The sequence below is a fragment of the Anopheles nili genome, chromosome 3 (assembly GCF_943737925.1).
Source record: "Anopheles nili chromosome 3, idAnoNiliSN_F5_01, whole genome shotgun sequence".
Taxonomy (NCBI): Eukaryota; Metazoa; Arthropoda; class Insecta; order Diptera; family Culicidae; genus Anopheles; species Anopheles nili.
This window is the reverse complement of record NC_071292.1, coordinates 24347939-24418830: the sequence shown is the minus strand read 5'-3', so window position 1 is coordinate 24418830 and position 70892 is coordinate 24347939. Positions and strand designations below refer to the sequence as shown.

Here is a 70892-nt window from a genome sequence, read left to right as displayed (position 1 = left end):
TGGGCGTGAGAACCGTTTAATTGGACAGTTTGCATTTCGAGTGGATGACGTTTGGCACGAAGGAACCCGGGAACGGGACGATACCGAGAAGGCCGTGTAATTTTCCACAGCACATTACGCTGGCCGGCTTCCGGTGGGGCGGTATGTGAGTGGTGGGTGTGTGGGATGCGGGAGAAGTGGGGGTAAATTTTTGGAAGGCAAATTGCCTCACCCAAGTGCCTGCGTACATTTATTTCAATCATCAACGGGGCTTTCGGGCGCTTTCAGGACGCTCTCGGGAGGGCGAGTCCTTTTGCCGGTGCGAATCCTCGACGACCGCCCGACGGGCGAAAAAGGGTCCACCACACCTTTACCGTGTGGTGTGTGCTGGAACCCTTAACTCACCACCCGCTACCCTCGGGTGGTATGTAATTTTCCCATCTCACCCCGTTTCGGATGGGGTTTTGTGGAGTCGGAAAATCAAGCGGTTGGTTTTCCCACCGCTGACCCACGCAGAGACCATGGGAGTGGGAAAACCGGATACATAAACACGTGTCTCGGATGGCAGGAATCCCGGCAAAGCCCGCCAACGGGTGCTGGGTGGATCGGGCTACCGTTCACGCGTTTTACGCTCGAATATTAATTGCTTTCCAGCCCACCCTTGGGCCCGGTTTTTGGGGGCAAAATTTGGAAACACTCTTCCACGGCACTTTCGCCTCACGAAACAGAACGCAATTTCAAGCATCAAAGCCACTGGTACGAGCTCGCTCTCACCTTGACTGCTGCCAGCTCGGTCCGGGAGCATGTTTCAGGGTCACCGGCCACTTTCATCACCCGGGACCCGCACCGAAATGGAACGCATGACCAGGCGCCTCCATCGGTGCGTCGTCGTGCCGGTTCGATGCCATTTCCAGCGCACATTTTCACCGACAATGGAGTGTCGTTTGCGTCACCGCTGTCGCTACTTTCATTTTACGCCACAAGAAAGTACCGGTAAAAATAAAGCACGAGAAAAAGCTCCAGGGTGATGGAAAAAAAAACAAGCGAAATCTAAACCATCGACGAGGACGAACCGTCGGGGTTCGTATTTTCCTACGGATACAGCCCGCACATCGCAGTCTGTTAACACGTTGTTATGGCCACTCGACGCCGCCTGCCAATGCGAGCACTGGACCGTCTCATTGTTGCTTTCCCGTTGGCTCCGCACAATGGTCGCGTTGGAAAAGAGCAAACGATCGGCCGGCGATGCCTGGCGTGTGTTTCATCTTTCCCAGGGCTTCCGGTTTCAACGATCGACACACCATCGGGTCGCGAGGATGAGGTAGATTCATGCTTTCCCAGCCGTGCGCCTGGTGCTCGGTTTCCGGTGGATGATTTTCGCTCCCGTTTTTCCCATTTCGCGTCCCGTGGTCGAGTGATAGGGAAAATTACGTCGCGCCACGACGGGCACGCGCGCATGAGAACGGAGCGAGAGCGGGAGTTCATTTATTCTGCGTGCGTTACAGCCATACGTCCTCGGCAAGTGAAATAAAGAATTACAGCCCGTCCGTGGTGTGGCGTGATGGTGCGATAAAACCGTTTAAGGTGCGCCCTCTGGTAGGCCGTGCTCGAGGACGCAAAGGAAACCCGGTATGCTTGAATCCCTTTGGATACCGATCGTAGGATGGGGCTGCTTTTATTCGTGCTTTTTTATGCTTCTTTTTCCCCCATTGCTCACCCTATTTGGGCACCCACAATTGGAAAAGGTATTTCATTGTTGCACTGCCTGACACCGTCGTTCGCCACGTGCACGGCACGTTGAAGGACACGACATGGTTGAACCGCGGAGCTAAGCCGCCGGAGCGGTTTTATTTTATGTCTTCCCGTTCCCTTGGCGGCGAACTACGAATTAATCAACCGCGTGCGTTTAGCCACAGCGCTCCCATCCTGTGAGTATCTTTGCGATGGTTTTGCGCAATAATACCACTCGTGGTTTACGATCGTTTGCTCTTTTGCCGGCTTTTTGCTGGTTTTGTGGGATGTTCGATGGAGGCGCCTGGTACTTTGTTCAATTGAACGCCCCCCCCCCCCCCCTGGCAACACGATAGCATGAGATAGAGCCTTCACCGTAGTAGGCGTCACTTACACCAACCACACCGTGGGTGCATTTTCTCGCTACTGAATCGTCAATTTTGGTTGGGATAGTAATTTGAGCTTCCGGTACGGTTCGGTGGCCCATTTCCGCTGCCATTGCCCGACGTCCGGAAACTGCTCATCGGCTTGGTGGTCGCGTGGTGGATTGCGCGAAAAACAGCGAAAGAAATGAAATAAAACCCATGGCAACCGTCCGTTGCCCGGGACGGCTTGTTTCGTAGCAGGCCGAGAAAATGTTTTTATTTGTGAAAGCAATATAATTCATCCCGAGTGTCGATGGCCACCGGCAAAATGGAACGCGCCAGGCGCAAACAATTTGTGCGCTTTATTTTTACTACCCATAAAAGAATCTATCGAACGCGCGGTAACTTTTGCTCCCGTTTTGGGGCGGGCGCTCGATGGTGCCAGCGAGCGAGATGGCAGGAGCTTTGTTAGCTTCTCTATTCAGGGCGCACGTTTCGAGATGACCGACGCCCGAGTTCGGGCACGTGCCACCGTGGTGACGAGCGCAGTTCACGTAGATCGATGGCCGCCACGAGAAGCAATGGCGAAGAACTTCCCGTCGGTAGTGAAGTGAAATGTGATCAAGCCGAAACTTCCGGCTGACGGTGGACCGGGATTGATAAAATATATATAGTGCAGCGTTTTTTTTATTTTCCCTTTTTCTCCACGCTTCGCTTCTTCTGTTTCTCACTCTGTTGCTCTTTTCACGGTTCGCTCGATCGATGCTCGTTTCCGGCTGAGGTGTGGGAGGAGGAGAAAAATGAGAAAAAAGAACGAAAAAAAGCCTCGAAATACGTATGAGTGACAACTTGACAAAGAGCTTCACCGTACGTCGGGGCCGACAGTTTGGGAAAGCGAGTGGAAACCTTTGCCCGGGATTCGGGGGCGAATTTATTTCCATCTCTTTGGATGGCAGTCGTCGGACTTCCACCCCGTCATCCCACCCACGTGCTTTCTCGTTCGCATCAATTTCATCCAATTCCGGAAGGAAAATATTGGATTCGATCGTCGGTAGCACGACCGGGTCCGACTTCTGGCCTCGAAAGCTCCACCACAGGACACGTGCATACGTGTGTTTTCCTTGTCAACGTTCATCCCCCAAGCCCCCACGGGGGCTTAATCAAGCTACGGGCAGGATCACGGATGTATGTGTGTGGGTGTGTGTGTGATGCGTGCTTTTTTGCGGTCGCTTTTCGATCCCGAAGCCTGAAAGTGAGTGAGTCTCCCTCACCCACCACTTCGCTCAAGGGTGTGGTATTGTTGTGTTTGTGTCCACGTCCTTCATCCCTTTTTACCACCCCCCCCCCTCCCCCCCCTCCCAAAACCCCCTTCTCTTTTTTCCTCCACCAAACCCCCCGTCGGCTAACGCGAGGCGCAACAAAGCAAAGTAAGCACAAAACCAACCACCTTTTGTGTCGAACATCATGAAATGGCGCGGATGGAACGACCCCACCACCCCCCGCGGGAGGACCTTCCTTTGCCCCGGGCCCCCTTCCGGGATCCGGCACATATTGACAGGTGATTTGCCACCGAAGAGATACCAGACGTACGGAGCCACCGAAGTCGGGTGTGGTACGCGGGCCCATGTTTGGGTTGATTGGTTCCTGATGGCTTACATAAAGCGGGAGGCCAGAAATCCCACCTTTCGCGGTTTTTGGGGAAGGAGCTGGGTAAAGCCCTAGGTAAACCCTGCTCGAAGACGACCTCGTCGACAACGACGACATAACACGATTATCGCACTCGCTGGCATGGAGAGAGAGAGAGAATGGTAAAGCGCCGCTAAAAAGGACAACGCGTCACCCACACACACGGAAGGATCCTTCGGCGTAAACTGCGTTTAGAAAATGCTTTTGTTGATCCGTGTTTGCTGACGAGCGGGCTGTCGGGACGCCATGAGCTCCCGGGAGAGCACACCTCGATATCCTGCACGACCTCGACAGGTAGGGGTGAATTTATTGGCCACGTATGGGAGCATTTTGCACCCCATTTGCTGGTACGAATCGTTCCGCTGGCTGTGACACCATCGATGGTTGCCTTTTTACGTAGGCATGACTTGTGACGACTCAGGCACCGTTGTGCTTCGTGGATAAAAAGACTGTTATTGCTTGTCAACGGATGCATTCGGTTACGCTATTGCCACCTCCATGAACCGGCTCATGGCTGTTAACATGACAGAAATTAGGGATCCTCCGAAAAGGAGCACCTGAAATCCTTCCGAACCGATACCCACCTAGCTTGACATGTTGGCGCAACCGAGGCATCACAATTAAACTTCCAAGAACATTCCACAGCTGACGTAACTTATTGAGCCCCTCTAATACCATGCTGCCAGACGCCCTCTCGGGACGAAACGGTATCCTTTTTGGTAACGCTGAAACCCACTCCCCACGCAGACTCAGGGCGCACCCTTTTTCGGGCTGGTTAGGTACGGGTTCACCCAGATAAAAGGTTTCTTGCGGGTTCTGCCTGACATAAGGAACGCATTAGCAACGCGGTTTGCGGAAGCTTACATCGTTGCCGTTGCAATACCTTTTCCCATCCGTTTGCGTGAGCTAGTGGGAAGCTGTCCACCGGTTTGGGGGGGGGGTTAGATTGTTGCAAAACTTCACCACACCGCCACAGGATACGTCAGCCGTCCCGATAAGTGATGGCTTGCAGAAGCCCGATCGGAAAAGGGACATTTTTCCAAAAGCCATGCCTACGCGTGTTGGAACGTGCCGATGCCCGTCGGCAAACCGTGCGGATCCTTCCATGCTGAGGGCCTTCTCTGCCGAACGTAAATTTGCCGGGTGGGAAAAGTTGGTGAAAACTTTCACCACCCCAAATAAGGCACCCGAGCGGGTGAACGGTTGGGCGAAATTTGCCTCACCACAGCGACGGTTTCCACGTTGAAGATATGATCTCGGCCCGGGACGAGTGTATTTGACCGGCCATTGCCCAGCCGCTTTGCCGGGTTGACTTTGTTGCACGGCGTACCTTTAAACGGCACGGTTCCGGCTTGCTCGGTCAAGCCGCCGGGAAACTATCGCACCCAACCGATCTCGGAAACGGTCCGGACCTGCACCGACCTGCAGCTGCTCATTTGTCCCGAGTTCGGGCAAATTGTTCCACCCCAATGGGTCGTAAAATCTTGCCAACTGTACGACCGCATTCCAAACGCCTCATCGGCTGCAATACTCGCCTGGGCTCGAGTTTCAAAGAGTTTTTGCGGTCCCATCGATAGAAGTGGTTTCAAGTTCTTCCCACGTGCGCCCTTCCGGGCTTGAGGCTTGTGTGTTTAAAATAATTCCTCACCCACGTTCCGATCGAGGGGAGAGTATCGATTGCTGGGAAATAACTGATGAATAGCCCAGAAGGGGACCCCATTTGGTTGATGAATGGTGCTGTTGGCTTCGGTTTCGTTGCAGCGCAACATGTGCAAGCGTTCGCTCGTGTCCTTTTACAACTTCACCGATGGGCTGGCATAACCTCACAAGTGGATCGCCTTCAGGGGCCTCTTAACGGGCCGGAGACGAGTGAGCATCGGATTTAGATCGGAGATGAGATTGTTTTAGATTTTAATTAACGCTCGTTTTGCGATTGGAACATCATCCGTCACCGCCGGACCGATGGCCTCGGGGCGTGGGAAAGCGGGATTGGCCGGATGATGATTATTAGGCGCGCTGAGCTGCTCAATCAAGGTCTGAAGGTGCGAAGAAAACGACAAATCACCCGAGGCCAAACAACCTCGGGGGAGTGGCGTTTCTGTTAATGATTTATTGCTTTTGGTCATTAGTGCCGGATTAGTGATGGATTTAATCTACTCCACGGGGCAACCACGTGTGGGTAAATGATGGCATGCATTTTTCATGCGTTTGCAATCACCTAATCAAAGGTAAATTAATTAGGATGGCCAAAAAAAACTTCCATTATAAAGGGAGGTGGAAAAGTTTTATATGTTGTAGCTCATTTTGCATCACCATTAATCATGTTTGATGTAAATGATAACCTCCACCCACTAGAGCTTGTTCGAAGTTGTTACTTTTAATTTACCGAACCTGTTTCGCAACAACATGCACCGTGTTTCAAGCGAACAATGTGTCAGATTTCACAAACAAGCGCTGGTAATAATTGCAGATGTGTACGGGGGGTTTTTTTTTTTGTTGTGATTGAAAATCCACCCAGTTTTTCGTCGGCTTTGTCCACAAATTCGTACTGCGGCTGATTGAGGTGCATAAACTGGTAGCGTAAGCCCGCTCCCGTGGACATCCTGCTGGCTGGCGGATGGGATATTTTTCTATTGTTACTATGCTCGCAACAGATAAAACCGCAAAGCGTGCGCGCTGGACGCAACAGCAACGAACAAAAAATCCTGCAAAACTTTCCTTCTGTCAGGCGGCTCACATAAAAGAACCCCCTGTGGCATTATTTGCTACGGGGAGCGATGGAAAATGGGTGCAAAAAAAAAAAGAAGCTAACCCAACCATTCCATGATGTATGGTGTCGAGCGCGCGCGCGCTTTTAACGAGGTGGAAAAATAACATCCCTTTCCCTTGCTGAAGCACTGCCACTGAACTAAGGTTTATACCACACCATCGGGGAGTTTGAAATGCGAAGATAAAGAAAAATAAAAGCATGCGGGAATTTATCTCCATGTGCGTTCGCACAAATAGTGATACACTAGCGCGCCGTCGGGAAAAGCAAGGGAAATCGATCGAGCTGTGGAAAGCTGCATAAATCGACCATAACAGCGCTAGGTGCACAAAAACGAAAAAGAAAACGGGCAAAAATGCAGCAGAGAAGCACCATCACTGACCTCGACATTCTCGGGCACGGTGCACGGTCAAAGCGGTCAGGAAAATTCCTCTCAACACACGGATGAGCCACACAAAACCGAAGCTCCAAAGAAGCGTTTCTTATGCAAACGCGAACTCGGTGTGGGTGTGTGCAGTTTTTCCCGGTTCCCGTTCAGTGTGGCGTGAATGCGTCCCCTTTTATTAGCGCGTGACGCAAAGCAGTTGTACAAAACGAGGGCAAACAAAACTGAGCACAAAATAGAAGCGGCACAGCAACAAGAGAGAAAAAAAAACGTGTAATCAAAAGCCTAGCACCGAATCAAAGAGCAAACCGACCCGGATCAGAGCGACCGTTTTGTGTGTGCCCTCGTCCGTTAGCCATCGACGACATCGCTGGCACATTAGGACCCCCGAGGCGGGCACGTATCCACCATTTCACCCACTCTCAATCCGCCCAATCAGGGCACGCATCGCCCGTAAAGTGGGATCCTCGCCGCTAGACACCTGGTGTCGATGCTGATGATGGAATTTGTCACTACCACGTGTGCACACACACACATTCGCGTTTGCCATCCTTGTTGTCCTTTCTCTTTCTCTCTTGGCAGGTAGCCTACACCTGGTGGCGTTGAGTTTCCATTCCGCTATAGCCGCGGGGGTAACAACGGCAATTTTCCACCACCGGCGACCAATCCGTAGCGGCACATTAGTTACGGTACGGCTTAAAAGAGAGATCAAAACGCCCGTATGCCTCCAGGGCACACGTGTGTGTGTGTGTGTGTGTGTGCCGTGAAGTGGCCTACATCCTGCACAGCCTCACCACGGCCACCGGAATCGATCAGTGACGATGATGATGGCCGTGGAAAGCGAGGACGTATTTGCTGTCGCTCGCACGCAGCCAGGCAGATAACGACTGCGGGAATTTTTGCCTCCAGGCGAGGTACGCAATATGCAAGGGCTAGGATTTCATGACCCCGCTATTCCTTGTTCCCATCCCTCCCACATCCTGTTTCGATTTTCCCAAACCCCACCAAAAAGCGGCGTGGTGTATGATGAAGCACCTTTCGCGGTATCGCGTTTCTCGCGCACTCTCTCTCTGTGAATCACTCGATCGCTGCACAATGGTTGGCACCCGCTTAATTGGTTGTCTCAATTTGCCAAATGGCTTAAGGTGCGCGGGGTAAACGCACGAGCCGCCCTCTGTTTGAGTGATGATGTTAGCAGCTCCCAACCACCCACGCACGCACTTCATTAGCCTTCGAGAGGGCGAAATACGAATGAACGCGAGCGTGATTGAGCAGCAGAATGACGTGGAGATGAAATAACACACATTCTTTCCCACAGGCACGGGATGGGGAACCGAGCTGCAATGAAGAGGGGCAGAGAGAGAGAGAAAGAGAGAGAGAGAGAGCGAGAGAAAGCGTAAAAAAATCCCTACAAGCCGATTTGTACCCTCAGCTCAACGACAACGGCAAACGTGGAAAACAGAATAGCGCTTCTGCTGTGAGCAGATGGAAAAGCCCTAGGACACACACGACGAAAAATGACGCCCAATGTAAGCCCTCATCCCGGAAGGCACTTAATGCCCGCTTTTTCTGCTCTCTCTCTCTCTCTCTCTCTCTCTCTCCTGTCTCTTAACAAATGTCACTCTGTCAGCGATGTGTATGCACATAAATTTGGTCCGCTTTCGGCATCGGCAAATATAATCCGACATGTTTAATGTTTGTTGCGCATTGTTATGACATAATCAATTACGCCGGCCTGCCAATCGAAATGACTGTCATAGCGGCATGTGTGTGTGAGGTGGCCTTTTGTATCCCCAATCGCACGGTGTGTCACCCCCAAAGGACATCAAGATGCTGGCAGACGAAAGCGGCTGTCGCCCAACGGTTTAGCCTACCCTTGTATGCTCTTTTTTTTGCTATACCATTTCATGTTCGTTTGTGTGTGTACGTTCGTGCGCTTTGGAATGTCCCTCCCGAGCCGAGTCCTTGCGGAGGCGTGCTTCCAACCAACATGGCACGGTTTCCATGCGCCGAAAAGCGCCACCGAGCGGAGATTGGAAACGTCCCCGTTCGAGAAAGCCCTTTGCGGGCTTGTCAGCGTGCGTTTGATGCGTGCCGTCAACGATCGCGATTTTCCCGGGAGTCCTTTTCTCTCTCTCTCTCTCTCTCTTTCTCTCCCCAGGGGGGCATGATTAATAGCGGGCACGATTTGTCCCACCACGCACGGTGCCCGGTACCTCGGTGGTGTGTGAAGTGCATAATCGAACAGCAATGGGTCGGAATTGTGTGGGCCGAAGATGACTGGACGGGGTTTATTGTCGCTTAGCATCGCTCACCATTTCGCAATCGATTCGTTGACGGAGGCTCACCGATGACAGATGGAAATGAAATTTGCTCCTTCCCGGAATGCGTGGGATCGGCCAGTCTCGGGTCTGGTGTCCTTTGGGTCGGGGTTTTCTGTGTACTCGCCCTGACAAGCGGCGGATTGCAGCGTTCGTGGACTTGTGGGAATTTTCCCCAGGACATTCATTTGAGCTGCACGCGCCCCAACGTGTGTGTGTGTGTGTGTGCAAAAGGACTGCATCCAAGCTGGGATCCAATTTGACGATTGCGCAATCCACCTTCCTCGAGCGGGGGGAAGTAAACATACATTCTCGGAACGAATGCGTACAGCTCGATTGAGCCCAGCGCTCCAGCGTACCGGCGAAACATTCATATCAATTAATTTACCTTAGCGAATGGTGCAGCTCATCTTCATATGGGTAAAGTGGGCCACGCGTCGAGCCAGCAGGTGGGCGATGGAGAAAGCAAAAGAGACCAGCCCGGTTCGGTTCGGTTTTGCGAAGAGTTTCCACTCTTAGGATTGCATTTGCAAAAAGGTACATCTGTAGCTCGAAAGCGCCCCCAGGTGGTTGGTTTGCGAACGACGAAGGACGAACAAACAAACAAACAAACGAAAGAAAAAACACAAGGCTCGGAAAAACACACACACACACACAGCCATGGGCAATGGGCGGGCAACGGAGCCCAAACAAAACCCACAAAGCACTTAGGACAAATTGTGCATTTGCACACGGAGCACTCATTATTTATGGTGCGTGTTTTTTTCTTCCCCCCGGTGAATCGCTCGACTCATCCGGAAAGGCCTGCCCGGCGAGGAATGCTGAGCAAACCGTATTCGCTTTCACGATGAAACCCCATTTTAAACCTTTCGCGCTCTTCTTCTTTCTCGCTCATCGAGCAAAACAAAAAAAACGGGTGAATGCAAAAATCTTACCTTCCCGAGAACGTGCATGGGCCATTAGCTGTGCGGGGGTTAAAAAATGATTTCGCAAATGTGAAAAACCCAACCCACTATGACACCGTGCCAGGGCACGAAAGGAAGCCACGGATTTTTAGTGTGTCATGCTCCGAAACCACCGGAACCGAAAGTCATTGCTGAAATAAGCCCAGCGCGATCGTGCCCGTTCATTCCGGGTCTTGGGTTTGGAAATGCGACTAGGGGCCCTTGGCAAACCACGAATCGAGCCACCCTCGTGTGCAGGGTGCTTGCTCATGACGCGGGTTTTGTTTTCACTGCCTGCACTCCAATTGGCGAGCAGCGGCAATGTTTCATTTATGTCTTCTTTTGCATTACTTTTCCCATCTCGTTGGAATTTTTCCACGCCCTCTGGCTTTTGTGATGTGTTACTTTTTGGCTCGCTTGTAACCCTACGCTTTTGTTTGTGTACCAGACCGCAACCAGGATGGCGATGAGTGGGTGGGTCATGTACACACACACACACACACAAATACCGAGAGCACGAGTAATAGAAATTGGCAAAGTGGTGAACGGTGCTGCTGTATCACTTGTGTGGCCTGTAACCGAGTACGGGAAAGCATCCCGATTGCGAGAGAGTGGTTCAGATTTTCGGTTCGTTTGCACTGTTGCTTCGCTTGAAATAAATAACTTAAAATCCACTTGCGGAGTTCGAGCTTCCGATCGAGCGCCCACTGGCAGTCGGGCGTTGGAAAGTGCCCAAGTGCCGGCAAAGTACTCGCCACTGTCTCGGCGTAGAAACGGGCAATCACTCGATGCCATTCCATTCAAGCCACGCTTTCGGATTTGTTATCGAACCGCATCTTGACGGCTCCTTTTGCAGGCTAGTTTATGTTTGTGTCGTTTTTTTTATCCTTCCTTTATGGCGTTTTTTTTTCTCACGTCTAGGGCTTGATCGTTATTATCATTTTTTGCTTTCGAGCACGCCAAAGCCTTCAAAGTTTTAACCGCAGTGACAGTGAGCTACTCGGCAACGGCACGGCAAGAGCGATCGTCCGACGGGAATAAGTCGCGCAAAGTAGCATAAAAAAAATCGAACAGAAAAGCAGCACCAAGCGCTCGGAAGGATATTGCGCTAACGGAATTCATCGATATTTTCCACCAAACCAGCGCGCGGGATACGATGGTACGTGGGTGGGGTGGCCTCGAAGAAAGGGAGTAGAAAAAATTTCTCACCTTTCAACCACGACCACAACGCGGCGCTGCACATTATCCTGCGGCAAAGTGTTTTTTTCTTCTTCATAGAATCACTATTCTCTTTCGGTGTCATTTGTTTCACTTTGGGATGGGCCGTTAGTTCCACGCTTTCGCGCACCGCATCGCCGGGTGAAGCTGGGTTCGGAACGGGACAGAGAAAATCCCGATCAGGGACAAATCGGGAAAACCCGGAATGAGGCCAATAATCTGCACCAGGGATAAGAAACCAGAAGCGCATTGTTTTTGACAAGAATGGAGCGGGCGACAATTAATATTGAAACTGCTGGTGTGAGGAAGCTGTTCGTTTAACGTAAAACGAGCCCAAACTGGAGTGTGTAAAGTTATCATTTATCTTGGTTAAAGCGCAAAATAAACACTGTAAAAAAATGATATCTTGAGCTTTCTATCTTAACGGTATCTTAAGCTTAACGGTAACTGTAAGCTTTCTATACATTTTTAAAACCATATCGATTCTATATTTAAATAACCTTCGCATGTTTGCTCCACTCTGACCTTTCTGGGTTGCATTAAGATATTGCACCGAAACCTAGACCTAGACGGATTTTCCCTACTTAGCTCTTGGGAACATCTTTCTTTGAAAATACATTTACCATAATGACCGTACTCGAGCCCCATAAAATCAACAACTTTATTGTATTCCTGCAGAAGTCTTTCGAACGCACCACCTCGTAACCGCAGCAGAGTAGGTTGTTCATCCCTGCGTATCCCAGGGCAAAAGGATTGGCGTAATAGAATGCGAGAGAAAGAACGAAAGACACATCCGAGCAAATCCTGCGGAACCGGTTAAAATGTCGTAAATCCTGCCACACCGCGCTACTGCTCACCCCTTTCCGGCTGCTCCATCCAGCCATCTGAAAGGGCTACTGGCGGTGGGAAAAGCTCGGGACGACGCCAAAATCGACGCAAGGTTCGATCCCACTTTCGACGCGCAAAGTGCGCAAACCGAACAAATGATACGGTTGAATGCCTGCGGCATGGGGGAACACTGAGAAAAAAGGGTGGGTTTTCCCGCGTTAGGCAGCATAGTTTTCCCACGGGAAAACCCGGCCATCCGACCGGAGGGCGCGTGAGCCTTTTTATTCCACTTCCCCATGGAAGAACGATAAAAAGGATCCAAAGCAAGCGCACGGATTTGTTGCTTTCGGCGAAAAATGGATGAACGAACGAATTCCCGATTGATGGTGAACAGGGGGGGAAAAACGCGCTCAAAAAGAGGAGATTGTGGTAGGGAAAATGCCTGGAAAAGCTCTCGTTTCTGCTTTTCTGTCTCTTGACATTGACCGCTAAAAAAAAATGCAACGCACACAAACGCAAGATTTCGAGCATTTCTTTCCATTTTAAAAGCGCAAACACGCGACACTTCGTCGAAGAGGTGTTGCAAAATGCAGGCGAACGATTTTTCGCGACACACCAGCACCACAGTGACTCAGCTCCTTCACAACGAACCCTGGCAAGGATCCGTACCGGCACAGGGATACACTTTGGCCCTCCTTTCATCTTGCCCCATTGCGTGCCGTCGCGTCATCGCGTCAAGTAGCAATCGTCGCTAACCCTTCATCGTATGCTTTATGTCGCGTATTTTCAACCCACCACCATCTTGCTCAAGCAAACACACACACACACCTCTCCAAAACGCGTAACACCGTACCAGTCCTTCATTCCCCCAACGGGACAATCTCAGCACGCGGTGGAGTTTCTCGTGCCAGGCGGATCATCACCCGGGACAGGAAGCAAAATCCAACCGGAGCACTCCGGTACTACTCCGGTGCCGTAAATCCAATCCTATTAAAGCCACTTTTCCGACGCGTTCACCCCTCCGAGGGGGTGGAGATGAAATGAACATCAATTTCCGGTTCCACTTTCGTCGTTTGCGATGAGAAAGGTGTGTGCGCGAAAGCGAGAGCACAATAGAGCGTGCGCGCGCGAGAGAGTGAGTGAGAGAGAGAGAGCGAGTACATCTGCACCGAAGGGAGGTTGGTGACGTTGCCATGGAAACGCGAGCAGAGAAAACTCCGCTTTCCCGCTGCTGCTTTGTTGTCGAGGCCGTACGCAATGGATCTGCCCTCTTAAGGGAGGAGGCTCCCACGAGGATTCTGCTACATTTCCGGTGTCTGGTTCGCACCCGACCCCGCCCGTCCTTCGCCGTTCGCGCGGCACTCCCGCACCACCCTCCCCCCCACCCTCCAAAAGGGCAGTTTGTGCGTTCGGTGCTCCAAAGCACGCGGCCAAACGAGGGACGCGAACCTCGAGGACGCCCGGAGCTATTAAGGCTTAGGGCATAATTAACTTAATACCGCTTATCTGTATGCAAATCTTGACTCTCATTTCCTGTCAGCGGGCCCTAGCTTCTGGCGAGATCCGGCCCCACCGCCCTGTGACGTCAGTTCCCGCCCACCCAGGCGGCAGATAAAAACGCCGACCCAGGACCGCCGCTAGCGGGTGGTCCGCGATGAAGATGTACACGAGATCTGTGCCCAGATTCCGCCCACCATTGCGCCAAGATGAAGATACCGGCCCTTCTTGATTAATCCTTTCCGCCACGCCCCCGGCAAGGCTCGGGAGGGGCTGCCGTCCGGATATTGTTTCCATCCGTGGCATGACAACCGACCGACGCCTCGACCGTTCCCTTGGTGGACTGGAAAAGCAACTCGGCTAGCTTGCGCGATAATTCTCGCGTGCCGCGAAAAACTCTCCACCCCCACCGGGGTTCTGCACTGACGCGAACTTCCGGGATACACGGTGGAGGATAGGCAGGAACGAGAACCCGGGGAGGGGGGGGGAGGCGAAATTTTCCGCCCTGAAAATGATTTTGTTCGCGTACGCGCCAAACGCGGATGAAGCGCCGAGATAAACACATACTTCGCGCGGAAAGACCGCCGGCACACGGGCAAAGCGGAAGTATACCGGCGGAAGGTAATAACGACGATGACGACGCAGGGAACCAGCTGAGGAGGGGGGGTGGTGGTTGGGTGGCCCGCAGGAACCAACGCCCGGTTGGGCCGTGAGTGGAAAATTTGTAGTGTTTCAAAAGTTGTTGATAAAGGAAGTTTACAGCGTATCGCGAACGACGAGGAAACGGTTCCCGTGGGGGTTGCCGAACGGCGGAACGACGGGACGGGCCAGATTGGGTGCATTGAATGAGGTATTTGTCGTGTGCCCTTCGTCCACTCCCACCAGGCTTGCCCACGGGGCGTGGGGGTAGACAGAATCCTCGTTTCATCGCGCGCGCGCGCGCGCGGGGCAAATTGGATTCTTTACGAAATTGAAACTTTTCCCACACCCACCGAGCGCCCGTTTGTATGCAAACGCCTCCGTGCGATGGCTCGTGCTCCCGGCTCACGCGGGCCAAGCGCCGAGGGGAAAGCGGATATTTTCGAAACACTTTCCAGAAAACCAGCCGCCAGTCGGCAGCATAGTTCTTACTTCTCACCATTAGTGGCGTACTCGCGTGTGAATTAATTTGAGTCCTCCATGATTATCTTTCTTCAGTTCCGGCCGCGAGCTGCTTGCTGCTTTTTTTCCTTCCTCTTCTTCGCTTTTTTTTTCGCTTTCGCGCCTCCATTTTTACGTCTTTCGTTTTATTCCGTTTTATGCGTTTTTCTACCTTCCATGCTGGTGAAAGGATCCCAGACCGGGCGCACATTCTCGTACACTTGAGCGGAAAACTTTCCCTTTAACGAGCTGCACCGAGGCACTCCAGCAGGATCGGTGGGGTTTCCTGGGGCGTGGGCGAGAACGAACTGCAAAAAATGTGTGCCAAGAGCTGTGTGTGTGTGTATGTGTACCGACCGGGAACGGAGCAGCGAATAAAACAAAACGCGCCGCCAAGGTGAGCTAAGATTGCGAACTTTTGCCTTGAGTACGGCGGTGCAGCAGCAACGGTACGGTTTTTTTGTTGTGTGTTTGTTTAATTTTACGATCGCGCAACGGGAAGAAGACCCCCCTCCGAAGCGCGGCAGGATATGAGCGGTGATCGCGCATTGTTTTACATAATCTGTCGGGGGCGTTGAAGTTGAAGCGCTCGTCTGCAAACGTCGCCACCGTCACCCGCAGCCAACCGTTTGGGTTTTATTATTCTTTTTTATTAACGATTTTTGTTAACGAATTTTTCGTTCGCCTCATCTCACCTTTCCACCGATCCTTTTTTTTGCGCCTTGCCCCCCCCCCCCACGAAAGAAGGATGCCGCAGAGGTCCTACCCACGCGGGAAACCCAACAAGTTTTCTCACTCTGCCCGAGCGGGCGAATTTAGGCTAAAGAAAATGAACCCGCACGGGAAATGCGACGGGGCACCTGCACCTCCGGCCACTTTACGGGAACCAACTTTGTTTCCCGTTGGATGGGAATGGAACATTTTTCGGGGCCCTGGGGCTTCAATTTGGGTGGGTTTTATTCGTTTCCGCACCACTCGAAAAGCTGCGCCTCGGTTCGCAGCTACGTACGTATTTGTTGTACCACGTATGTGTAGTGTGTTTTTCCGGGGAAAAATTCTTTTTTTTTCGGGCTTGTTTTTTTTTATTTGGAATTCCATTCCACCCACCACGCCGCTGGAAGGATAAACCTACCGCCAGCAGCCCGAGGATTACGGGCGCAATAATGCTTCGTCGCTTTTTCGTGCGGGAAAATAAATAGCATAAGCCTGCCGCTTTCGCATGCAAAGTACGTCTCTTCGTCGTCTTCAAGTTGCACGCTTTTCTCGCGTGGCGTACTGGTTGTCTTTTTGTCAATCGCCATCCCCGTTCCGGCCATCTTACTCCGAGGATCTCTCTTTTTTTTATGCTCTTCTTCAGCCTCGTACGGGCAAGCATATGTGCGCCGGTTCCGAAATCGGAAAAGCCCCGTCCCACGTGCGCGTTCACTTGCGAGGCCACATTCGTTTCCCATTTGGCTTACCTTCTTCTGGCATTCAGGGCAGGGTGGGCTCGTGCACCGGTTCCCAGGCAAATTATGCAAATTCCACTTCCAGTCGGTGTATTTAATAAACAAAAACCGCACCGAGCGACGAAGGATGCTGCCCGCTTAAGCTGTCTTTGATCCGTCGTTTGCCGGGAAGGTTGGCTGGATTTCCCAGCAAATCGTTCCTGGCACGAGACGGATTCACCCAACACGACTGACCCCATTTCCCTCGTTGCAAGCTCGTCCCATAGGCAACCTGCGCAAGCTTCCAGCAGGCAACCCACACATCCCCAAAACCGAGCAGAAATCCGGTAATCATTTATGAGCACAAATCGTTCCCCAAAGCCATCCTGCCCATGGGGAGCTAGTCTCTGTTTTGCGTGTAACGAACCGCCTCGGTGACCAAAACCAACCCCATGATGGAGCCTGCAGATGAGTAATCGAACGAATGGTGAAAGACGAAGAAGGATGTGTGCGGTGGGATGTTTACTCCAAAAATCGCTCCTTCCCGTTCAGCCACAAGCCGGGACAAGTGCATACGAAACAAATGTGGCACGTTGCTGCACGATGGAGACGCCTGGTCGCTGGTAGGTTGCGACAACGCAAGCAAGCGCATCCTTCTACCACTGTTCCCAACGGCACACATTTTTCACATGCACGGACATCGGACGGACAACGGTTCGAGATGGAAAAGGCACCGTTGCATAACGCCATCAGCTTCCAAACACACACACAGACACCGGCCACTGGATGGCTCGTCTGCCATCGCAAACAGATCCGCTCCGGAGATCTTCTGATGGTGGAAGGTGAATGATGATAAACATCGCCTCGGAAGGACATCGCAGCAGGCCGACTTAAATCTCAGCCGGCTAACTAGATCACCGAACCACACACACACACACACACAGTTGCCGGCACACGTATGTTAGCCGGTCGTTTCATAATGTAACCAGCACCGGGAGTAATGCTTTTGATAGATTTTGATTATGTTTTGCTTCTCTGGCATGCCCGGGCGTGTTTGTACCGAAACCCCACCGCTCGAAGGAAGCTTTTCCCTCCTGCGTTTTCGAGATGTAATAGCGTGTAACGGTGGCAGCCCTCCATCGGTGGCATTGTGTTGTGCGAGCGCCCTGCTTTGCACAATACATTCCAATATCAATCATGCCTGCGTGGTCCTTTGGTTCTTTGGAAGGCTGGAACGACGACGACATGATACCAGCTTAAGCATGCCGGCAGGTTCTACTGTTGCGAGATCTCGCTCTCTCTCTCTCACTCTTTCTCTCGCTCTCTTTCTCTCTCTCACTCTCTCTCACACACACTCCCTCAGAGGGTGCTTCAGGTGTGCGATTCAGTGATGGCCTGGAGGCTTTAGCGATGCCTGGCATCTATTTCGGAATGAATTGTTATCCTTCGGCGTTCGTTTTTCCGTGACGATTTCGAGGGAAGGAAAAAGCTTACCCGGTAACAGTGCCAACCCAACCGATCGGAACGCCTCCCGACAAGCTGGAACTGGGGGAGGCTCATCTTCTCCCCCCCCCCCCCCCTTGTGCGAGCCCCACGTCCGGACATCATCATCAGCGCATTTGAATGGTTGGCGAGTGTGTGGCAAGAAGATTTATTTGTTTGTCATATGGAACACAATATCTGTCAGGACGTGAAACGAATCGGTTTTTCCGGTTTTCCACCCCCCCGGTGGGCGGGAGGGAGCATCACGCGGATGAGCAGGATGTGGTTTGACACGGTTTTGTGGGTGGATGGAGGATGGAAAACCCCTCAGGCCGTAGCTGGTGCCAAGTGGTGCCCAGCCCGGCTCCAGTGCCTGTCAGCAATTATTGTCCGCAACGGAACGCTCATCCGGCATTATCACATTCCAATTGTGACGCAACGGAAGTGTTTTTTGGCGTAATTCGCTCGTAACGTGGTCGTTACAGGCTCTGGGGCGGAGGCGTATCCGGTTGTTGGAGGCGGTTGGCTTAATTTCTGGGGACGATTGGCTAGCGGTCGTCGTGCGTCGAATGGCTGAGTGTAAATCATGTGGGGGGGTAAATGAAAGAATCCTGCCATAAATTTGAACCGGAGCGGGCTAGAGTAATAGACGTAGATTTATGGCAAGCACTGTGGGTTCGATAATCGGCGTAATTAAAAGTACAAACTCCATGTAGATTGACTGATTGCCATTTTGAGCTGAAAAGAGAAAAGAGCTAACAGCCACGACGAATGGTTTCATTAAGGTAAACTAAGGCTTTGCTCCTTGTGAAAATTCGACTCTCGTTGCATGCTGGTATACATTTCAAAGCTGAAATTAATCCATCTTTATCAACTGAAATTGAATAAATCTAATGAATGAAAAACAAGAACTTTATCAAGCTGTAAACCGATACAGTGCGCTGTGGTTATTATGTCAATGGCAGCATTCATGCGTGCATTTTATTCGTCCTTAAAAAAAATTAATTATTATTTTACAAATAAAAAAAAACAGCCCGTATGAAACTGGAACCGATCGGTTTCACTGCACTGGGGTACGCACAATTATTGGTACGCTCGCCTTACGCTGCCATTCAAACCGATCCATTAAGCGCACTGCTCCAACTTTGCTGATTAAGAGCACGTTCAATTTATCGACGGGCTGGGCAAACGGCTGGGGGCTTAAAACAAAACCCCACGCATCTCTTCTTTCATCTGTCAAGCGCAGGAAAAAGTGCGTATCGGAACATTTGAGAAACGCAAAACAACAGCGCTGCCACGCGTTCCGCTCCGATGCACCGGTTGATTGCGCAAAAATTGGCCCAACCGAAAAGTATGATAAATTATGCCGTGTTATTGTTGTTACGGAGGCCGTGGCCTCCCGAATAAGCCCTTCCGTAAATAACCCGAGCGGGCGGCAACGAGCAAACGAGCGCTGCAATTAACTTCTTCGTCCGGGAAGGGTTCAAATGGTGAGGCCAATCATTAATATGAGGACAAAAAAAAACTCACACGAAAAAGCTGGCTGAATGAGGAAATAAAGCGACTCAAAGGCACGTGGGAGTGGGTGGTTTAAAAAATGCGAATTAACCGACCGCCCGGTGCGCACAAAGCGTGTGACTTCGCGTGAAAGTGTGTGACCTCGCGGACGGTGGGTCGTGTATTAAATATGGATAAAACAATTTCCACGACCCGACTGACTGGGTAGAGCGGAACTGCAAACAAAAAGCGGTCCTGTTTTCAAACCAAACAAAAAAAAGGGCAGCAGTACGCGAAGGATGCCGCTCATTTACACTTTATGCCCATCCGAGCGCCACAAGGACATTCCGATTCCGGTGGTGTGTCCGAGCGCGCAAATCATGCACGATAAAGGCGAGGGTTCTGGTGGTAGAATGTGGAATAAAAATGCGAAAAATTGGGATGGGAAAATAAATTGGATCCTCCCCACCGGGTGTGGGTGGAAGGACCCGGAGACCCGGAGACCCGGGGGCCACAAATGAACCCTCGAGCAACCCGCAGAAGTGACCAGCCAAACCCTGGGCTGGGAAATTGTTGAAATAATCAAATGCCGGTCGGTTTCAGAAAACGGAGCGGCACTAACGCGCAAAGTAAAACAAATTCCCGTCGTTCTGCCGTCCTGCTGTCGGCCGAAAACGGGGGTCCCAGGCCCATAGCGAGAGTGCCCGGAATATAAAACATACATAAGCGAGCAGCGCCATATTTTGTGTACATGGCCGATAATTAAATTATAATGCAAAGCCTGACACCGCCCGAGGACGCCTTCCCGGCGCACGGTGAATTGAAATCCGGAACGACTGCATCCGCAGGAGCCCTGTTCGCTCTCTCTCTCTCTCTCACACTCTGTGTCCGTGTGGGGGCGTGTGTGTGGGTGTACGAGTCTTTAATTTGTTTATGTGTATGCCATGCGAGCGAGCAAACATACCGACACGGTTCTGGACCGGCTCATCCTCGTGCTCGATGAAGAGCACGTAGATTGCAGTCCATAAATATTTGCACTTCGGTTTTGCGGTTCCGGTGGGTGGGCGGGTGGGTGCTGCTGGAAAGGGCCACTCTCTCCCCCCCCTCCCCCGTTCGTGTTCGTCGTCCGAAATCCTCCCAGCGGTTGGCGGTTGCTGTGGTCGCTTCAGGATCGGCTCATTCGTTGGGCTCGGTTCGTTTCTCCGCCAATACCCAAACGATGCGACGGTTGTAGCATTTTAAGTGAAGTCATTAATGAAATATTTATCCACCCGTCGCAAAACCGATGAAGGCAAGGGTGGAGAAAGCGGGCCCTGGTTGGCTGCGGAAAAATGATTAGGTACGAGACGCAGGTGGACACATATAATTATCGACTGCAAAACGTGGGCGACATACGCCCCACGTGAGATTGGTTTGAACGAGTTTCGGTTCAACGGTCGATTGCACGGAATATGCGATTGCACGTCGCTGTTCGGTATCGTGAAGAGGGCGCGGATAAGGATCACCCCCCCCCCGTTCCCTCCCCCGACCACGACCACCGACAAGCTGCATGGCACTTATTATATCAATTTAACAACTGAACAAGGCTCTAAACATTATTTAGATTTTGCCTCCATTTGCGCCCCATCCCGAGTGTCCCCGGAATTGGACGTATCGTATTGCGAACAAAAGCGGACCCTCCCTCGCACGAGCCTTCACCGATGAAGACGATGTATGCTGCATGCGAAAACAGCGACAACGGCAGCAGCAGCTCGATGGCATGTGGAACTTGCCATCGGCATCGGACATAAAGCCATTCGGATCTTCGCCATGGTGCGACCACCGAGGGGTGCGACGATTGGGCCTCGGGGTTCCATTCCGGTTGAGGAAGCCCGGGGTGGAGTGCGATAAGGACCCGGCGTGGTGGCTGTGCGGCGAATGATAAAATTATGCAAATTCGATGTGGTTGTAAAAGCAACAGCGTATCTATCGGTTTCGGTCCCGGTTCCGGTGCAGATTGGCGCGCGCGCGCGCTGGGGTCCTGGGTGGCGCAGGGCTCACTGCCGACAAATACAATTGAATTCAATCGGCACAGTTTGCCGATAATGGGACGAGCGCTCGGTTCCCAGCGTCTTTATGTCGATTGGTTCTGTTCGAGAGTGAGAGACAGAGACAGCGCAAAATAACGATGCATTTAGTCGCAAGTCATGACGGCGGAATATGACGCAAGGACTAACGGCCGTGTGTGTGTGTGTGTGTGCTTGTGAGGGGGTGTGAAAGTGGAAAGATAACGAGAGGACCGAGGGGGGAAACAATAAACCCAAATCTTCTCGATCCCATCGCAGGCGCAGGGTCTTGGAAGGAGAAGCATCCTCTACCGATTCTGAGCCGAAATCGACACCGGAGAGGAAAATAAAGTAAAAAATCGGGTCTTGTCGTGCCGGAAAGATCCTCTTGGGTCGCCTGCAGACGAGCACACGTTCACATATTCACACACACACACATATTCCCAAAGACACAGACCGAACACGTGTATGAATGACGAATACGAGTGAGGGGGAAAAAAAATGAAAAACTGACCAAAATGGTGCTCCGTCCGAGCGGCAAAATCCCATCGGTGAAGAAGCAGAGAAAAAGAAAACCTAAAGACGATGAAAGCAGGACGATCCGCATCGCCCATTCCAAGGGATCGGACAGCTGTGACGAGCTGCGGTCGCTTGTGGTTCGCGAGTCGAACCGTAAATGGTCGTTCGTTGTGGTAAATCGACCACTGAGCCCTGTGAAGAGGTTCGCGCGAGCGTGAAGATAAAGCAAACCGACGGGAAGAAAAAAAAAAGAAGCATAAATGGTGCTCCAATTATAAGGCTACGTCTTGCGGCACACATTTTCAAGCGTGTGAGACCAGGTCCAGGAGTCGAACGAACGACCCTGGTCTGGTTGGTGACGAACCGGCGCGCGTGCGATGAAGATGCGAAATCGCTCTACCAGGGAGGATTACGCTAAACGTTTATTTCGAGCACCACGAGGGGCGTCGAGCAGTCGAGCACTTGCGAAAGGTATGCCCTGTTGGTGCACGGGAGGATTAAATAACATTTTCCTTTATGGTGCATCGAGGCACACGAACGTTGGCCGTGCGAATGTGCCCCAGAACGCAGACGAATGGCTTCAGGGTTGGGATGGGGCTTTGGGGCGTTGTAAACTTACACACACACACCCGGTGAGGGATGTTACTCACGGGAGGAAGTTAGTTGTGGAACTTTGAGAAACAAAAAAAAAAGAACTCCCACCCTTCTGAACCTTTGCCCCAGACGGTGGCAGGGCACCGAACTTCGAAGGCCCGAAAATTCGTCTAACGACTCGCCAGAAAACGTTTCCCAGCGCTAGAATCGATGGGTACGACCACCCGAAAACGATTCCTCAGCCAACCGTGGGTGGGACGTTCATTTCAGGAGGGATAAATTGCAGCATTTTGAACCCACAAAACACATTCGACACCGTCATCTCGGGCAACATCGACCCGCCCGACAGAAGACGGATAATGTTGACAGCTAACAACTAATCAGCTTGTGTTCGTCCTTTTGAGGGTCCAGCAGCTCGGGGATGGGTAAACACTTTGAAAGGAGCACGGGTCGATCCCGAAAACGCATATGCTCGGTTTGGAGAACAAGACCCGAAGAAGAAGAAGAAGAAGAAGAAGAAGATGAAGGGGGGAACCCATCCTGACTGCCCCTGCGTGGCCATTTATCCTTGATTTCCTTTATCGTTTGTAATTTTCCATTTTATACCACCGCACAGCTGGCGGGCATTCTGGCGGGGTGCTGTTTTTTTTTGCTCGCTTACTGTTTGCTGTCTGGGCAGCTGGGAAAGAGAACGAAGTGAGAACCACTCCGGTCTAGCGCGGGAGGCTGGCTGACCTACGCGTTTGTGTGGGTGAGCCCATGCCCGACCGATGGAGTGCTAAATTAGGACCAAACGAAGGAACGACGAGAAACAGAGCCTCGTTGACAAGAAACAGACAAGCCAAATGAAAAAGGCATCACCGTTTACCAGTCCTCCGTCCCGGGAGGGGAGTCCTTTTTTACGTCCGGTCATTTTGTAATCCTTCCCCTGAAGCTGAAGCTGAGCCCCGAAAGGGATGGGGTTTCGTCGTTCCGGTGGTCGGGATCTGTTTCTTCTCATGTCGGCAGCTTGTGTAACAGTTTGCATCAGAGCAATCCTGAACGCAGCAACCCTGGACGAGGTGAAGCCAAAAGCGCGCTCCAGAACGATGGCACCGAAGCACCGGGAGCACTCAGGATAGCAGCGAGGTCGAGCTGGCATCGTATCATGAAGTTCATACTTCATAAACGGGAACAGCATCCGGTATCCGGTGTGGCCGGACAGGATATGAGAACGGGGACGTTTCGCGCGTTCGCCCTTCGCCGGGCGAAAATGAGACCGGCAGCAATGGTTTGGGCGGGTTTTAAAGTGCGGCAGCACGGGATAATGAGGGCGCCGTAAAAGCGGCACGAGAGAAGGCAGAAACAGCAACGAAAACAAAGCAAAAAACGGGGTGGCCGTGGGAAAAGAAAAAGGATTTCTCGTCCGGCAGGAGCCGAGCGCGCGCTAGGGCTAGGGCTACCGGATGGAGAGCGTAATGGTGTTACTGTGTTGTTTCGGACGCCCGCCGGGACCGAAAAACCATATCCTGGCTGGCTGGCTGGCTGGCTGGCTGGCTGGTGTGTCCTGATGCCGTGGAAGGACTGCACCGGGTGCCACCGTGGAAGCACATCAACCAAACGAGTGAACGCGCGCAACCGAACGCCGGAGGGACAACCATCAAAATTGGCCCTCAGGACCGGATGTGTTTTTGCCAGCGCCAACTTTTCACCCGTCAGCAGCATCTCGTGCCGCCATCGTCGTCATTGCCGGGAAGCGAGTGAGCGAGAAGAACAGAACATTGCAGAGAGAGATCGAGAGAGCTAGCAAAAGGCTACGTAATGGCAAACTTCGACGCAAAATGATATTCCATCCGTTCGTCCGTTTACGGTTCGGTGTGGTGTCTAGTTTTTCCCGACCCGCGGGTTGCCACGGCCATCCCAAATGCCCCGAGTGGGTGGGACCATGGCGTACGCAAATGGGAACAATTTCGCCTCAACTCCAACACAAAGCGAAATCGTCATCGTGCCGAGCGAGCGAAACCGTGACGAGTGTCGATCAAATACTGCGACAAGGTGTACGACGAGGTCCCGGACCGAGTCCGTGTCCGGAGTCCTTGTCGTCGGTGCCATCAATCATGTTTTTCACCCGGCGTGTATGAGACGTCCGGTCCGGTCCCTCTCCTCTCCAAAAACCCGACCCCAGGACGTGGGCTTTCGATTTCATTCGATTTTGACTCCTTTCCCGCAAAAGCGCAACCAACCGGCCATCAATCATGGTCGCATTTTGCGAGCGCGACTACGTACCGGAGCCGGGGATTTAAGTTTCTTGTTTTGAGCGTCATGCCAGCAAGCACTTGCGCTGGTTCTAACGGGTGCGATTCGAAACTTGCCACCGTAGCAACCACCGGAGCCTCGGTAATTCCACGATCGCAAACGCAACGGATTGAGCCTGTCAACGACCGGCGCAAACTATCCGACGCCGGTCGAGCTTAGGGAAATTCGAAGTTGTCAATACACGCCGGACACAGGGCGCCAAAATCCACATCGAGCGGACAACGCTCTAAAATATGATTTCACCCTCGAGGGTCGGCCGCGCTTCCATCGCTTTTCGCACCCTCCGACACGGTTTCCCGGCCGTTTTTCCCGTTTCGCGCTGCGTCCGCCGATTCAATTCGATTATGTTTGTTTTCCATTCCGCGCCGAAGATTGATCACACTTTTTGACAGTTCGGGTGCCATGGCAACTGCGCCCCTGTCAGCGACATGAAAGGAAATTTCGGGGGAGGTCCTGCAGAAAAACTCTCCCCGAACGAAACGCGCCACATTCCAACTGACAGACCATTTATAACGGACACACCTTTTGATCGCAGTAGGCGCACGCACGGGAGGAGCCTGTTTCGAGTTTATGAACCGAACTTTTATTTGACCGACCTGTGGAAAGGGACGGGTGTTTGTTTTGGTGCTGTGGCGCAAAAATGAAGCGAGAGCGAGAGAAAAAAAAAATACAGTGAAACGAGCACCAAATTGTCCCCATCCCGGGGGACTACCGGTACGAGACGGCAAACAAAGCGAGGCATCGTTGCGAGAGAAAGCACAGAGAGGCAGGGAGAGAGAGAGAGAGAGAAAGAAAGACGCACAAAAAATCATGAAAAATCATTTGTAAACTTTTATTGCGATTGTCGTTTGTAGCCGCCCCTGGACCGTAAATAAAATGGTCCCATTTTCTACGGTGCCCGGGCCGATGAATAAATTATGACGTGCGCGTTTGGGGTGGGCCAGTCGGCTAGGGTGCTTTTATGTCTTCTTTCTATTTGTCATCGCTGATGTTTCATGTTTATTTTATTGACATTTGCACTAAATGATCATTAACTTTCTTTACGCGCCCATCTTATCGATGTTTTTTAGTGCCATTTATCTCTTCTTCATTTTCAAGAGCTTCTTATCCTAGGACAGGACTCGTTTATTCCCACGCAGTGCAAGTGTATAAAAACGTTGTGTTGCGAAAAAAAAACCAACAAACCATCACTTCTCAGATCTGCGATTTATGGGAGCGTAAAGTGTGTTGAAATCGCATATTCCAAGGCGACCCCAAATGTAGACTATGGTTCTGTGCTTTACTCGTCTTCTGCGTGATCGGTTTTATGCAAATCGGATAAACCCTAAGGCAAGACCAACCCCCAACGCCCTAAAATCACACTCACACGTACTGGCACTATATCAATTCCGCGGAGAGCATAAACCGGGTAAATTTATCACCCCGCAAACCGCGACGAACATTATTAAATTAATTTCTGCCCTAGCTCGATGGCCCGAGATCCAGGCCGAAGGGTTTTTTTTGCTTTCTTCTCTCGGTCCCGGGACGTCGGGTTTTGCAAATTTCAGCCTGATGGATAAATAATAACACTCTTCGCTTCCCGTTGGAACCGGAGCAATGCTCAAACCGTGCTTTTGGAGGAAGTAGTGACGCAAAAAAAAACGTAATCTACTCTGCCGCTCGAGCGCCAGACGAACAGCGGCCAGCCGCCGACGGAGTTGGTGTGAAAATTTGCCTCACTGCGCTTCACCGTCGCATCGGTGCATCCATCGGTGCATTCCCGTATGCAAGCCATCCCCGTGGGAGCGACGGCGCGTTGCATCAGCCTCCAGCAACTGTTGCCGACAGACGGACCAGCCGGTGGGACCGCACCAGAGTTCTCCGTCGTTCGTTCTCGTTCATTTCGGTCCGTTGGCATGGCGAATCGGAACCGCAAACTGCAAACAGCCATCCCACCAACCAGCCAGCCAGCCAGCCGGCCGGCTCGATTTGCAATCTGCTCGCAACTGGGAAGCAGGAATGCGGTCCGTTGAGGGAGCAAAACCGAATGCATTGCTGGCTTGCCGTGGGGAAGGACCAAACGTCGGGGATGCAAATTTCCAATGCAACAGGGACAGGGTTGTGACGCGGTGTGTGCACGGCCGTGGAAAATGGTGGGTTCATGTGGAAACGCTGTTAACGAAATAAATCAATTTCACAATATTTCGAGCACGCGGGCGAAAGAGCACTCGCAAGGAACCCGGTTGATGTGGGTAGACTTTTGCAGTTCGTTTCTGCTGCGGCTTGGGAAGTTTTTTTTTTGCGTTTTTTAGTCGCTGCTTCTGTTGGCACCCCAGCTCGTGATGATTGCGACTGTCTGCACGTTATTACAAGCCGCATCGGGCGCCGCAAGGGAATGCATAGGGAACGTTGCAGGATGCGCGCGGTACCATCATGATGCTTTTCTCACTCCCAAAGCGCCCGAAAGTATGCAATTGCACATCGGATGCAGCATCTACCGCACGGTGGACCAAGGAACTCTAAACGGCACTAAACATTGGATGATATTCGCAACAACCGCGGGGTTGGTAGAGGTGGAGAAGTGGAAGAACACCTCCAACCCCATCCCGGTGTCTACTCCGGTCGTTCGGTGTGAAAAAATTTCATTAAAATAACCTCCGCAACCGAAGTGCCGCCTCTCGGGCCGTGTGTCATAAAAAGGGTTTGAAAATTGGAATTGTATCATAAGACTTTGCAAAAATCTCGCCCAGGTGAAGGGAACGACCCCCCCCCACCTTTCGCTTTGAGAAGGGTTCGGAGTCGAAAGTCAAAGGAAAGTTCCTTTTCGCTTTTTGTTCAGCGCTCGCTCGCTCTCTCTCTCTCTCGCTTTCCTTCCGGGGCTTTGTGTTTTTCCCCGAGTTTCCCGGTCGTTTGGCTGGTGCCGCCCCGGAAATGGGACTACAATGAAACTTATGCCCGGTCGGGATGCAAGGTGTTCCGCGGCCGGGCTGCAAAACATTCTTGTATTGCGGCGCAACGTTAAAGGTTAAAAGTGCTCGGTGCCCTTATATGAGCCAGCGAACGTGGCGTGGTATTTATGTGCCTATGGGTGTTTGTGAGAGAAAAGAAGAAGAAAAAAAAAACAGTGAGCAAGCACACACAAAAGGGTGGGAAAAATGTTTGAAAAAGGGACACTCGCCACCTCACTCACCCCCTGTGACACCCCCGTTGGTGTCCACGAAGAATGAGGAAAGTAATACAGAATTTGCGTAATTTATTGCACAGCAGCTGCTTCCGGTGGTGTTTCCGGGACGCGAACGCGGTAGACAGCGGGCAGCGGGACGCAGAAGTCAACCGAAAAATTTAACTACAAAACTTTTGGCCTTCTCGGCGCGCCGTTTCCTTGAAAAAAAAGGGGTGGCACCGACCTGCGACCCTTTGAAGGCGCCCATTTCTAAGCAGCTTTTCATTTTGCTCTGTTTGGTCGAACCCGGAAGCGGGAGTTTTATATGGCGGCACAGTACACGACGTGGTCCCCGTCTCCGTCTCAGGAAGAGCAGTAAAAAAAGCGTGCCTCCTGCTGTGCGTCACAGGCTGGGTTGGAAAAGCGACACCGCAGGGCGATTGAGGCCGGTCAGTGCAGGCCAATGGTGCCGGTTTACAGGACGAGCGCTCACAAGAAACGCCGGAACCGGAACTGACCAGGTAGTGGTGGTGTTGGTGATGGGAGCGAGAGGAAAAAAGAACCTAAACGAGGTGCCTGCGAGTGGCAACCGGGAGCGCAAACGACAGTCAAATGTTCGCAAAACTTTCAAACAGCATGCTTTATTTACGAGCAAACGATTCCACTTTTATCCCTCCGACCGGGCACACGAACTTCTTCGGCCGTTGCCTGCAAATTCCTTCAAGCCCCCCCCCCCCCCTAACCAGCCCTAAACCAGCCGGCCGGAACTTCCGTGCTGCCGAGAGTCAGCGGCTGGCCGCGTGCTACTCGCCAGTGTGTGTGTGGGGGAAGTACTTTCTCTTCTGCTTGTTGATTTATGCTGATGCAACAAACTCCTCAAACACAGGCCGACCGGTAATGGAGCACCCGGGGTGGGTGATGTTGCCCGGGGGGTGGGGAGGTGAGTGGAGAGGTGGGTGGAGAGGACGGAGTAGAATAAAAACGAACGCTAAACACAAACACCCGGTCACATACACGGGCCACACTCAGCCGTGGGGTCGGAAAATGGCTGTAAAAAAGCGCGTTTTTCCCGTAGTTCCAGGTGCAGCAGGGTAACGAGCTGGATGGAAGGAGCTAGAGGATCGGTGGAGCAAAGGAAAGAGAGTGAGAGAGAGACAGAGAGAGAGAAAGTAGCACTCGCTTTCACGAAGCGTACAAACGGCAGGATCCTGGTATTGCTGCCGGCACAACCGAAGGCTCATCTGCGACATCTGGCGGGTGAAAATGTGTTTTGTAGGTTCGCTCGTTTGCTCGTCCGGTACCGTTTTTTATGACCCGTCTCACGCCCGAAAGGTTGGCCTCGACGGCCTTAACAGCACCCCAGGGGCGACGCTTTCCCGAACGCCGGAAACTGCCGAAGCCCCATTGATTGATGTTTGATGAATGGTGCAAAATTCTTTTACCGAACGAAAACTTTGCCCGCTCAGCAACGGATCTGGCGCCATCTGTCGGTGGGAAATGTTTTCCGATAAAATGCCCACCCCCCGTGAGGTGGGGGTGGTAAATATGTTTTCCCTCGACTTGGGCACATACCCAGCGAGGGAAAGGTGGAAAATATTTGGTGGAGAAGGAAAAAGGCTCGCAGCAAGGGATACAGCAAAAAACGAAATCGCGTTTAGACAACTTTTTCCGCCATCGTAGGCAGATTTTTGAGGTTAACTATTCCACCGCCGGCGTGCGGATGTGTGAGCCTTTTTTGAAGATTCCATCCAAGTCGGCCAGGCAAAGTTCGTCTTGCTGGCGTGCAATCAGCTCCCCAACCCGGGGCGTAAACGAAAAGATATGCTTTTATTTTGGGACGGTCTTTGTTGGTTGTTTCAATTTTTTGCCCAACAAAAAAACAAACAAACAAACAAAAATCGCTCTCCTCTTGCGCTGTACAACTTCCGGACGTGGGCGATTAGACGGAGGTGAGATTGGGCGTCGGTTTGAAGCGCACAAATTTCACCCAACTCAGTGTTTGCCAAGCGAAACAGCACTGGTCTGCTTGCCAGAGATGAATGGAGACCACGAGCGAGTTCTCGACGGCAGCTCATTCGGTCGAAAGGAATGCCGGAACGGTTCTTCTGATGGAACCCGTGGCATCTCCATCGACGTGCGGCTTCTGGAAGGGATCGTCGCGGTCGAGGGAGTCATCCACCGCAGGATAACCCTTCACTCCTGCGCAACGTCCTGGGATGAAGATTGAAGTGAAATGGTTTTTCAAACAAACGCTCCCGGAGACGCTGCCGGAGAACGCTCCTGGAGAACGGGAAAACAACCAGGAAGCAAAAAAGCAATGGCAACCGCGCGCACTACAGTTGCCCATCGTTCCCGAGCCACCCGCTACTCGCCGCAAGTGCAAATAAAGTACGACCACGTTTCCGGTAGACGCATTTCATCATACCATATCCCGTCCGGTGTTTGAGAAAGCGGACAGAGCCGGCTGGGTCGGCTGGTTTTGTGGCGCAAAAGAAGAGGGGTCGAAAGTTTTCCCACCCCCTTCAAGCAGCAAGTCTCCGGAGCAGAATTAGTCGTCGGAAGAATCGCATCGTTGGCTCGAGGAGCAGTGGCCCCTTTTGGACCTGCACCGTGCGACCCTTCAATGCCATTCGCTCAAGGCTTGTAAGTCGCCTTGGAAGGGTGGTTCGGTTTGCTTCGGCTTTTGTGACGCCCTTCAAGAAATCGTCGTATCTGGTTGATTTTTCGCGCTCCGGTCGCAAACCTCGCTCGAGGGCTTGTACGGAGCGGCTTCATCTCATTCACCTCGAGCAAAACGGTTCGTTGGGTTTCTTTTTTGGGGATTTTTTTTTGCCTCGGGGTTGTTTGTTTGCGCCCCTGTTGTGTGCCATTTCTCACACCAGACCGCTTTCCCGAAAATGGAACCACAAGAAGGCATAAACCCATCATCTTGCTCGTCTCATTCGGACAGACACGCGAGCCCTCCGGCTGCAGGACGTCTGACAGCGTGGATTCGATCGCAGCAGGCCACCATATCCCATGAAGCATGCTACTGTCGGCAGTTTTTCTCATCCCTTCGACAGACGAACACGCCGGCGGTGTGAAGATTATTTTCATATCACTTTCCCGGCCACGTTCACGGTTCCAGTTACTGTGCCGGACGAACACGAGTACTTTCGTCGCCCCTTCTAACCACCTAACTTTGAGCAAACAGTCCAACCGGAAGGCGAATCGATGCCGTCGATGAACGCTCGACAAACATGGCGTCGAGAAGGGCGCGCGAACAGTCGAATTTTCGTGTTATTTTCGGGCCAAATATTTGGCCAGCCGGTAGCGGCTAAATGTCTCCGTGCTTCTACCGGCGTCTGGCTGTTACGCTCACCCCGAGGGTGGAGTTTAAAGTTTTCCCGGCGTGCGCTGGAAAAAACCTGGGAGCCTTCAATTTTGTGGCTTGTTTCCCGTGATTGCCAATAGTTGGCTTCTTCTTTTCGTTTTTTTTTTGATCGCCTTTTTTTCGCCACACTTTCCCGCCTGCTTCGATGCGCGATGCGATGGGATGGCGTGATCGAAACGAGAAAAATGTCAAGTGCAAGTGAAAAGTCAACCCTCAAGTGCGAATGGGGTTGCAGTTGCTCAAATACTGATTTCTAGTTCCGTGGAGAAGCACATTCAAGCTGCAGTTTTGTGTTTTTTTATTCATTTTTTATTTGCTAACAAACATATTTTTTATTCAAGACGAAAGTTTATCAAAGCTCGTATAAATGATCTAAGTGGAGGATGTGTCTTGCTCAAAGTTTTGTTCTCTCATTTTCTTTCGCATAGCGCTTCCACTTGTATTTTTTTATGATTCTTTTAGTACCCCCTCCTTTTTAATTTCACCTATAAAAATGAAAGTTCAACACACATTCGCTCGCTGCAGCTCGAGGTTTATCGCACATTTTACTGCACTTCTCGGAAAACCCAAACCCACCGGAGGGGGCATCTAAGAGTTGAGCCGGAATTTACGAAGGATGCTCATCTAGTGCGCGCACACACCCCCACGTAGGTGCCGGTTTACGCTTCAATTCACCCCGAGCGAAGGGTGGCTCATGAACCGGGTTTGGAAATGGGGATGAACCGAAACTTCCTGCTCCCGGTCGGCCCGAGCGGCGAAAACAAATAAAAACGGTCGGAAAATTGGGAAACCGTTCTCGTCTGCTCGTGAAGTACCTGGTCGGTGGTTTTGCTTGCACGTCGTTACGGTTAATCCAGTGTCCTTCGGCTTTTCCCTTCGGTCAGGATAACCATTTCCCGGCGTGTCAGTTGCCCCCGGGACGTGGGTGTGGGTGTTCTGTAGCTAAAAAAAACAGAAACTAACTAACGCCCTCTTCTCGCTCTCTTTCTCTCTCTATCTCCCTCACAGGAACCCCACGGATCGATGTTTGGATGCCAAATGAAACCATAAGTGAAGTGGCTCGGTGTGACCGGTCCGTTCGAAGCGCTCTCGATCGTTCGTCCCATCCCACCGTGGACGGAAAAAAAAACTTCCATTTTCCGGGTTGACGTGTGAAGGAATGTGTCCCCTTTGGCCGGAACCAGCGCGCGAGTGAATGTGCGAAGGCAGGCAACGTTTACCGAGCGCACACATCGTCCGGCAGAGAGGCGTTGGGCCTCGAAATTTAGAGCAACTGCTCGGTGGACCAACCGGCCCGCCACCGGTGGGTGTGGTGGATTGGTTTTTGCGATTCGATTGGATTCGGAATTGAGTTTCGAGACCCAGGCAAATCCCGGCAAACAACGACCCTTCGGTCGAGCGGCGGGTGTTGAAGGTGTGACAAAAATCGCCACCATTCGCACACCGGAGCGGAACTGCCACGAGCCGGTGAACCAGGTGCCGGTGCCGACGTGCGCCGGGGAAGTTTAACATACCGGAATCGATGTCAACATCCGCCCGGCGGCCAGCGGTGGCACCGGAAGCGACAATGGGACCCGACCGGCGGCTTCGGGTGGCGACCGTTGGTGGGATGAAAATATGTAAAATTGAAATCGGAAAATGTTTGCTTTTCGTCACGCTGCTAACGAGTGTTTGCTTTCAAGGCGCTCGCACCGATGAGGGAGACCCGGGTGCGACCCCGGCCGATCCCCACCCACCGCCCACCACCGAACCCGGTAAGTTCTTTCACACGTTTCCATCCCCCCTCCCTTTGTGTCCTGTAGCGCTGTCGTGTTTGTCTTTCGGTGGCATTTATCTTGCCAGGGTGGATTTCTTTCTTTTTTCGTGTGTGTGTTCGTTTTTGGTTTTTGCACTTGCCATCCCGAGGCAGGTTTGTTTGGTTTGCTCTTGCATCGTGTCTAAATCCACCCAAACGCCGATTGAATCAACCAGTTCATCAATCCCCGGGCCCAGCCACGTGGAGGAGTTATGCAGTTTTGGCCAGGTTCAGCTGGCTCCGATGCATCCGTTCACGGGACATTCGTTAGGCGGAATCCATTTTCGTGTTAGCACACTGGCACACACTGTTAGCGTGGGTGGGTGGATGTGTGTGTTTGGGAAATTTCACGCCATCCGACCCGGGGACGCAATTTCAATATCCTTTTCCACCGGAGCGCATCGGCTTTTAGGTTCCGCCTTGGCGTGGCCCCCGGGGGATTGTTTCCATTTCTTACGGATTATTCCATCTGCGGAAGTTTGGGCTTCTTTAACCTAAGCCTCCACCATCCGGTGGGGGAGTGGGGTGCTTTTTTCCCGCCCAGGATGCTCCCGCGGAACGGAAAATAGAACTGTTCAGTTCGCCCGGTGGGGATGCTTTTCACCTGTCACATGGCGTGGGAGAAAAGCGCACAAAAACACACACACACACCTCCGGCCGAGTGGGTGGAGCGGAAATGAAAACAGATTTTCCCAATCGATAGCGTGGTTGTACTTTGTTGTTGCTTTTATTTTTTTTTTGTGGAGGCCATTTTCCGACGCGATAGCAAAACCCCCTGCCGAGGGAACTCAAGCGGTGCTTCCTTCCTTGCGAGCTTTGATCAAGCGCTGGGAATGAACGAATCTGGAAAAGAGCAAAAAAAAAACACCCCCACACGATCAACGCGCGATTCTCGCGGTTCTCTAGGGTAGCAAGCGATCGGGCTAAGCCGGCCGGAAACGCGGGAACGGAAATTGCACCCAAATCACCGCGCACCGCAGGAAATCAAAACTCGGAACCGAAACAAATACGCGCGCGAACAAAAATTCAAGCCTGGGCGCGGGATTGGCTAAAATGTATTCACATTTATATCCCAGCATGCCGGCGTATTTTTCGCTTCGTTTGAGTCATCTTCACAGCCCCCCCCCCCTTTCGGGTGGGGGAGGTTTTTTTTTGTCGTTTTATTTTGCGAAGGAAACGTCAGCCTTTCTGCGTCAGCCATTTGGCGCAACAACATCAGCGCAAACAAATCGCGAATCATCGCACGTTGAAACCGCCGGGCCCGCGGGCCACAATCGATAAATGTGATACGGAATTGATGTGCCGATGCCGGTCGAGGAACTGGGAGTTTCAAGGGAACCCGTGGAAAGGCCACAGCCACAGCGGGGGCGATAAAGGAATCACGAAGAACGGAACGAATCGAAAGCTTGTGGGAAAAAAGAGGGAAAGAACGAAAAACGAAGAACCAGACGGAATTGCTTGCACATTTTCTCCATTCTACCGTTTCAAGGGATAATTTGGATGGAGGACGAAAAAAAAACGAACACTCAACCAAACCAAACGTAGCTATAATATGAGATAAATGGCCATTTTCCGAACCCTTACCGAGCAGCCCGGGAGCGTGAGCTTGCTCGCTTTGTTCCTTTGGTTCCACAGTCGGACCGTTAATTTTCCGACCGTCACCTCGACCGGGGCAAGGATAACCGGGTGGGGTTGGCCACCGGCAAGAAAACGTTAGACACCCCCTTTGGAAAATCGAATGAAATTGGAACAATTTAAGTGCCCTAATCCCGGCATTCCAATCCAATCCGGACCTGCTTTCAAATCGGAAAGTGCAATTGGGAAGCAGGCGGTCGGTCGCAGGATCATCATTTGTTTCTTTATTTTACGTCGGATTGGGGGGGTGACTTTTTTTTCTTCTTTTCCTTCTTCACTCCACGAAGGGCGTAGATAAAAGGAAACCGGATAATATAAAATCACACGCGCGGGATCGCATTCGCTCGCGAGTGGAAAATTCAAAATCAAATCAACACACCCGTCGGACATACCGTTTTTGGGACGCTAATTTTCCACCCAAAAATCCCTGCCCGGAATCCCGGGCCCGGAAGTGAACCCTGCGTGGCGGATTCGGGCGAGCAAATCAGGCTAAATGTACCGGAACCGGTTTGCCGCGAGCAAAACCGCTTCGGAAACTTTGCCCTCGCGCGGTGCACGCGTTTTTACGTCAGTTTTATGCGTTTTTCCTCTCGCAAGCCACCGTCCCGGCGCGCCAAACTCATGCCCGGGCGCTAAATATGGTGAAATATTGCAAAACTTCCACACTTTTGATAACTCCGCCCGTGAACACGCGGCTCTACGTGGAAACCGCGGGGCGTAAGCTGGTGGTCGTAAGCAATTTTCACCATGCTCGGCGAGCGAACGCGAATGCCCTTTGATGTTCGCGGTTCGCGTACACACCGGCTTCTTCCCTCGGTACCGGATCGAGTCGGGGACGATGGCAGATGGTAAAGAAATAATAAAATATGAAGAAATCAAAGGAAAGCACCCGGTGGGGGGGGGTTAGATTTTTTTCGCCCGAGATGTAAAAGCGCTTTAGCTTCCATTATCGGTTGGACACCTTCGCCTTTCGCGGTGGAACGGAAACTCGGGGCGGGCCAATCGATTTCCCGGGGGTGAGAGAGTTGTAGGTGGTCCGAGAGGGTGGTTCGAGGACGCGATAAACAGAAGGACGTGATGGAGAGCAAATATTAATACCGACAAATGCTGCCAACCCGCGCGATGAAACCGGGCACAAGCAGGCACACTTTGCCTTCGCTCGGCATCCGGTCACCGTAATCTAATCACCAGAGGTTGGGAAAAAACCATCTCGGGAAAGGAAGAAAGGACGAAAAGCCGGCAACTTCCGGGTCCGTGGTCCGTGCTGTTTAGTATGGTGTGTGAGTGCGCGTGCGCCTGCGTTTCCCAAGCTCTGGGTAAGCTTTGATGCCACTCCGTCTGCCACAGGGTGCCACAGTCGATTTAATCTTCCGGCGTGGCCAGGACTCACGCCCGGACGGAAGCACAAATGGACGGAAGATGCTTAGCTGCACCTTCGCTCGCGTTAAGGTGCGCCTGTAGCTCTGTGTCGTGGGTTTGCCGTTCCGTCGGTGACTCATCGGTGTGATGTCCCCATTTTCTTCTGCGCTTCTGCGAAAGAGAAGCGCTACTTCACAGGATTCGTGCACGTGGCACCGGACGTGGTTGGAGGGACACCATCATAAATTGTAATGCCGCAGCGTACGGATTCCCGGGGTCCACGTCACCAGGGCCGAGCTCGTCATGATTCGGATGGGGGCGAGTGTTTTATAAATATTAACCGAAATCCCACCACAGCACTGCCAGCAACTACTCGCAGCTACCGCATTAGGGACCACCACCGAGCTCATTCTTATTCATGCCGTAATTTATTCATTTATACTTCACTCTGTCAGGGTCAGACGGATTTTTTGTCTCCCGGAACCCCACTTCCAATCGTTGTAACGCTTACCACTCCACTAGAGGGTCTGCGAAGTTGCCGGTTTTGTGTCATTTCATCTCACACAGTCGGTTTCCGTTTTTGGTGGCATGCGTTGCACGAACAAATCGAGTTGTAACGAAGGTTGTTCCGACATTAAGTATGTATCGATTGTAAATGGATGATTTCAATAGATTATGTACAGTTGAAGGAATTTTCATATAATCTTAAAAGAAATATCGCATTAATATTTTAGTCAACAACAGCGTTCTACCTTAGTAATAATTTAATAATGGCAATGAAGATGATTAATTGAAAAAAAAAACTGTACTGTTGAAATAATTTATAGCCTACTTTTTAAGTTGCTTTTAAAAGCTGATATCAAGGAAGAGAATTACCAATTTTTCGTTTGACAGATTGGTTTTTATTTAATGAGGCATTTAAGGACATATAAAAGATTTCATCCTAGGAAAACAGCTTCTAACACAATTCATTGCATATAAATCTCTCGCTTTTCTCTTTTATGTACACCCCTCAAATAACACATACTCGAAAGCGCAACTCACTGTACTCCTTGCAAGCTGGAATTTATCAGATAAAAACCCCTGCCAAATTCCCTAAGAAAAAGGCACAGGATTATGAGCTTGCGCTTGGGGATAAATTTTCCATTCAATTTCATCGCCACAAACCCAATCGACCGATGGGGCAGGTGAGCGCATCCTCCACCGACGATGAAACGACGAGATGTAACGAAACGAAGCGAAACTGTAACGATATCTGCCGCTGTCATTTTGAACTGTTAAATAATGTATATGATGTCCGGCTGCCAAACAAACCCGGATTGATCGGGTTCAGATTGCACCCGGCCGACCAACGAACGGGGGTTGGAACGCCGACCCGACAAAAATCTATCCCTTTCCGTACCGTTATCTATCATCTGACCCTTCGAATTCTCCGTTATCAGGATACCCCCTCGCGTCAGTCGGTTCCTATGGGAGCTCGGATGGAGGCTCGGTTGCCTCGAGCCTCTTGATGAGATTGAATCGCGCCACGTGGGAGCGAGAAAGAGGGACGCCAACTCCTCTGGCCACCACCAGCACCACCACGACCACGTCGCGATTGATTGAGGTCCGACGACGGTTGTGGCCGTAGAGGGTGGAAATTCACCGTTTAACCGTTTTACCGTCCCGAGAAGATTCAATTCAATCAATTTCCCGAAGCTTTTTCCCCGGCCAAGACCCCGAAACCAGCCAGCGCCGTGTGTGCAAATTTGTTTTCCCCTGCCCTGTGTGTCCGAAATCCTGATCATGCGCCACCACCCCGTCCACCAAAACCCGCGCGGATGGACGCGAACGGAAGCACGGCATGGCGAATCAATTTGCTACTTGCCGGTTCATTTGATTTTCCGTCGACGAGGTTAACCGTCCCTTTCGCCTTCGTCACCGGTACACGAAGGGTGATGTTCCGGCTCCAGTGGGTGGGTTTGGTGGGTTTTGGACAACCAACCAGCGAGGTTGGTTTCTCTCTCTCTCTCTCTCTCTCTCTCCCACGTGTATCGATGGGAGTGAGTGAAAACATGCCGCGTCCGGAGTCCGGCACCAGGCGCCTCCATCGGGACCATCTCCACCACTTGACATTGGCCACTCGCACATCGCGGGCCACCACCGACTAAACTCCACACAGGTTTTGGTTTACATTTCCCATTTCGCAATCAACCGTGCGGACCGGCGTCTGGGATTGAGTGGAGAAATTTATCCTCGCACATCGACCCGCTTCGTGCGCGGTTGAAGAGTCGATACCGTGTTTTGCCCACCCGACCGGGATGGATGGTAAATTCGGTTAATCAATCAGTTGCTCATTAGCTTTGATTACGATGCCGCGTGCGCATCGGGACGCGTGGGGTGCTCTCACGTTCACTCAGAAGGAAGGCCGAGGAGCTGTATCGGCCGCATGGCGAGAACGCACGTAGGCAAATGCGATTTTCCCGGTGTGGAAAATGCGGCCCAACTCGCACGAAACTCAACGGGAGGAGTTTCCCGGTCCTACCCTGGGATCCGGAGCCCTGGTCCTCGGTGGGATGGTGGGGCAGATCGAACAAATTTGTCGGAAAATGAATCAATGTTTCAATTGAATTTGCAATACTTCAAAGCGATTTCCATGTTGTTGATCAAGGGAATTCGCCCAGCAAATCGGGTGGGAACAGCGGAACAATGGAAACAGGGAGCAGCGGTTGGGCATTCTCGCATGCCAGCAAAGAATCCTTCAGATCCGGTTTCAGATCCGTGTTATGGTCATGCGCCAGCGGGATGCCACCGATTGCGCTCGGTGTGATTGGAAACTGACCGGTTGGATCTCCACTCGCTGTGAGGCTTGCGTGAGGTGGAAAGAGACGAAAGAACTCACTTCATACAATACAACGAGAGAGAGAGAGGGAGAGAGAGAGAGAGCGAGTGAATGGGAAGGGATCGCGGGGCATAAATTATTCAAATGACGCCTTTAATCTACCGCCGCAGTGAGAAATGGCAACAATAACGTTCATCGCTCGAGGTTGGTTTTATTTTATTGTATTTTATTCTCACTTCTCCCATACCGCCAGTATTACTCCCACCCACACAGCTCGTCCAGGCTTTTTTTTGTCTTTTCCATCCACCGCCGAGCTGCGTGCGTGTGTCAGACCTTCCGTGAGTCCGCTATCCGTTTCCCGGCGCTATCTCGTCGTTCCATTTCCGTGGCCGTGTGTGTGTCTCGTGTTCCGGACGGAGCTTTCCTCTTCTTTCTCTTACAATCCCCACACCACCCCTACTTCGGACGCCTTGCGTCGCCTTATCGGAAGTGCAATAAATCTTGCCCCAAGCGCATGTGAGGACACAAACGCAACAACGTGACTCGACTCACCAACCCCTGTTTCGTTTCGTTAGGGGGAGGGGGTTTTGCTCACCCACACGCGGAAAGACAAGCCCATCGTGGCCGTTATCCGTGGTCTCGTCCCTTCCCACTATGTGGCTCGATCACCAAAGCGTGTTTGTGCGAGAGAGAGAGAGAGAGAGAGAGAGAGAAGCGATGCATCCACACGTGAAGCGAAACCCACGAGCGACGAGCTTCGAGCTGTCCGCCCAGAAGATTGACTTTCGAGTTTTTCTCCTCGCTGCGTTCGTGCGTGTTTTTTTCTTCTTTTCTCAGCTTTTCCGGTTTATTACTTTCCGAAAAAGCCGCTGTTGCGCACCGTGGCCTTTCTTTGCACGGTCACACGGCCAGCGAAGCGGAAGAAAACTCATCCCCTCTCGATGGATGTAAATAGTACGCGCGTTATGAACGTTCGTGGTGGGCGCCCCGAAGGGCTTGAAAGGGGGAGGATATGAAAAAAGGCAAGAGGGGGAAAAACAAATAACAAATTTTCACACACAAATAACAAATGCTCTTATCGGAAACGCGCGCTGGAACGCAAGGAAACTCGCTCAACCCGCGACGTGGCACGCACCCTCTCGTTAGGCGGTTTTTTTTTCATTTTGCGAGAACTCCCAACCATTCGTGCACGTGGTTCCGACCGTTTGGCATAACCGCGAGACCCGCGAGGCTCGATTCACGACGTCACCGAACCAACGTCGTTGGTGGGTTGGTTGGTTGGTGATAAAAACGTGAACGAAATTGCCTTCCGGCCCTGGCCTCGTTGCGATGATTTCACTCGCTTTTCTCGCTTTCCGCAGCGTGGCGTGTCGTGGCGTTCCTTCTCGGCTGATCGTTTTCTTTGCGATTTTGCCCGCTCGCCGCTGAGATGGAGCTTTTCTGACGAGGCGAACCTGCGCTGCGTGTGAATATTTATTATTACCCCGTTAAGGCAACGACGGACGGCTTGGCGGGGCAGTGGATGAATAAATTTTCACTTTCCACACCCCGAACCGAGGGCACGTGTGCCACCCGAGGAAAAGTGAATATTGATGTTAGGAGATTCGTACCGCAGGCTTTTCCAGGGGCTGTGTGTGCATGTGTGTGTGGGGTTTTTTCTGCTCTCTTTCCTTTTTCGAAACACCACCCCCGCATGTCGTAAACAGCCCCCACACGCAAACAGCTTACGCTTACGGAGTTACTAATTCCGGTGGCTCTCGTTTTATTCGGGCCACCGTGGCCGTCTGGCGGCACCTTTTTCAGCTCGGCAACCTCGCCAATCCGTCATTCGGAAGAGCCCGGTATGCGTGTCCCATATGGTACGCGTGGAGAGAGCTTTTCCACCTACGAGGTTTCTTGCTTCTGCTCAAACCGCTTCATTGTTCATAGCAACTTTATGATTCAACTTTCCAGACGCTTGCCTTTCGACGGACGAAACAGGGACGGCCTGCCACTTTGAGCCCTTTATTATTAGCGCCGACCGTGCCCATTTGCCCACGTGAGTAGGGTAAATAAAAAAAGGAGGCGAACCGTTCGCGTTGAATTGAGCAACTTGTGGCGGTGAAAAGCGGGCTCATGCGGGAGTGTGGGTGTGCTAAACGCGCATCAGGAAACAAGGGCTGGGCTAAAATTTCATTTTACGGATTGCGCCCCATTAATCATGGGCCGCGCGAAGGGTTTATGTTTTCTTTCAATCTTTCACTGGGGCGTGTGGGTGTGTGGGTGTGTTTTTTTTCATGCTCCTTTTTCGGCAGACTCCCGCTGCCTCGTACGGTTCCCATTTCTGTACGCTGTTGCGGCCATTGCGGGCATTATGAGTGATGAACGGCTCGACGAAAACCTCCCCGTTTTTAGCAGCCAGAGCCAGAGCCAGTCCCGGGCCCAGCCAGCTGCTCATCGGCCGATGAATTTCCGGTGCCCGTGTGCCATGTGCGAACGGGGAGCGATATGTTTGCACAGTTTTTAAGCTCGTAGCGCCGTGTTTTCTTCTTGTTTTTCTTTTTCCTTTTCGCCCCCTTTTTGCTTTTTTTTTTGGCGAGCAGCAGAAAAGGGCTCTTCTCGTGCTAGTTGCTTCATCAAATCATTTGTTTCGTAAAATACGGCACCATCCTATCCGGTTCGGGCACTTCTGGTACCCGTGGCACACGTGCGCGCACATGTGTGTGTGTGTGTGTGTTTCACAAGGTAATAAACCAAAAAACAAAACCCCATAACGTACGTGCTCGGGTGGTTTTGGTGGCTCCAAAGCCTTCGCCCATTTCGGTGATGTAAACGCGCGATGTATCTTTCTGCGTTATTTTTTCTTCTTTGCTCGTTCACACTTTTTTTTGCTGTTGCTTCTTCTTCTTCCTCTTCTTTGCTTGCACAAGCGAAAAAATAACATGATCACTTGCGCTTTGACGTCCGGATGGGGCTTTATTTCATTAGCAGCGTAACCGGTGCCATTTGTTTCCTGCCGCATCGCACGCGCCGTTCGAATTCCTGCAACGATGCGAGAGAGAGGTTTTTCTTTCTCAATTCTTCCTGCTTTCTTTGTTGCTGCTTCTTAAGCCCCACTCTACCGACAGAAAAAAAAACGCCCAAAAGCTCAGCTTAGCACCGTCGCCCTTTCCACCCCGTCAAGCGCCCACCTGACAATGAGCATGTACCGATCCACACCCACGCTACATTGAGGAATGGGCGAGAGCGCATTCCAGCGCCCGAAAAATCCCATTGTTCTCGTCGTTTTGTCTCGTCCCCGGTGCAGCTAGTACCCGGCCAGCTAACCAGCCAGCCAGTTGCCGATTTGAAGCACCACCGCAACGTCACGGAATGAGCGCCGATGCTTCCACGCAAGCAACTGGGGCCTTTCGAACCGGTGTCCTGTTTTTGTTAGCTTTAATTACTGTTTGGCTGTGATGGTCCTCCCGCAGCACACCCACACAGCAAACAAGCATTAATGGTAGCGTTTTCGGTTGCCGCGAGTACGAACAAGGACGGTAGGGTGGGTGAAAAACCCGGCGAAAAAGAGAGAGTGAGAGTGAGTGAGAGAGAATGGTGGCAACGCCCACTCCTTCACTCGCGTAAACGATTGTTTCTTCGAACAATTAAATTTCGTACTCGGCTAATGAGCTTACACGATCACCGAGGCGCTTTGTGTTGCTGGCGTTGTTGTGGCTGCTGCTGCTGCTGCTGCTGCTGCTGCTGCTGCGCCTGAAAAGGGAGGTCCTGCCAGAAAAGGGGCTTCACAAAGAGCCCCACAGCTTCTTCGGCATGCGCCCGCCGGACGATCCACCCCGCGAGATGCACCCCTTTTTCGGGCGCCATTTGTTGCTACAAAATAAAATAAAAAGCAATTCCCACGGACCGCCGTTGCCAACCAGGGCCGCCCTGCTGTCGGACAATTAGTTTCAATTGTTGTACCGTTCGCCGGAAAAATGCACTCCCCGGTGCAATCACCGGATGCCGGCTGGTGGGTGGTGGCTGTTCGAGGCACCGGTGGTTCGTAATGAGCTTCGGATTTCGGCACTTTCGGTACGAGGCGTTGGCGGTTTTCTCGCCCACCGCAGCGCTTTTCCGCAAGGTGTCGAAACACGCCACACGCGGCAGCTGGCCGTTTGTTGGTGTGGGTGGCGTGGGGCGTGAGTGAACTTCGGAAACGAGTTTTCCTTTTTTTTTAAAGCTTTTCGTCCAACCGTTGAGCTCGATGGGAGTTGAGCAGTACTTGTGCCTGTTTTGCGGATAATTTACGATGCAGCATTAATTGAGAGATGTTTCATGGGTTTCTCTGCGCGTGTTCGTGTTCCTTTTTGCCGATTTTTTTTTCTCCATCGCCCATTGCATTGTTATGTGCGCTTCGTGATAAAGAGGTGTTCCGGTCGATGTCGGATACATAAATCGATGTAAATGCTGGCCGAGCCGAGCAAATCATTAAGTGTAAATTGTGTGTACACCTTTTGTGCGTTGTATGATGTGTATACTACACGCAACTGTACACGGATTTTGCATGTTTCACCACACGGATGGTATTATTAATTTCGCCGAAGATCGCGCAACATTATTGCGCTATTTAAATCGCCATTGTTTGGTGGCAAATGTTCCGGGAAATTTGTTCCACATGCAACCATGGCATCATAGCGGGTGCCGATGCGAGGAAGCTTCCCTTCAATCAACATTGAACAGCTGTAACGTAAATATTTATCACTATTATGTTCTCTGAATTGGATGAATAAAAACAACAGTCTCATGCTAGGTAAAATAGTCGGAAAACAACACATCAAAATCGCAACATGGATCTATTTTGTGCACTAGTGATGACTGCATGTGTTCAAGCAAATGATGTTTTAAGCTAAATACAGTTCGTTCCGAGAATATGCTCCCCATTTTGCATCAAATCATTGATTGAATAACATGCATATATGAATAGCTGGGATTAAAATAAAGCAGCAAGCTTATTTTTAGCACATCTAACGCGAAGCTCATGGCTGTTCTTTATTGATTTTCCTAGCATTGTTAATCCATGTGCTGCTTTATCCCACCGGTGAAAATACAGCACCAGTAAGATGCTTTATATTTGCCTTCGAAATATAGTCTCATCAATACCTAACCGGTTCCTATCCTTTAGGGAGTTGTTAATTAAAACTCCATACTTCAACTTCTTTTTGAAGAATGAACATCGATGGATAGAATCATCTACTTTTTGCAAGAGCATTTTAAATATGACACCATCTTATTGTGTTTCCTATCGCATTATCTGTGTTATAAATATCTTTGAAATGTCTTAGAATATGTAAAATACTGCAATGTCAAGATTATTGTAATAGCCATTTGTTAACAAAAAATTAAAACCGGATACTTTATCGAAAAACCAAACATATAGCATAAGATATCTCCCTAGAGTGGAAGAGCGTAATTGATGAAAAATGAACGCATGCATATATCCTGCAACGGGGATGATTTTACTCTCACTCTCATAAGCTTTATTGCTATTTCGATACCTGTACCGAAGCCGACGGAACAGACACACAAAAAACGAATCTAATAAATCTAGGTTTACAAATTTAGTGCCCCTGTCATGCCGATTCGTGTGATTTTTCCACCCCGATAGCGCGTGTTTTTTTTTCCTCTTCCGCTTAACCAACAACCGAACACCTACCCCGGCCGCTCTGCGATGGTCATAAATTTTAATTCACCCCAAATGTACTATTTGTTCCGGTGTCCTTGCCCATCCGACGCGACATAAATCCACATTTGCGGAATTATACCTTGTTGTGTCATAATCCCGGAAAAGTTATCTCTCTCTCTTTGCTGCGCGCAATCCGATTCCACCGTCGCTGCGTGCTGTTGCTCGCCACTCACTTTGATGTTTTATTACCGATCATTTCTCATCCTGGCCCACTTGCGTGGGTGGGCGCATCCTCCACCGGAATCATCGCAGAAACGGAACCATCCGTCCGATTTCCGGCGGGTGCGAGAATGCAAATTTCGCATTTCACCCTGCTCGAGAAAAAAAAACAGGATCACCACCGTCCGGCCGGTCCAGCTGCAGCCGATCGGTTTCGGGAACCGCACCGTATGGTGTGACTTTGTTTTGGCCCCATTTATGACAAGTATAATTTATCCACAGAACGCACCACGGCAAGCCGTGCCGTTTCGGAGGCTGCGTTGCAAAATGAAGCGCAGATGGGAGCACGTGGAGGATGTTCTATTTCGAACTCGATATTGAAACCACGATGCCCGAAACGGTGCCGATTGTCACTGGAATGAAATATGATCTTCATAAGAGACACGTCCTCGGTGGGTGCGACCAGCTGCCGGTCGTTGCCGTTCAAAAGGGAGAACCGGCATTCAGGGACGTTCGACACCCCATCGATGGCCGGTCGGGCGAGTTGAACAATGAAAATGAGCGCTATTTATTTGGTGTCCTTCCGTTGGCGCAGATTCTGGGCGCATTATGCACTAACCAGTATCAACGGACGTTGGGTTCGCGTTGCATCCATCGTCATCGGTTCTATTGGGTGGGTGAGAAAGTTGCCTCGAAACTGGTATCGAAAGGAAGCTCTCAATTTGAGGTACCACTTATGCGTGCGCTTGAAATTTTTTAAAGCTCTGAAAGCGCGGATATTTCAAATTAAAAACAATATTCTTTAAAGCTTATTAACGCTGAAAGCATTTTATAAAATGCATAATTATAAGCAACACTAACAGGATAGCCTCATAAGGCATCGTTTTCCCTGCCAATGAATCTAATCTTTTGCCACTGTTTAGCAAGCGTGCTGGGAAACAATGAAATCACCGATGTACAATAAATCCCGGTCCCCAGGCAGGTTCCGAGCGAGGACATGCTCCCAAAAGTGGTGCTCCCGAGCAGAACCAGGCGTGAGTACGATTTGTCGCTCCACCAAGGGTGACCCAGTGTAAATATCGTCGCATCGTACGCACCCCGGCCAGCATCCTGTCGGGACGACAAAAAGGACCAAACGCTCCCGCCACCGATCGGTGTTTGTTATTCTACGCCACAAAGCGCCAATCGTGGGCATCGAAACTGCTGCCACTTTAATGACCAGCGTCCCGTCAAATGGGTTAATGAGTGCAGATGAGTATCGCATAATTCGGCGTAATTTTCTCTTCGGTAAGCTTGCCGCCATCGTTGAACCCCCCATCGTTAAATCATGCACAGTTTTTTGGCGGAGGGTGACCCGCTGAAGGGCGACTGCTTAATTGCACGATTCGACGAAAATCGACAGCGTGGTCATTACGGCCGATTTCGATGCGCCCGAGGGGCTCAAGCTTTCTGCACCGCAACCGACCTGCATTTGATTGGCCATTGCTCATGTGCATGGGGTGGGAGTGTGTAGAAATTTGTGCTTTTTTTCCCAAACACACACGCAACCAAACGAACACGCAAACCGATTGGCACTGGGACTGGGCTAATATACTGCCCGCCTGCCCGGTATGATACGCCACCCAGCACCGGGCAATGGTTTTAATTGACCTCCGTTGCCAATTAAACGCACAAATCGAACCCCCGCCAAAGTTCGAAGTAATTGAAATGGTGGAGCTTTGCTAAATTTGCGGTATGCTTTGCACCGGCGGATTAATGATGGAAATGATTCGCTCACATCCGGCCTGGTTTCCTCCACCCGGATGGGGAGCTTTAGCCGCGCGTATTATGTAATGCATTTTTTTTTCTTTCCTCTTTGATTACGGAATTTTGTTTCTCCACATTCGATATGGCGCTTGATTTATTCGGAAATATCGAACCACAGGCCCTTCCCGGAGGGTGTGTGCGCATTTTACGACTCATTATCGCGCGTTCGATTGAGGCCCTTTGTGTCGGCGTTGTGACTCGATTAAATTGAAAAGCAATCGGTTTGCCGATGCGGTGAGATACTTCAATTATTTGCGATAAATACTGCCACGCCGGTGTGGGTGCCTGTGTGGGTGGGGGTGTTTGGTAAACTCCACCGTCCCAATCACGCTGTAATGATAGTGACGCAATGTGCAATTGAATTAATTAAGCAACGCGCACGATTATGCAGCGGGACAGCGGGCTGTGGAGAACAAAAAAAGGCGGCTGCTCACTAAAATGACGCGTTTTACTGCACACAAACACACACAAAAAAAACTCATTACTAATTGCACACTCGAGGCGTTGGTCATTTGAGAATCGTTAACGACTCGTTCGGTCTGGTTTTGTGAGACACCTCCGCGTGTGCTGTGTGGTTTTGATTGGGTACATTATTCAATTACAACGGGTGTTAACACAAACCGGAGAAAAATGTTAGTATAATTATTTGCGGCTTTATTGGCTGGTATTTTATTCATGCTCGAAAATTGATTATGCGTCACAGATGAGCCTGCGATATGTAAATCTATCACGATAAGGCTCGAAAGCTGTAGCAAGTCAGCGTCGGTTTTAATTCTGCTTTGGTTCATTACAAAATGTACGTAACAGTTTCGATATTTCCTCAATTTGATCGATCGTTTTTCCCCTTTTTTTGCCAACCCACAGAGACAACCACCGGTTGTCCACCACCCGATTTGAAGATTTCGCGACCACGCAAGCATTACGCCACCACGGAGCCACCCTTCGTCACGTTCGAAACGACGCAGATCTACCTGCCGCAGGACTTCACCACGGCCGACTTCGAGTTGGTCGAATCCGGCAGATCAGGTGGAAATGCAGGACTTCATAGCCGTGGTGCCGGTGGCCTCGGGGATGAAGGTACCGCCCTACACGGAGGTGGCTCCCACGATACCTCCTTCTGGTGGGAACTGGGCATCCAAAACGCGGAAGTCCGTGAGTCACTAGCGGCGGCTTCTTTTCCTGCTCGCTCGAAACGTGCCACTCTGGGACACCAAAGGCGGTCTCACGGTCAACATCGCCATCGGCGTCGTCGTCGATCATCTTCTGGGCCACACGAACACCTGCTCAACCTGGAGGAGCTATCACCCGCCATCGTGATCAACAACATCTTCAACGAGAACGACAGTGACCACAGCGTGTACGACAACCTGTTCCTGAACGGTGGTCCCGCCGAAGATGATCTCGCGGATGGAAGTGACGGTGAAAATGCACCCGATTCAGGCCGATACCTGGACAAGAACGAGATCGAGGGCGAGGAGATCATCGTCGAGATGGGTGACAATGGTAGCATCATCCGTCGGCGCGTTAAGCGCAAGTCTGGCAAAACGACGGGTGCACTGAGTCGGGCTAAGGCCGGCAGTGGAGGTGATGGAGGCAGCAAGAGCATCGCCCGCCACCACAAGCAAGGTAAGTTGTTAGGGGCTAAGTCGTCCTTCGATTCACCAAGGTCAGGCTACCGGGATCGGGTCATACGCACGTGCCTTGGCGTGCGGCGCAATCCGAATGGGAAAATATGGCCCCCAAAGTTTCGACGGGGCGAAATGGTTTTTACGAGGGAAACTTTGCTTTCGATTGTGCAACACCGACAAGGATTGAGCGCTTTGGTGAGGTCGGTTTGATTAGCCTGTTCAATCACCGGTAGAGCCGACGATCGGTAGGGATGAGAGGATCGAACGGGCATCTCGGAATGGCAGGAAGTTTTATGGATTGATTTTCCATGAAAAGTTCATTTGAAAACGTTCGCCAGTGCTAGATTAAAAATCGGAAGCGTGTGAAAATTTTGCCGATGTTTGGAAGCCGCTTTTCTGGAAATTATTCCAACGATGAAAATGTGCAGGTTTCGCGCGAAAATTATGTGTTTTTTTTCAGCTGCTATTTCGTTAGGCAAAACCGTTCTAATGACAAACCAGTTGCATGATTTATCCCCAAAATTACTGAAATTTTCCGAGAATAAAATCCTTTGATGCTTACACAAAGGCAAATCGATGGCGAAAAGAATAAATGGTGGAATGCACGGCAGGCGAAAAGAATTTCCAGTTCACCATAAAACACCAAAAATCATTTCCTGTGGGCTCCAGTTTTCCAGCCAGGTTCGGGTTCTGGTTCCAGCTTCTGATCGTACGATTTCCGAAATAACCATGCGAATTCCAACCAAACGGAAACGGAGTGGATAATCCGTAATCTACTTTCGTTTTAAACACTCTCATCTCATCGTTCCCATTCGAACTCATGCTGTGCAATTGCCTGCACAACCTCTGCACTGGCATTATCGCCGTATTATCGTGTAACGCGTTTTTCATACGAAAATATTACCGTTCGTCAGCCCCAACCATGCATAATTTCCATGCACCGAGCCCGTGGGCGCAAGGTAAAAATCATTTCCCGCGCCAACCGAGAACCGTTTGATCCTTAATCCGACGATCGATCGATCGCCCGGGGGCGATAGGTTGATAGGCGTCCGATGGATTAAAAATTGAGGTTTGTACGTAATCCGACGAGGGTTACTCTGGGGTCAAAAACAGCACAGCGCAGTAGGTGGTTTATTAATACCTGCGGGGAAAAAATCACCATGCGGTGGAGAGAAAAAAAAAGGGGAAATCCAAGGTAATGGAAATCAAAGCCGAAACCAACCGACCCGCCAACCAACCAACCAACCAACCAACCAAACGTCCATCCACTCCTCCAACACGCACCACCTCCAGATCACACGAGCGCGGAAACCCTGGAAGTGGTCGAGCATGCCGAGAACGCTGCCCTTGGCGGTGACCAGCAACGGTTGGGCTCGGGCCAGGTCCGGGTGAAGCGCAAGTCCGGAAAAGCGACCGGGGCGCTCAGCCGACCGAAGGGGGCCAGTGACAGTGGCAGTAAGAGTATTAGTCGCAATGCCAACAAAGGTGAGCTCAACCATTAAAAACAAACTATTCGAACAGAAAAAAAAATATAACGAATACGCTACACAGTCACCACCACGCTCACGCTCACAGGCTGCATCCGCTGCACCAGTATTATTAGCCACACATAGAACTGAATCGGGCCAACAACAACAACAAAAAAATGATGGAGCAAAACTACATTCACGCGCGGAAAACCCGCCTACGGATTGGACGAAGCGGAAGAGTCGAAAGCAAAAAAAAAAGCGAAACACTGTGTGAATAAATGTTTTAAAAATGCACCAGAATCAGGCATCGCACGCATACAGGGTGGCCATTTCCAGGGTCGGGAAGGATCGGGGCGAAAAAAGGGAAGGAAAAAGTGTATGGGAAAATATGCCACTCGGGTTCTGTGAAAGCTTCACATGTGCTGAAAAGCTGGTGTAATGCTTATCGGTAAGCTTTGAACACCTCTCAACGAAATTGAGCAACAAAAAAAAAACGAACCACTCAACAAACTCCCCAGCTAGAGAGCTCAACTCTCGGAGCTTGGAACTAATATAATAACACGATTCAATTTATTTGAATCACAATAAAAATCAGCTCAATTGAGCAAACAGCGGCTGCATATGATTGGAGCAATTGGCAAAAGAATAGTGAATGCTTGTCAAAGCAATCGCAGCTGGCAATCGAATTTAAACCGTTAATATTGTTAACGTTTTCACCATCAAATTAACTATTTTATGGTACTTCCTCGTGAAAGCATAACTTTAAAACTGTCTCGAAACCCAGCTTGGGTTCGAAAGAAAATTAAATCGTTCCAACCTTGCACAAATTTCCCCCGAAAGGGTTAACTTTTCCCAGCTTATTCGAATAACACCGACAATTTAAGCTAGTACAGCTAACTAATAGACGATGAGGAAAACTGCCAACGTCTAGCAGCGAAGTGAAGCTTGCAGAACACGACCAATTTGACACGCAGAACTTATCTGGCCGAAAACTCGAACACCACCACCCTGTACGCGTGCAGTCGCTTTCCCTTGCACCGACACCTGCAACTGCACCTGCACTCGTTACCGCTTGCGCTACAGCCTCAACATCGTGTTGCTTTCCCGTGTTTGTGTGCTTTTGTGCTTGTGTGCTCCCCATAAATGTATGTATGTGTGTGTGTACGTATGTGTGTATTTATACAATATTAGCGCCCAATTTCGCAACACGCTACGTGCAGCACGTGGGGAAGAATGTGAACACCGCACTCCGGCAGCTTCAGGTTCTTCAGGCAATGCTTTATGCCACACGATACGAGCAAAAAAGAAACACCTACACCTTATCCCCCCCCTCCCCTCGCACACATCCGGAGCCCGCTCGCCGAATATCCTTCGCCCGGTGTTCCGTACCCTTCTCCCATCGATGCAATTCATCCCAAAAATTGGTTATCACAATGAAATAAAGTTAGCTGAACTTTCATGGCGTCGCTTTCGATGGTGCAAAGCCGTCGGTGTTGAAATTGAAGCACTACCACCGCCGCACGCTCGCATCCTTCCGGCACGATGTGGCCAAATTTAGCTTTCCACAAAACGGTACATACACACGCACACACACACACACGTGCGCTTACCCATGCCCGGCCACGTGCACACCGACGTGAGTACAATGTGTAGTATTGTGCAATATTTTCCCCCATTTGCATTCGCGTCCTTTCGTGAACCTATGCTACGTTTCACGGGGTTTTTCCCACTCACACACACACACACATAGTAGGCGAGAGCCAAAGTACGTCTGTCAACTGCAGCCAAACGGTGGCAGCACATCCAAGTAAGCCAGTGCGCGGTAGCTTCACGCTGGAGCTTTTGCGAAAGCGTTATTTTCGCATCTTCACCTCACGGAAATGAAGTGCATACTTTGCTCCTCGAATGTGTGTGTGTGCCTGCTCATTGAGATGCACAGCGTGTGGCTCCATTCTTCACAACTCAACTGCATCCACTCGACTTCCGGCAGGCACGCGCCCGCCAACTCCATTGTACTCGCTGCTATCAAACACGTGTATCGCGGCCTTGCGTAGCTGTGTGTGTGTATGTGTGTATGTACGTGTGTTAAACTAGCCTCACAGTGCTCTCTAGTCGTGAGTGCACACATAGTTGCCGGAGCAAATGTAGCGTGTTTCCTGCGGTTTCCAGTTGATTGGCGTTATGGCTTCGCTTCCGCTTGCCTGCTTGCAAGAAACTCATTTTCCGTCCGCCATTTCACCCCTTCAAGACCCCGTACTCGCTTCTCTGCACCACCCCATGCCGTGTAGGTGTACGCGCGTGCGTGTGTGTATGTGTGTGTGTGTCTTCATGTTGGTGTGCCAAGTTCTGCTCCATTTTTAACCACGATTCCTTGCAGGCCTGTAAGAGCTAGGGGGCGCGATTTGCATCCAATCCCTCAAGCAGGATCCTAGGCACACTTACACCGTGAACACACACACACATCCACACACACACACACACTCACACACGTGCATGGGAACATTCACTGCTCGCCTCTCACTGCCGCAAGAAACGCCTAGTGACGCTGTGTTTGGCCAACCGCTACTTACAGGGCAGTACGACGAGGATGGCAGTTACGTGCCACCGCTTCCGGATTCGGCCGAAAACCCCGACCGAGAGGACAAGGAAAGCGAGGAGGTCGAGGAAAGCCCCGAGTTGCATCAGTTCCGCGAGGTTTCCGAGGTGCGGTTCCCGGGTGAGGTCGGTCCACTCGGAGGCCACCGTCTGTGTAAGATCCAGTGCATCCGTGGCCACTGGGTTGGTCCGCTGTGTGCCATGAACGAGCACGAACAGGACGAACACGGTCAGCTGAAGTTCGAACCGCTCTACAAGCGTTGTGTCGTCGATCACATCCCACCTCATCTGCTGCTGAGCTACAAGAACGTTTCGGTGGTGAGTATTCGCCGGTTTCTGGTTCTGGAGGTCCTTTTTTTGCCGAGCTCGAACTCCAAATCGATTTTCGGTTCCACAGACACTCGGTTGGGATCTGCCACACGGACACACCCTACAGGCCCGGTGCCGCGATCTCGGACTGTACAAGCTGTTGGGCGAATCGAAGGTACTCTGCTCGAACGGGCTGTGGGCTCCGAAGATGCCATCCTGCGTACCGACGACGCTGCTGACTAATTACTCCGGTAAATGAATGTGTGCCCCTTTTTCACGCCTTTCACCCCTAATGTCCTTGCGAACTTTCGTCCTTTCGCCCAAACCAGACGACAGTCCACCCTCGATCCGCATCAAGGTAGGTGTCGGTTCGGCCGCCTACGAGCCCTCGGGGGTGTTAGCCGTGTTACCAACCAGCACCATCCACCTGGACTGCATGTATCCACGACGTCGAGGCTCACCCGAGTGGACCTGGACCGGATGGTTCCGGCAGTATCTTACTGGTAGGTAGAAAGCAAAAAGAAGACCAACAGAAGCCGTTCTAACTTGTGCCGTGCGTCCTTTGGCTGTTAGGTTGGTCGGCCGTCCCGGAGGAGAAAGCATCTCGGTACCGGCTCACGATCAAGGACATTCAGAACCAGGACTCGGGCACGTACACGTGCGCTTCGCCCCGTGGACTCACCAACAGTATCGTCATCGTTGTCGCCGGTAGGTTACGTCACGGATGTGAACTTTTACACGGGAACCTAACCTTTCGCTTGCGCTTTTTTTTTGTTTTTAACGCTTTCCCAGTGTCCCAGTGCGCCGCCCTGACGGAGCCTAATCCACCGCTCTCGCTGCGGCTGGAGGGCATCAAGCTGGGCCAGAGGGCTCTGTACCGGTGTCCCTTGGGGTATATGCTGCAGGGCACCGCTAACGCCACGTGTCTCGCTTCTGGTAAGTACCCGCTACGGCAACGAGCGTCCTGATTGATAAAGGATGAGTTTTTTTGTTGCCAGGGGGGGGGGGAGTAAATTTTATTACGAAATAGTTAGGCCGGTTTGAATGCCCGGGGAGCAACAGCGAAACAAGAGCTGAACAAAATGTTGAGAACAAGGGGGCTACTTCGGGGAGTTTGACGCTCGCCTGTGGTGTATAGATTAATGTAATGAAAGTAGACGAGAGGTCTCAGAATGCTAGCGCTGCTTACGTAACATGTTGTTGAAAACCCACCAATAATTGCTATCTATTGTATCCTGGCTGATTCAACAAACTATCGCCATTTGGAGTCGCTAGCCTTATCTCAAAAGTACCTTTCACGCTCTAGGCGTCATGAAAAGAGACGTCATTTTCATTAGAAAAACTACTAACGGCAACTTTGCCGGGCCACGGGCACCGTTCAATGCGAAAGTTTGACGTTCTAGGTCAGAGAACTGAACATTCCTTGTGTCTCTATCGATCCGAACTTTTTCATATCTCTAATCGATCCGTCTGCAATAATTCGTTGTTCATACACTGAAGCGTAAAGTTTTCATTTCGAATAGAATAGTTTTGTCTTTGTTGCGCAATTCTTTTGCATTAAATACTATACAACTTAAATCAGTGTGTTCTATATTTTTCAATCATTTTGAGCATCAATTTCAAACCAATTTCCCAACAATATAAACCCATATGAGTATCATTTTCTCAGCGTAATTGATTCTTTTTCTGATTCCTATTTGCAAAGAAAATGTAGCAATAGCAGTTAAAGGTGTTTGCTTTTGTTTTTCATAAGACAATCGCATTTAATATATTCGATCACGAATCCCCACAAAATGCCAACGGATTTGCTTTCATCGATAACCATATTCTCACGTCCAGTGACCTAGACGCGGGCTTCATATGGCTAATCAACTCAGAACCCGTACGGAATCCTTTCGTAATCCTTTTGCTTTTCTCTCTCTCTCTCTCCCTTTCTCTTTTTCTTTCTCTCTCTCTCTCTCTCTCTCTCTCTCTGTCTGCTGCCCGCGGCTGGAATGCACACCGAAGGAAACTGGTCCTCACCGACGCCAACATGCCACCCGATCCAGTGTCCTCCGCTGTTCCTCGAGGATCCGCACCTGAGTCTGGTCGAGCTGAACACGTCCGCCTGGGGCCGAGCCGTGTTCCGCTGTGCCTGGGGCTACCGGTTGAGTGGCCCACCCGGGCTGGAATGCGAACCGAACGGGCACTGGAGCGGTCCGATACCGCGCTGCCGTGGTATGTCATTAAGTTTTCCACGCCGCATACACCCGAAGCAGGAGACCAGTGTGGGCGGCAAGCGGGCCCGTGAAGCCGTGTGGGATGAGGAAGTGAGAGGGAAGGGGGCACGGGAGCGGTCTCAGATAACATTCCCGACATTCACATAACACATCATCAACACCTTGCGCGAGAACGCATCTCCCGCATGGCATGCCACCCTTAAATTAACCCCATCGGTTTTAGGGTTCATTCATTTCATTAACCAATTGGCTTCGAATGGATCGCTTGCTCGCTCGGTCGGTCGGTGAGAAATCGAGCGAATTCCAATCAATTGTGGGGATTTTTTTCCACCTTTGGTTTGCCTTTGATTCACTTCAATTTACCCACCAGGCGTGGGTGTGAGTCGACGCAGCATTGGAGGTCATTAAAGTGCTCCGTCACCACCAAATCCCACCACGTGCGCAAACATTAAACAGCAAGCTCTAGCTACGGACGGATTCATCTGATCCTGCTCGTGATCCTGCTCCTGTTTGTCCACCTTCTTCCAGTAGTGTCCTTTCGCGCGTGCTCCTCCCCCACAAAGGATTTACTTCCGGTTTTGCTCGCCACCGCCCACACACACAAAGACACACTCACGCACACGTGTACACACTCGATCATGCCTTGCCCCAGTTGGATTCTCTCTTTTCTCTCTGTCTGTACTATCTCTCTATCTCTCTATCTCTCTATCTCTTCTATCTTTCTTTCCGCCTCCCCGACCATCTCTCCCGTCCGACCCTATTCGCCTTCTTCCCATCAACCACCCCCACAATCACCACCACCTTTCATGTGATCCTAAAACCTTCTGTATGTCTACATCTAGCCATTCAATGTCCACAGCCACTGGTTCCAATAAACGGCAGAATCGACGGCACCAGTGGCCTGACGACGTTCGGTCAGCGACGCTATGCGGTCGGGGCACTGGTAACGTTCAGCTGCACCGAGGGTCATCTTCTCGTCGGCGAGGCGTCAATTGTCTGCACCGAAACCGGATTCTGGTCACACCCGCCCCCGTTCTGTAAGTAAACGCTTCCGTTTGGGGAGGAAAATGCAAACCCACGCTTTTTTTTTTTGACGCAAAATTGGCGGACGCCGAATGGCGGGTTTTCGATTGGATGTTGCGAATCGTGCTTTTTTTCCCCCTCCCATTTTTACTTCTCCCTTTTTCTTGAAAGCTGAGCTTGGGCTCGTGGTGGTTCGTGAGCTCAGCTCGAGAAGATGGGTACGTTTTGGGGTGAGTTTGGCTTGAGAACCATACGCAAGACACCGTCCACCATCCCGAAAGTCGTCTGGTTGGTTGGAGTGTTCCATTTCTTAAGCTCGGTTAAGCTCGGCTCTAGCGCTTCAATACCTGGGTGCTAAACATTCGTAGGGAACCCCTTGTGCTTGGGACATGTCGTGTTCTGGTTGAAGTCTTACTGCCAGAGCCTACTTGATTGAAAAACCCCACGAAAACTTAAACCCACTCACACGAGCTTTTGCTACCGTCGGTTTGTGGTCGATAACATCCATCCGTTTGGGGATTATTTGAGCATCAATAGCTCAATAAAAGGCTTTCGGGGTGTTTTTTACAATGTTGTTGAGCACACGAGCAGTGTGTTGCTTGCTGTGCTAGCACGTGTTCTGGTCAGAGCGAATGTACTTTCAGTAAATGTAAGTTTCAGTGTCAGAATGTTGTACACGTGTTGCATACATTCAGGCCATTTGTATCCATTTTGTGCGTCCTGTTTCAGATGCATCCTGTGCAGCAGCATTTACACATTAAAGCATGTTACAACATGTCGAATTTGTTGAACTTTGTTTGTATGTTGAATTTCTTCAAAGGGTAGAAAAACTATACACCTGTTATGGAGGCAGTTATGTCTTCAGTTACGAACAATCCTTCAGCAAGAGTGTTTTGCAAATTCTTACGAAATCGATACGGTGCGATGGTGTGTTGATAACATTACTTCGAACATGTTTTACCAGTACACATACTCTCCCGCTTCGAAGGGAGAGTTTTACCCTCTATCATCATCGCCATCAGCCATCCATCACGTTCGCCGTTGCAATCAGGCAAACCCAAAAGCACCGATTGGAAAAACTCTTTCCCCCTTCACACCACAGCGGTCACAGCGAAAAACCGTCGCAATCATTGCACAACACGTCACGTTTAGTTCTGCAGTTTTCCCATAAATAAGATCGCACAAAGTTCCTATGTACATAGCGCCATCCGTTCATCGACCGCCGGCGCTTCGCAGGGCGCCTAGTTTTGATTGCCTCACGTGGGCACTTGTTTGCATTTCGCTTGCCCTCCGAGCCAGCAGAGAAAAACAACTGCAACTAAAATAAAAGAACGAAGCGTACCGCACTCTAATGATTTCATTTCGTTACACACCGTTAGGTAAAGCGCAGTGTCCTTATCCCGGTGATCCACCGAACGGGCTGATTGCACCGCTGAAGTTCCACTACGATCCGGGAGACTACCTGACCGTCCAGTGCCGGCCAGGATTCGTCGAGCACGGTGCCAACGGTGGCCCCCCGGAACGTCCCCGCTGTACGCCCGAAGGTGACTGGTCCGGTCCCGTGCCGCAGTGTCGCAGCTACGAGGAGATCTAAGCCCTGCGAGTATCCTTTTTCTTTCCTGGAGTGCACGAGTGCTCTACCGTGGGAGAGCGCGGGAAAACCCTGCAACCTTCCTGCAACGCAAAGAAAAACCCTCTTTCTTGTTCACGCTCGCAACAACACCGCAACACTCCCTGCGAAGGTCCCTGTGATACAACATCGTGAGCGAGCGTGCAGACTGCGAACTAAACCCGGGGGCGGCAAAAAGGTGAAGCACGCGAGGGCTACAGGTGAACGAACGCCATTCGTCAATAGGCTAGCTCGGTGGAAAACTCCCGGAAAAGCGTCCATTGTCCGCGGATCAGAGGGCGGGCTGGAGCAAAAAAGCTCCAGCGAATCGAACACGAACCGAATACATGCAAAATCTACGTATACATATTTATAAAAGTACAAGTTTAGCGGGAAAAAAAAAGCAGCAACATAGACAGACACCCCTTCCCAACTTCACAAGGTTTTAATGCCCTTAGCCACCATCGCCCTTAGCCCCCCCTTACTGTGACAAGGAACTCGCGATGGTGGCGTATCCTGACGGGGCGATTCTATTAGCATCTCCATAGAAAAGGGCACACTCGCACATATAGGGAAGGCTTCGAGGATCGCGGAGCCATGTGCCCCACGTTGACTCGGGTTGAGAGATTACTCACAGGACACAAAGGACACACGCACACCCGCACACTGCTAAAGCCTCCTCACAGCAGGTGAGCAGGTCGCGACGGATCAGTGGACCTGGTAGAACTGACAGTAGAAAGACGGTAGTAAGCGTCTGCGTTTGGTGGCACAAGTTCACGAACCTTCCGTTCCAGACCCATCATTGGCCCCAAAACGCCAAAAACACTGGCATCGCTTTTCTCAGCGGAAGGCGATGATGAAGTTTCTTGATCCACTAACGAACGCCAACGCGCGACCCGGGAAAGCAGCGCCAGTGGCATCATCCGTGATGATAATTAGAAACGATAAGATCCCGAAAGCGAGGGTCTCGGTTCCATCTTGAAATGGGACGAAACAAAAAGCCGGCGCGTCCTTTCGAAATGTCGTCCCGTTTTTGCGTGTCGCGTGTGCGTTTGAACGGAAACCCACGAAAAACAGATGATTACGTTTTGCAATCCTTTACCGAACCATATCAGCTAACGAACGATATCAGATTACGTACAGACAGCATAAGCATATAGCCAACAGTCCGTAAGGAGCAGGTGGGTGGTAAACCTTCCCAAATCCCCCTTTCAACTCATCGTTTTAAGAGCAGAGACAGATGTGTATAAAAGAATACTTCAGACAACCCTTGCGTTGGATCTGCGTTTGTGGGTTTGCGCGTCCACATTCTTGTTCTGACCGGGTTTGCGTTCCATATCGCTCTATCTCGCTCACTCACTCTTCCTCTCGTTCGCTAAATTAGTAACTAAGGAGCTGCTGGAGCAGAAGCCAGTGTATATGTCAGAAGCCAGTTTTCCGTACGCCTCAACACGAAGCGAACCGCGCAGTTTTAACTTAAACCCCCCTCCAAACTAAACCATATCTCTCTTACGCAGAAGAAAGGACACAATTTGTGGTAGCGAGGGCGACTGTGGGAAATAGGTCGAATGGTCCCGCATACCGGGAGACGAAAAGGTACACATTTGGGAACTTATAATCAAAACATTAAGAAAAAAGAAAGAAAGAATCTATCTATACACGCGTTCACGGGGAGTCGGGTAGCACAAGGGATAGCCCCTTGAGAAGGGCTGATTCGTGAATAACGACGTATTTACAACCTGACGGGAGGCTGGTGGGAAGAAGCAAAAAAAAACCCCGAACAAAAAGCCCAGCAACAGATACAAATCACCCTTCATCTTAGCATGTTAGCCGAACACAACGATTTTAGAGTGTTATATCGTAGCACCGGCAATGTCCTGCAGACAGGCAGACGACGGTGGGAACTGCAGAACGAAGGGCGGCATGGGAACTGCACATACGAAACAAGGGCAGGGACGCACGGTGCAGGAATCGTTGGAAATCGTGGGGCGGGTCCTTTCAATCTCATTGTAAGCTGTTACAAGTAAAATTCATACATAAGTGTGCGTGTGTGTGTGTTGGTTTTGCGTTCTCGTTCTCGCTTTACAATTATCGTGTTGCCGCGTGCATCCTTGTTTCCCCCCGGCAAACGCGCATCGTCCTTGCGGCGACAGGAAGGTGCATTGTAATGGAGAAGGGCCCGCTCATTAACGTCCGCCGGCGCCGCGAGCGGGGATGCATTCCGCGATGTTGCAATCTGCAAATTGTGAACCTCATTAGCAAGGCGCATGTAAGCATGCCGCCGCCGCTGGATGCCGTTGATACCCCCGTGGTGCACAAAAACCTACCGACGGACGCGTACGGGGATTGCACGCTGCACCGGCAAATTGACGGAGATTCGCGTATGCGGGCGAGTTGAAGGAAGCAAAAAGAAGAAGAAGATGCAAAAATGGGATGCATATTTTGTACCATGTCACCATGGTAACGGCGCATTTTCCAACGGCAACGTTGATGGTACACGCGCCCCGTTGATCCGTGATGGCGGCCGTGCGTGGCGACACAGCTGCGTAACGATTTGTTCACGCGAAATGATGTTTTCCCGATAGGGGACAGACGACGAAGGAGTACACACGGTTGAGGTTTACATCATGCGGCGGTATCATACGGCACTAAGAAACGCAACTACAAATAGCAAGAAATAGTGCAGCACGAGGTGAATATTTGTTCGGCGAGCGAAGGAAGAAACCCAGATGTGAATAGCAAGTTCGATCCGTTGATCGCGTTCTGCGGCAGCGGTTTCAGACGCACGAGCAGTATATCGATATGGTCTGTATCATAGACGGATTAAGGAACAAGGAAACAAAATAAAGCAAACATTTATGTAAAACAACCATTAAAAGCATGTTTGTTTTTATTTCCATGGTGAACGAGAAAGGACATTTCAGCAAATGGTAAAAACAGGATACATTTGTTACGATGATTCATTCTTTCCGAAGTATATTATTCACTCACGTATATTTCTTATTCTAGTAGCTCTTTTGGTTAAAAATTCTATCCATGATTCTAATCATTTTACATCAACATTTGGCATAATGTTTTGTGCGTAATTATTTCGCCTGTTAGTTCTCAACAACAATAAAATAAAACACTCCTACACCATGCTGGTTAAAATGTCATGGTAAGATAAAATATATATTTTATTGTCAACAATTAACGCGCTGCGCACTGTGAACAGGGGGAGAGTTTCTCCTTACAAAACTAATCGCGCCAGAAGCACGCGAAACAACACACAGTACATAAAACACACGTGCGCATACATGACAAATGGTCAAAACGCAACAAACGGCTCAACAGCCCACACAAAGGGAACGTGTGTTGCGTTCGACCACAAAAAAAGGGCTCACAGGGCAGAGAAACGGGCTAGCTGGCTTCACCCGCCGGTCAACGTTGGTTCCCGATGGTTCCGCAGCCAGTCACGCTTTGCTTAATGCGCTTGATGTCGCGTGCGTACGTCCGGCAGCATCCGCCAACAAAACGTGCCCCAAGCTCGATCCACTGCGGCACGTAGTGTTCCAGGGGAACGCAATCTTCCCGGCCCTGCCACCTGTGCGTGGAAGAAGCAGACTCGCCAATCAGTTAGTTATTTTACACCCCCAACGGACTACGGGTGTTTCTTGACGGATAACTTACCCTTCCTCGATGGTGTACACCTCACCGGAGTTGGGATAGACAATGAGCGGGATACGGCATTCAGGCAGCTTCTGCTCGTTAACACTCCTGAAGAGTGGTGTCACGATCTGGGGATGCACGCAATTCACACCCAACGCAAGTAGGTTTTTGTTGCGTCTCGCACGCGCTTTCGCCCAGAGGGAATTGACGGTTTCGCTGAACAGCTCTCCGTTGGCCAGGTGCAGGTTGTCCTTGCACTGGAAGGATATCCAGAACCGCACCGTTGGGTACTCCTCGCACAGCATATCTAGCAGTGCTTCGGCTTCCATCTGTGAAAAGGCAAAATGGGCTCGTTAGTCTTCCCTAAATGACTCCTCAAAACAGCCGGTTACCTTGCAAGGAATCGTCTCAATACCAAGTACATCAACGCCCGCTTCTAGACAGGCGTCAATCCGAGGACGATGCCACTTCTGGATCGTGTCCATCGACACCTCGCTCGAGTAGGACCCGGTGTATTCTGAGCCATCGTGTAAATGCGCCCCGTACGGTCCGATCGAAGCCACCAGCAACGGAATGGTCGGTCTTTCCTCAGCCGGTGTCTGCGCGAGGAAGTGATTGCGTGCCATTTGAGCCACACGTACCGTCGACTTGATCAGGTTCAGACTGGTGTCCTCGTTCAGGTGTAGATACTCCCCATAACCCTCGATGCTGGCCTGGTACGTGTTGGTCATGATGGCTTCCGCACCGGCTTCCAGAAAGTCTAGGTGGGTCTTGAATACGGCATTCGGATCGGTCGCGTTGAAACGGGCACTCCACAAAGGATCACCGTCAATGCTTTTGCCAACGTGTACCGAGAGTTGGGTGGCAAAGCCTCCGTCCAGTATGGTAACGCTGCTCATCGTGAATCTAGTAGGCTACGCGTCTCGAAACAAACTGATGCTATAAGCAAACGAGCACTGTCTAAGTAGGCGGTGGAGGAGAGATGATCACATCGACTTATCAAACACCCCTGCAAGATCGCAGGGAAAAAAAGGTCATAGACCACCTCGAACATTGGACGAACACAACCGGATCCATCTGGACGTTATCCCAGTACCCATGCCATTCTAAGACGCTGGTGGGAAGAAAAGTTTCATCGCGCAAAATGTGACCCTTATCAACTGGTCGCACTGGAACGGGTCCACTCGATCAGCTGACGGAGGTATTCCGTTGTGGGTCATAATATAGCTGCGTGGCTATCACCGAGTCAGCACTCGGCTTCAGGTTTCAGCCAGACGACGGTCAGCCCTTTCCGTCTGATTATCGCGAGCTATTATTACGGCACTGCATTGATTGCGTGAAGCAGACGATTATCGCGCTAGCCAACGCCAAGAAACTCATAGATCGTAGGTGAAGGACAATGCTCTTTTTGAGTGAAAATTGATTTTTGATTAGGCAACGGTAGCATAACCATCAGCGGGAAAGTAAATTTGAATTTCAAGCGGGTAAGTGAGAGAAATTCAAGCGGGTAAGTGAGAGAAAATATCTTGTAAATAAGGGCCTGTATTTGAAACATTATCCTTGCATGTCCAGTATTTAACAAACTGTAAAACAAAATTTAAAACATATTTGTTTTGATTCCGTTCCTCAGCGAACCATTGTAATGTTCTAAATGAAACGATTTGCAATCGCTTTTGAGAAATTTCCTGAACAAACCCTAATTTGTTATGAAAGCATGGAAAACTATACAAATAATATCTCAAAAACCTAAGCAATGGCAAAACCTAGCTCGTGTTGAAAATTCTGTTCAGATTTCCCAAAATTAAAGTGAACAATCAACAACAAAAATACCGTTGGGATTTCTAGAACGAAGGAAAATCACCGTCTACCAACTGCTCCTATCCAGCAGCAATTAGTCTGCAAACGATATTGTTTGTCTAAACAATATTTCTTCCTAACTTCCTAACCCTCATCGTACTCAGCATAAATCAAACCCGTATCCGTACTAAACTCCCATCTTTGCCATCCTTGCCATCGCAATCTATTGTTCTCGCGTCCTAAGCCACGCTTACTACGTTCAACAATTATGTAATTGTGTTTACAAGTCGTTGACTGGGGCGCAGCCTCCACCCACGCAGAGGGGGTGGGGGGTGGGAAATGATTATCGGGATTTATTTTCCCCTTCCAAATTACATCCGTCTCTACACCTTCCACACAAAAGAAACCGAGAAACTCGACCAGTGACGACCCCCTCGTTTGGGATCAAATGTCAAACGCTTGACACCGGAGCAATCATCATCATCTTCATCATCACCATCATCATCTTCACGGCGTGGTCCGGTTGGTTGTCATGGGGAGCGAAACTCACGCTTCCAACGCGTAAGATGCCGTACAACGGCCGGCGGTAGATAAGGACGAGGGCACCTCATGCTATCGCTGGACAATTGCCCGGACAACCCGGCAGCAAGCCGGTTCCGGTGCGTGACCGACGCGAACCGCCACGAACCGGCTTGTAGCGACCACATTTATTGCCGGATCGTATCTACCCCTAGGAAGCATCGCACCCGCCGGGATGATGAATGAGCGAAACGTTCACCATATCTTGTGACCTGATTCAGCTCCGTCCTAACACGCGTGAGGGCGATTTTCGCGCCAAAAAAAAAGGTGAAACACCCCCGACATTGTAAGGACGATGGGGGGGATGAAAAAAAAAAAACACACGAAGCCTATCTCTGGCAGATAATTCTCTTATCGGTACTGGGTTTGGACCGCAATTTCTTTTGCCACCTGCCTATTGTGCTCCTTGTGATGTGCTATTAAAATTCCCACAGATCGGGGTCAAGGTGGATGCGCTCGGGGTTTTTGTTTTCGGTCCCTGTACAGCAGGATAACGCCCGGTTTTTTACCGTTCGGTGCTGGCTTAGCGGTATGAAAACAAAAACACGCGCGTGGGATGTATAATTACACTTGCCTTTTTTCCGATTGCCGCCAGTACCGAGCGCTGAAGGGTTAAGGACTTTTTTTCCACAGGATAACAGTTGTTTTTTATTTCGAAAATTATTTCACCACGCTACGCTACCACCAACGCCGCTCAACTGCTACACGAACGGGTCCGATATTCGATGGCTGCTGTCGCAGCGAGACAAACTGCACGATTCGGCGTCCGAACAACGAATCTGGCCATGGCAGCTGTCTGCGGCGTCACGTAGACACGCGCCCGGCTAATCCGAATGTCCACCCGAGCACCCACACCCATAGAAACCAACATGACGCGCACTCGAGGGAGACCACTTGGAACAAATCGACCCCCCTCCGAGTCGGCACGGCCAGTTCTCAGCCCCCCCCCTGAGGCGTTTAAACGATGAACGTTGTTTGTAAACACGCTGCGCGGACAAACGGCTCTCGGTGAACCCATACCGTCACCCACGCTATCGCGGCTGCCGAATGTGTGCCAAACGATCCGACACGTTCCCACATTTACCCGTGGTTCCGATGGTTGTGTACGAGTGTTGTTTGATCGCGCTTGCGACGGCCGTTGCTGATCGTGGCCTCTTTCTGATGGCGTGGCGTAAAGAAAACGCAGGACATGACGAAAGGAAAAGGACCTGATCGTACAAACACGACGAAGTGCATGCTACTAAGACGGTCGGCCATTAACAGTCCATTAGTGTGGAAGCCATTCCACGAGCGGATCGTGCGTTTTGCTTCCTAACGTCAACTCGATCGTGAACTGCTTACATAAGCTTTCTGTGAGAGCCCGCAGTAAAGATTCACCGATTAGTTTTTCTATCCGATCGGGCGGGAGTGCAACATTGTTTCGTCTTTCGGTACAATTTAATTTATAAACATTTCAAACGGCCCAAGCAAAGTTAATCGCGCACTCATGCGTCGGCAGAAAATAAAAGAGCCCGCCCGAACGAATACATTGTAATTACATTGTTGTGCGCTCTTTCTATACGATTGCCCTCCCACAAACAATACTATCTTATCACGTGCCATTAAGTCGTAATGTGCACCATATCCAACGCTATCAATGATTGTTCTTCAATCAAACCCCCAATGGTGCTTCCTTTTGATGGATGGATTTAGCGGGGCGATTCCCATTTTCGGTGTAACGATGAACCTGCACAATACACACAGAACGCGGGCGGGTTTGAAGCCTTAGAAAGGGATTTTACGGTGAGTCTTTATTGGAGATTGCTGTACGCCTCTTCTCATCGACAGATATGTACAATTACGAAAAAGCGAGAAACAATCCGCGGTGTTGTGCCCGCTATGCTAAATTCTGCTTGCCCAAAACCCACTCCCACGCGAACCGTTCCGGTTCCGGTGGAGCTTGCAAGTGTGTTAAGGTGCGTAATTAAATAGAGAAGTAGAAAAGAACAAGTCCGGTACTATTCTTCACCTATGATTAATGACGATTCTGTTGAAATCCACCATCCTTATCTGCCTCGCTTGTTCGTCAGCCGTAAGTTCGTTCGTTCGATCGCATCAACTCCTGCGCCACTTCTACATAAGTTACACCTAAATTGATTGTAAAGCATTCCGAGCGATCACGCTCGCGCTCGTCTTAGTATATTAATGTTCCCATCCCAATACGCGAGCTGCCACAGTATCAGGTTTGGTTAGATGATCGATTAGATCTGATTTAGTTTTTGGCACCAACAGCCTCTCCCTCCGCCTTACGTTACGTCATTCTAACGTGTCCTGTGACACCGTGTCAAAGAGATTTCATACTTTCATAAGAATGCATTCACCAATCGAAAGCATAAGCTCGAATTACTTCTTCACAACGGCACCCTCATTTTGTTTTATTAGTTTAGTATCCTTTTTTTTTTTGCTAACCTACTCAGACGGGAAATTTGTTCCAATTTTTCTAGCCCCTTTTGAGCAACCAGCATGCTGCTTCGTTGGTTTGACTTGATTGAGAGAGTGTCTTTCACTTTGTTCGTCATTTGTACCGACATTTCTCCTATCGCAGTAAAAACGAAATCTCTCTAAAATCACATTTTCAAACTACCTAGATCATCACTCATTACAATGCTACTATGCCTAGCTTCTTTACGTATCTCTTCCAGGGGAAATGTGCAATGCCCTCACACAAACCAGACTCGGGGGTGCACTCAGTGACAAACGGAAAGGGATGAAAATCTGTGCTAAAATAACACACGATAGCAAAAGGCGAGTCCAATGTACGGAGGAAAATATGTAGTTGCTATCCTTTCTTAGTTACGTTACTAATAAGTAACGTTTTTTGTTTGCCTTTTCCGGCTAGCTGTCTTCTTTGTCATTCATTGTTTTATCATACCATAAAGAGAATCATACAGCCGATAGTGTAACAACATTAAACCTAAAATCTAACTGCTTTCTTCCATTCGCTTCCCACGCCGCTTAGCAAAGCCATTTGTTCAAAGTGTTCTTTGGGTAGAGCGCGCAATTATGTAGATTAACCGATCGAAAGTGGCTTACGCTAAAATAGATTAATAATGTTACAGGAACAAATGAAACAAATTAAAAGGAAAAACGTAAAATTATCGATCCCGATGCTCGTAAAGTGAACGCATTCATGCCCATGTTCAGAGAGAAACGCTGAATGAGGGAGATATTTTAACAGAAAAAAAATGGTTCAATATTCAAAGTGTTTAAATCAATACAACTGGTCGACAAGTAGGCCTTCAATAGCACGTTTTACGTCTGATAACAGTAGATTTACCGCCAAACAGTGATAAAGGCGCTCCATACATGTTATAAGATTTTGCTGGTATGCAGATAACCAGATCAGACATTTTTTGGCGTGAAAGAGAAGCGAGCTTTCCTTTTCGAAACGAATCATTCGCCTTAGTCTCAATCACTCGATGATCCCACCTCATACCGGCCGTTTTTGAGGACGATCACAAGCACCGTGATGTTGTCCACTGAGCCACGATTGTACGATTGCAGGGCAATGCTTTTGGCACCGAAATGCGGCTCATCGAGTCGATCCCGAACGAATGCGACGGCTTCCTCGTTGGTGAACGTGTCCCACAGCCCGTCGGATGCGAGGATAAGAAACTGGGGTCTAAAAATCGATAGAAAAAACGGCAGGTTATTGGAGAAATCGGTATAAGGACAATGTTTTTTAAACGTTCACGATCCCGCTCACCTGTGATCGACCAAATCAAACGAAAGCACGTCCGGGTTTGCAATGACCAGATTTTTCTCCTTCAGTGGGTAGTCGCCAAGGGCACGTGAGGTGGCTAGGATGCCAGCCACCCGCCAAACGCCCTTGAACGCGATGAATCCGCCCGCGTCAGCGATGCGCTTCTGCTCTCGTACCTGCTGCGGCTTGTGATCGAAGGACAGCGGAATAGCGTTACCCTTGTGGTCGCACATCACTCCACGCGAATCGCCCACATTGGCCACAATCAGCTTGCTACGGTGGATGACAGCGAGGAGGGCCGTAGTGCCTGCGAAATCCGACTGATGGGAGCGGACGAGAGAGAAAAAAATCAACGAGCACATGTTAATAAACAATCTTGAGAAAGAAAGACGAAGTAGTCAACAATCAATTTCAGCAGTACAAAAACAAATTCGATGGAAAATTCCCCCGAACTGATAAGACATTTCTCAGTGCTCCCAGTTGTCTGATGCTTCAGTTGCTCGCAGCACCATCGCAAACCAGTCGGTGAATTAACAGTAATGGCAGCTACACGAAAACTCTCCGTTTTCCGGGTGTGCCTTAGTGCGTTAATCCTTTTAGTTCCAACGTGCGTAGCACAATTTTCGGGCGATTCAGATGCCGAATTCTTGGTAAGCTCACCCGCAGGAAACAGTGGCTTTGGTTACGAAATGCTGCGTTCTCAGCTGGAAGACGTACAGACAAAGTATGTACCCAGAAAGTGAATTGGATGCTGCCTACAAATGCATAAGTAACTAACTTGCGATCATTACTGAAGTGTTTTAGAGATTCAGCAAAGCATCGCGAAAAACAAACCGAGTGAAACGCTGGAAGCAAATGTTGCGACCATCCTTGATCGCCTCAATACTGGCAATCAATGCGAATCCTTGCAGCACCACCTAACAGCTATTCTCAACCGACTTGAACAAATTGAAAGCCGTTTGAACCGTAAGACTACTTGTTCAGTGGATTGGATCATCGTGCCTTCAATCGACCTAAGTTTGCATTAACGCATGTTTGCTTTTGTAGAATCACCTCACCTATCCATTCGGGAGAGAATTGAACCAAACCAAATCCGAAGAACTTCTTGGAATAGGGAAAGTATATCCAACTTTCCTCGGAACCACCGCAGGGAGTACATAGGAAATCTGGATATTCCCACGAGGTCTGATTCGACACTGCCCGATATAGCTGAGTATAATAAGGGTAAGTGTCCCTACTAATGCCAGAAATGGCAGGCGTTACGACGGTTATTTTCCGTTTTCCCTTTCAACATGCCATTCGTATGAGTGTACTGTATTAAATTTTAACTATCTTTTTTTTTTTGCTTTAATCCAGTGTATGACTCATGCGATGACGTTCCATCATCGGGCATATGGAGGATTCGCAGTGGATTTCAAATAGCCAATATGAATTGCATCAAGTTTTAGACTTAAAACAAGCGCTTAGGATTCAACAGTCAGCAACCAGTGCAACGCGTAGCGAAAGTGGCTTGCAAAATAAAGAAACATTTCAATGAAATTTCAAAGGACTTACCATCTTCTTGGCTGCCTCGACAAGATCGTAATCGGCGGCCAGCACCTCGTCGGTGAGGATCTTCCCAAAGTTGATGCTCCCATTCTGAACGTAGCAGCGAGCTTCGTAGGTTTTCGGTTTCACCGGAGCCGGTACGCCGCCGGACGTTCCGTTGAGGAGATTCTTCTTCACTTGCTGCCGGGCCGGCGATTGATTGCCCATGTACTTGCTGAGCAAATCGTTCTCCAGCAGCTGGTTGCTGCTGATCGCACCATTACCGCCTCCACCTGCCGCTCCCCCCACAGCTGCTCCACCACCCGTACCAACCGTGTCTTCAGTCTTTGATTTGCGGAAGCTCTGCCGCCGCTGGACGGTTGCAGCCGCCGGATCGCTGTTCCCATTGTGCGCATTCAGCTTGTAGCGTTCGTTGATTTCTTGCTCCTTATCCGACCCAGGGCCGGCCATTGCCTTTCCACCTCGTTCCTCATCGTCTTTGTCCGTCTGCACGTCGGCACAGGCCAGATCATCTTTCGGCTCCGGTACGTCCTTCCCATCGGCGATCGCCGACGATTGCATGAGCTTTTGATTGATGTTCTTCACCAGCACGGTTCTGGCGTACTCGGCCGCGTACTCGCCACCATGCCCGTCAAAGATCGCGAACAGAGATATGCCGCTACTGTTGATGTTTTCGTTTATCACGAATCTGTGTCGGGCGATAACATCCGAAGCCGGAGAGGGAAGAAAACCTCGGATTCATTATCTACCAGGAAGAACGACCGTGCGTCAACGGCACTCCACGCCCTCTTGATGTAACACACGCTGCCATGTGAGCCGCGTTTATTCCGCACGGCAAACAAGGCCGTGCAAACAAACGATCGCTAAAGTGGGTATTGCCAATGACAAAGCAACCAAGCAAAAGGCGCGGTTGGCGGTTTACGCGCATTTTATACACAAAAAGCGCAACCATTTGTGTGCCATAGAAAAAGGTAAAAACGCTGCACCTCGCATCGGAACACGGGTTACAGTACAATATTCACAATTCGAGGCAAGCAATGCTTCACAAGGTTCGTGAGTGCGTGACCCACTGTGTAGCACGCATTTCACGCGAAACACATCGCTTATATCGGCGACGACAGATGACTGCTATTTTCTCTCTGCACTTTTCCGGCGCAGGCACGTATCGCAACAATCACCCCGTTTGGGGGATTCTAAAAATACGCGGCAAAACGGCTTTGACATTATGTGGAGCTAAGGAAAGGGGGCACATATATGCTGCCACCCACCGTCAACTTCTTATCACCTTCGGTCCTTCATCTCTCGGTCGTTGCCGTTGACCGATCACGAGAGCTCTGTGCAGCATGACCTCTCCCACGCATCTCTTACCTGTCCTCCATCTTTGCCCGTCGTCCTTGGACTGCGTACACGGCGCTTCCGGTGGTGCGTTCCTCCCAGCTGTACTTCTCCGCCGCCGAGGCCAACATGGACAGCTTCCCGGATCGGCCACCCGCTTTGCCGCCCAGCCCGAGCGTGTTGCTGATGCGTCCCAAGAATCCGCGGCTCCATACCTCGGCTGCTTGTAGATACAGGACGAACAGACAGATCAGCAGGCCGGCGATCAGGACCTCCGGCTTTAGCAGATACACGCGCATCACTTTCCAGACGTAGCTGAGCGAACTGTTGAGCGGCGCGACGCCGACTGCGAACTTCGAGAGGAGCTTCATGTGGGACTTGGACAGCGTTTGATACAGTATCTTATCTTCCAGCTCGTCCTCCATGTTCCCCGGGCGATCACTGCGCCCGAAACCGTCTCGGTTGTGGTGCCGGTGCGTACACGAGACCACGAGTGTGTAAATATCAATTACAACCAGCCGGATCAGTCGCTTAAATTGTTCCCAACTGTACCAGCGGCAGACACATTCTTCGCACCGATTTGGGTCGGCGAATGCTCTTCCGTGCCGTGGAATATGAACTTTTTAACTGCGTAACTGTGCAAGTGTCAGCAGCTATCGCAGTAGCACGGAAAATATCGGCCCCTTTTCGAAGTGCTGACGCCAGAGATCGGAAACCCCGATCGGCTGTCCTTTGCCCCCCTTGGTCCGTCACAGGGGAGAACACCTCTCGGAGCGGTAACCCGAGCTTCGTCACTACTCTCAACTATCGCTCGGGGCACTTCTACAAGCTACAAAGAAACTAAATTTGGCCGCAAATCCAACAGCTGCGAGAAGCT

General features: G+C 50.6%; 3 protein-coding genes across 3 annotated transcripts; 1 reads left to right on the top strand and 2 right to left on the bottom strand.

Annotated features, from left to right (window-relative positions):
• The first annotated feature begins 32802 nt into the window (after window positions 1–32802).
• Window positions 32803–57351, top strand: LOC128723927 (locomotion-related protein Hikaru genki-like). The gene is made up of 11 exons (XM_053817693.1): window positions 32803–32989; window positions 47379–48140; window positions 49436–49627; window positions 52184–52524; window positions 52604–52766; window positions 52845–53018; window positions 53089–53223; window positions 53308–53451; window positions 54523–54732; window positions 55577–55771; window positions 57137–57351. Exons 1-11 carry the CDS (start codon window positions 32803–32805, stop codon window positions 57349–57351), a joined length of 2718 nt encoding a protein of 905 aa, XP_053673668.1.
• Window positions 57352–60565: 3214 nt separating this feature from the next.
• On the bottom strand, window positions 60566–61913 carry LOC128725317 (uncharacterized). Its single transcript, XM_053819050.1, has 3 exons — window positions 61407–61913; window positions 61036–61343; window positions 60566–60949 (listed from the first exon to the last, which is right to left on the bottom strand). The coding sequence occupies exons 1-3, from the start codon at window positions 61911–61913 to the stop codon at window positions 60787–60789; spliced, it is 978 nt and encodes a 325-aa protein (XP_053675025.1). The 3' UTR covers window positions 60566–60786.
• A 3244-nt stretch (window positions 61914–65157) lies between these two features.
• On the bottom strand, window positions 65158–70440 carry LOC128725140 (protein phosphatase 1L). The gene is made up of 4 exons (XM_053818861.1): window positions 70049–70440; window positions 68687–69368; window positions 67136–67452; window positions 65158–67051 (listed from the first exon to the last, which is right to left on the bottom strand). The coding sequence occupies exons 1-4, from the start codon at window positions 70438–70440 to the stop codon at window positions 66838–66840; spliced, it is 1605 nt and encodes a 534-aa protein (XP_053674836.1). The 3' UTR covers window positions 65158–66837.
• Window positions 70441–70892: the final 452 nt, after the last annotated feature.

Bases quoted from the DNA above. Each gene is read 5' to 3' on its own strand.
- LOC128723927 (XM_053817693.1), top strand. From the start codon at position 32,803: ATGGGACCCGACCGGCGGCTTCGGGTGGCGACCGTTGGTGGGATGAAA. The intron at 52,525-52,603 runs GTGAGTATTCGC...TCGGTTCCACAG, and splicing joins GCTACAAGAACGTTTCGGTG to ACACTCGGTTGGGATCTGCC. The intron at 52,767-52,844 runs GTAAATGAATGT...CGCCCAAACCAG, and splicing joins GCTGCTGACTAATTACTCCG to ACGACAGTCCACCCTCGATC.
- LOC128725317 (XM_053819050.1), bottom strand. From the start codon at position 61,913: ATGAGCAGCGTTACCATACTGGACGGAGGCTTTGCCACCCAACTCTCG. The intron at 61,344-61,406 runs GTAACCGGCTGT...GCCTTTTCACAG, and splicing joins TTGAGACGATTCCTTGCAAG to ATGGAAGCCGAAGCACTGCT. The intron at 60,950-61,035 runs GTAAGTTATCCG...TTCCACGCACAG, and splicing joins GTGTACACCATCGAGGAAGG to GTGGCAGGGCCGGGAAGATT.
- LOC128725140 (XM_053818861.1), bottom strand. From the start codon at position 70,440: ATGGAGGACGAGCTGGAAGATAAGATACTGTATCAAACGCTGTCCAAG. The intron at 69,369-70,048 runs GTAAGAGATGCG...CGCCCGACACAG, and splicing joins CGGGCAAAGATGGAGGACAG to ATTCGTGATAAACGAAAACA. The intron at 67,052-67,135 runs GTGAGCGGGATC...ATCGATTTTTAG, and splicing joins TTTGATTTGGTCGATCACAG to ACCCCAGTTTCTTATCCTCG.